We start from the raw sequence: 72089 nt of genomic DNA, 5'->3' as shown, positions 1-72089 counted from the left end.
TCAACATTGAAAATACTGCAGAAACCAAGACACCTATATCTTGGATGCCCTTGAGGTACTTTAAGATAAAACACACCAAAAATCAATTTCAAAGTGAACTATCCCTTTAAGGTTCCTCATCGGTTGGAGGACACACTTGCAGGGCACATCAGGCGTGACCCAGATTAGGGGGAGGTTTGTCTGATCCCGTCCCGATTCCAGTTATTCACTGCTCGTGGAACCCAGTAAAGCATTATTTCATGAATCGACTTTATGACACAAGCCGGAGGACGGGGTTGCTTATCACATATATAATCTAGATTTATATGATATTGCTTTATTGATTAGGATGGCATGATGTGACCGTGTTCACTCTAAGGAGAGGGGTCTGTTTCAATGTTTTAACATGAATAAAAAGATAACGGGACATCATATTAAGTTGAAACTAAATCGACAATGAACCTGAGCTGAATGTGTACCAAATGATCAGAGTAAGTAATTATAATCCATGTAGTCACCACTTAATCATGGGTTTGCAACAAAATCAAGGTTAATTATTGTTTGACTAGTAGGATTAAAACAAGCAACATTTAGACCAAAAACACTCACTGGCTTCCCCAAAACACACACACACACACACACACTCAAAGGGAGATACTACAGGTGTAAATGACCGTTCTGGTTGGATTTTACAATATTGATGTTCCATTTTTGCCAAAACTTTCCAAAACATTGGGAATTTCAGATAATGCATAACATTACTGATGTTTTATGCCACATTAGGCAATTTTCATAAGAGACCGTTAATTTATGAAATTGCATGTTTGATGTTTCATTATTATGACAAGGCCTGAAATGAGGGATCATAGATACATGATTAGTCTGTCAGGTCTAATTCACAAACAAAACACATTACAATATTTGAAAATAACTCAATAACTAATAATGATTTGTCCCCCCCCCCCCCCCTTGAGATTTAATGTCCTAACAGACAAAAACATGTTAATTTAAATTATTTAAAAAAAAAAACATATTATGATTAGGATTATGCACAATTAGAAAGTAAACACTTGACTGTGTACATTAGTTTATCTTTAAAAGCTAATTAAAAAAATAAAAATAAATCAGCCTATGCACATGAAGTCCGTCCCCAGAATGGGAAAGCTCTCCTCGCTGTTCCTTCCACACACACACCACACGCTCTCCAAGTACCACCATATTGACCAATATGAAAATACAGTAGTGTAATAGGCCTAACTATTCAGCTACAGTTATGCACAGCTCAAACATAAGGCAGTTTGATTTCTAATAAGAATATGAATTATTGTCTGCCACTTTAAACATTGTAAAAACACAGATTGAACATTACCACTGCACTGTTCTGCTGACAAACAGGTAAATAAAAAATAAAAAAACTTAAATAGGCAAATTACACCGGTGTAATCGTATCGTACGCTCCAGGGACCAGCCAAGACTGATCACACAATTGACAGTAAAAGATCACACCGTTTTGATCTTACGTGCGAAATTCAGCGATTCCTCTGCGTACCACTAGACGGAGCCTGCGGACCACTACGCGTACCACACTTTGAGAACCACTGACCTAGACTAGAGTATTCATCCACGATCAAGTCCACAGTTCGATGATTTATTTTCCAACAACCAAACCTGGCTGCATGAATAAAACTTACGCTAATTAATGTCTCATCAAACAAACATGTCTTTGTCAGTCTTTTTTAGAGGAGCGCTTTCTTTTGGTGACCACCGGAGTCGTGCGCCGCGTAAAAGTCTCCAGTTACGCACGGACACAAGAGGCTTCGTGTCAATCCCATATACCAGAAACGTGGTCAAACGAAGGATATAGATATTATTTTGATGTATTATAATACACAACATCATTTACAGAGAGAAACCAAGACTGGCAGTCATACCTGGTGTGCCAAAACAGCGTCAACACGAAGATGAGAAGATGAAGCGCGAACCTCTCCCTCATTTCTGCCACTCAAACCTGTGTATGAAAAGACAAAAGACTAAATTCATAAATCAGTTTGGTTTGTTTCCGTAAAATACGGCCGTTCACACAAACTAAAACGAGGGGTTAAGTTGGTCCATAAGCGCACACAGGTGCTGAGCTTAGATGATGGATCCCAGACATTTCATTATTTACATGATATGAATATCAATATCTCTTACAAACATTTCAATTCACAAGATGAGAAAAGCACGACCAAGTGTCCACGACTCGCGCTGTGGTTATGATAACCTCCATGTAAAGGGCAACATATGGTTGATCATTTCCACACATGGCCAGAAACACAAAATCCAGAACGGTGAAGAAGTCTATGGAAAGGACACCCACCTGTGATCCACCAGATCTGTTCTGTCCTTATGAATAAACGCTGATAAATAAAAACCGAGAAGTGAAAGTTTATTGCCAGCCGATGAAACCGGATCACGAATGTTATTTAAAAAGTGCGCACGTGGATCGGCAACGAGCCTTAACAAATTCCCATAATAATTCACTATAATGTCAGATGCGAATGAGGGTCTGATCCTCCACCACACCTCTCTCTCTCTCTCTAGCTCACTCTCTCTCTCTCTTTAACTAACGCACCGACGCGCCTTGACGCCCCGTGATCTCAGATCTTCTTTACTGAATCTCATACTGCTCACTATTTATTTTTTTCTCTTGAAAGAAAGAAAACGGGGGATAACTAAAGAAAGAGACAGACAAAGAACTGGGTCCTAAAGGCAGTTATATTAGGGAGCTGATTGCTCGCGCACGCTCTCGTGCACGCAATACTTCACAAATTTCACGTATGTTGTGTGATGCTGTATATTTATTTGTAGAATTACGTTTTTGCGTAAGAATGCTGTGATTATTTACTCACACTCATGTTGTTCCAAACCTGTAAAACGGTAGCCTATTTTGTGTCTGTGAAAAAAAAGAAATTGTCAAGAATCTCAGTTGTTTTCCATTGATTTGCATGATTACTGTAGGTAAAAATGTTTGTAAAACACATTGTAGCAATGTTCTTAAGCTTTATGGCAGAAATCACACCTGCAAGTTCTTCCACAGATTGTTCTCATATGGAACACAAACAGCGTTATTATCAAAATTACAAAGCTTTGCAATGCATGCTATGGAAATACATCACTGGCTGTCAAGATAAGTTGCAATATTCTTGATTTATTTGAACAAAAACAAACAAGTGTTAAACGATGCTGTGCTATAAACCAATCCAAAACCTAAACAATGTTTTCCTCATAAATAATAATGCATAGCTGCAGAAACTTAATGCATTGCTTTTAGAAACAGAGTTGAATGGAATGATAAACATCAAATGGAAAGCAGTTATTAAAAATAATCAATTACTGTGCTTGTCCAATCAATGGTTTAAACCTTGTAAATATGCAAATGGAAACATTAACCCTAATTAAATCATGAAACCTGATATCCCAGGAATAAATACTAACTCAGTGTAAGAAATAAAAAGGGTTCAATGGGTTTCTATATAAAGCTCAAAGAACATAACAAGCTCTATATAAAGAGAAATGTTTCAAATGATTGTATAAAACTTTTACGTTAAACAGGTTTTCTTTTTTTCTAGTGATAAATTATGCTAATTAGCAGTTTAAGTCAAAAACATTAAACATCATTAAAACAAAATTAACTAATTAAAATGATATCCATAAAATTATCCCACACTGTAAAAATGAATGCGTTTATCTAATAAAAAAAAATGTGGCAACAGATTACGAGCAATTTTTTTAATTCAATTTAACAATAGAATTGAGTAATAATGAATCAAATTAATTCCTTAAAAGTTAACCATTTAAAATGAGTAAAATGTACAAAAAAAATGTACTTTTAAGTCACCATTATGGTGATTGGTGTTTGTTTTAAAATGGTGGTTTTCTTAATTAATCTTTGACATCAGTCTGTTATTCAGATATTTTTGTTTATTGTTTTGGTGTAAACTTTACTCATTTTAAATTGTTAACTTTTAAGGAATAATTTGATTAATTATTACTCAATTCTACTGTTAAATTGAATTAATAAAATTGCTCGTAATCTGTTGCCACAATTTTTTTTGATTAGATTAATTATTACTCAATTAATTTGTTCAATTTAATTAATAATATTGTTTGTAATCTGTTGCCACAATTTTATTGATTAGATAAAGCATATTCATTTTTACAGTGCATGAAGGGAACTCCTATATGAAGAGACTGACAGAAGCCTTTAAGATTCTATATTAAACCTTTTCTTCTAAGAGTGTGGAACATGATAACCCATAATTATGTTAAGCAGGGTTAAAATGACCCCCCCCCCCAACAAGCTCATTTTGAGAGATTATAAATCTAAAAAATCTAGATTATAATTTTAAATTCATCCGCACTGCAAAATGTGGTTGGCTTCTAAACCACAATGTCTGTTAAACAGGGGTCTAAGATCAGATCTTTTAGTTATGCATTATTAATGGTGAATAAAATGATTTCCACATGAAACACATTCTTTTTTCAAGCTCTCTCTCTCCCTTTCGTAAGGAATATTTGATGTCCCACTGTGATATCAATAGCAGGGGGTATCGCAGTAAAAATGTGTGTGTGGACGCATGCTGAATCCCATAACCAGACACACACTTTATCTTAATCTAGCAAATATGTATTAAATCATACCGTTCAATAATATTGTATGACCCTATCTGCCTCGTAATATTTATTTATGCCGGGGTGGCATTCATACATAAACCAACAGACACAATGAGATCCTGCAATGCTAAAAATAGGAGACAGCCAATAACTTTTCCCAGAATCTTCTAGATGTCAATATCATCTTTTGAATAAAAAAAAACAAATCTCACTAATATACCAGTCCAGATATTCAGTCAATTTAATGGCAAATGGCTGTATTCTGCACTAATGCGTCTTCTCTGATGACTCTCAACATGCAAGTGTTGCTTCTCTTAAAATAATTTGATTTAGTAACCTGTATTAGCTATAGATTAGGTCCAGATGATGAATTTGCAATTGCCCCTTGTCCCCTCCAGATTCTGCATAAATATTTAAAGCAAAAAGGCAGCCGTGTTGGCCAGCGGCCCCAAGAAGACAGATGAGAGTGCAATGCAATTGCCAATGCAAATACACATTCTGTGGTAACATTGTGTTGCTATGAAAAATGGTGTTTCTAAGCATTTCAGGTGATGCTTTGTCAAAGGCACGGGCCCAAAATTTGCAATATCATTTGATTGACTTTGATTTTTTTTTTTCAACCAGGCTGCTGAGACTTAAAGACATTTTCACACAAAATTGGTTCAGAAAGGACAATCATTTTCATTGTGGAGATGAATGAATTAATTAAACATGAATGTGTCCACAATATAGCATGCAAATTAATTAAATATTTTTAAAATAGAATGCATCAATAGTCAGAAACTCTAGTGAATTACATGTTGTTTAGTTTTCATAAAAAAAATAAAAAAGTGATTTTCAATTTATCTAGAATCATGTGGCTCTACAGCATATAATAGGCTATGCAGCAAGCAGTAGGCAAGTAGTTGCATCCCATGACGTGTTTGCATGCATGCATGCAATAATATTTGCAGTTTCTTAATGAAAGTTTTTAGTCTTTAGAATGATTGGTAATTGGCGATTATTGACAATCTAAAATGGCCTATCCATTCATTGAGTGAGCTCCAGAATGTATCTCAATTCACAGGACTCTCAAGTGCCACGCATTGAGCGTCTTTTGTCACGCACTCTCACCACACATTGTATTTCTCACGCTGAAAATAGTATAATATATTTAATATGCCGCGGCCCCCCAAAACTTCTCTTAGTCGAGCCTGACTTATCAGCCAATCAAAAAAAGAAATCTGTTATACAATAGCCAATCAGAAAATAGCACTAGTATCTGGGTAAGATTCAAAATAAGTCATGATCTCCTGTTTTAATGTTAGAAAAAATTCACAACTTGTTTGAGACAAATAATGACAGCTTGAGAATGTTTCCCAGATAATTAGCATCAGTTTTTCACGAGTGTCTGTAACTTGGCCAACAGTTTTACAGCCTGTTCACTGACAACACCTGCTCAGAACAAGTAGTCTAGGCCTAGTCATATTTTCGTTAGCACACGATGACTGACATATTGTCGCTTTATAAACATCATTCTCTCTAAATAGGCTTAAAATAGGTCGCTTTTACAATCATGTTATATTTAATAATTATATCCTGGCCATATAAGCATCAATCATTGCATCTGTCTTTTAAAGATAAAGCAGTTAAGCATCCTCTCATTCGCCCTGAGAGGAAAGCCGCCTTAAAAAGGGCAGGCAAGAGGATGCTGGACCGGAGAAGGTGGTCGAAAAGGCCGGTCTTTAAAACTTGAGAGCCCTGAATTCAACAAGAGTGTTTTCACATCTCACCACGCAAGAAAAAAAAAAAGCCAAATGACAACAATCAAATTTTATCTCGTCAAGAACATTGAGAAAACAGTGCACTTAAACGTAATGACTACCAGGATTCCATCATTAGCATCTTTCCTCTCCCATTCAGCTCTAATAATCACACCGCTATTGTGTTATAAAGCACGCACATCAACCATCTCCATTCGAGTCATCAAGCATCCCATAAGGCCGCATGGGTGATGATGGCATCTAATTGAAGCTATTAGTGGGGTGGAAGTTGCTTTGCTGTATGTGATTAACATGGAAAGTATCAGAGCTCAAAGCATGACCTGCGAGAACCTTTTCTTCATGACGCCCTCCTGGCAGAACACTAGTGTTGGGTTTGGCAGAGCAGATTCAGGCTGCGTTTTGGGTAAATTCGATTAAAGGAGATGCTGGAGTGCACTATTTTACGCTTCACTACCTTATAGTGTAAGTAATTCAAACGTGTGATCTTCTGAAATGAATTGTAATCTTGTAATAGCAAAATGATTATCCACCTTATTTTTTACATTATAGTGGATGCGGCCATTTGTAACTTCCCAGCTAACAGGAAATGTCTTAAAACTTTGGCTAACGTTCTGGGAGGGTTCGTTTAAAGTTATGAATTAACTAACTTTCTCCAGTAATGTTAATATAGTTATCTGCTATTTAATACTGTTCTCAAACATTTTGTACATCGTTAAGTTATGTTTACTCTGTTCAGCAAACATTCAAACGAAATTATAAAATGGAATGTTACCCTTAACATTCTCACAAAAAAAGCATTTAAACATGAAATAAAATGGAGAACATTCAAATAAGTTGTTCCGCTATATGTTAGCTAAATGTTTGGTTCAGTGTGTGAGGCTTCCGGTTTCGACTGTCGTTCGCTTCCAGTACAAAAACTCGCCGTTATGCTGCTTGATATTGCAAACTAATATTTCTTATCATAGTATTTTATGTAATTTTATAATCATGAACACATTTTAGCGCAAAATTGTCTTACCGTTTACTGCACATTGCTATTCTTCTAGGCATTTCCCAATAGCGCGGCAAATGAAGTCTCGCACATTCACACAGAAACAAAAGTGATCTGCCCCTCCTGTGAGCGCGCGTGCCATCAGGCCTGGCACGAGCGCTCAGGTGTTCAGTTTCACACGGTTATGCACACATGTCATCGCTGGCACCGAGTGTCCGACACACAGAGTCAGACTGACTCCAGCACAGCCGCTCAAGTGTCACAGGTTGCACTCTTCCGATGAGATAGAGGTGTCTGGAACACAACACAACTCTTTCATTTGAAGTATGCTCCATTTGGATGCTTACCTTTGCAACAGGACTGAGATTGGTAGGAGGTGTTACAACCTGTCTGAGATCCATGAATTCAAAAGGAACAACTCCATTAAAAATTCGAATTAATTATAATTTAATCAGCCTCACGTCCTTTAAAACTCAATAAATCGCAGATTGTTATTATTCTCTCCAATTTGTAAATTGACAACATACTGTGTCGAGCTCCACTGTAAAAAATAAACTGTAATTTTTACGGTAAAAAAAGAACTTTTTGCCAGAACTTTACCATTTTGCCAGAACTTTACCGTCAAAAATACTGTAGCAACGTTATCGGTTTTAATAAACCGTATTTCATTATCTGATGTTAATTTACCGTCCTATTTAAGTAATATCTGTTTTGCACCATTGTAATACACTGAAAACCAACAACCACAGGAGAGATGAGTCACATGATCAATCAAAGCTCATCACAAGCAGATTTTCCACAAGCAAGATTATGCTATTATACAGAAGCTGTGTAATTCACACACACACACACACACACACACACACACACACACACACACACACACACACACACACACACACACACACACACACACACACACACAGACACACACACACTAAACACCATCATAGTAGAACACACATGACATTTTAAAAATGCAATAAACATTAATTGAACAACATTAAATGTAACATAAAACCTAAGAAAACTATGAAGAAACAGGTATTTCAACAAAAATACATCAAATGTGAAGTGTCACGCAGGGAATTGTGGGAATGTCAATTTACGGTTTTTCACTGTAAATTATACAATGACTGTTTCACTTCCAAAAAATTAAACTTTTTTTTTTTGTGGTAAAATTACATTTAATATACCATCAGATCTATCACAGTTATTTACCGTATATAGTAAGGACATTTCTGTTAACCAAGTCTTTTCACTTTAGCATTTTTACAGTATTTTACCGTTAAAATCATGATATTTTTTTACAGTGATAGATAAATTCTAGCATCAAACTATTTGTGCTAGAAAATAGTTCGTAGAAAATAGTTTGTGCTACAAACTATATATATATATATATATATATATATATATATATATATACACACATATATGAATGATTTTATTCAATGAAAATGCAATAAAATGTTCAAAAGTGACAGTAAAGAAAGACTTGAAAATTAAAAAAAACAATTTTTTAAATAAATGCTGTTCTCGAGAACTTTCTATTAATCAAATAATCCTGAAAATCATCGTTTCCACAATAATATGAATTGTTTTTATCATTTATAATAATAAAAAATGTTTCTTGAGAAGCAAATCATCAAATTATAATGATTTCTGAAGGATCGCATGACACTGAAGATTGGAGGAAAGTTGCTGAAAGATAAAAAGATAGAAAACATTTATTTTAAATTGTTATAATATTTCACAACATTCCTGTTTTTACTGTATTTTTGATTAAATAAATGCAGCCTTGATGAGCATAAACGTCTTTCAAAAACTTTTAAAACAATCTATATGTTAGTTAATTAATCTTTAACGAATCTAGTCGTTTGATCAAATAGCCCAGAAATGACAGACAAGCTGGAAATCCACGTTCCATGTGGGTGAACAATATCTGTTTAAAACTTGTCATGTTTAAAATGCATTCACTCAGAGCATTGCACATCTACTGTATATAGCTGTAGTGAGCAGTGAGTTTTAAACTGAGTAAGGAGACATGCCATCATAAACCAGTGGAACCTCAGAGGAATCTTTCATGCCATCTTGACAATACTAAGTACATGTGTAAGTTTTTAAATCTGATATTCGGACACATTTGTTCACCTCATGAGATGATTTCCTGAAACCCAACTGAGAGCGTGTTTGGTGGGTGTCTATGTTTCAGCTTAAATCAAACAGGAGGGGTTTTCTGTGTGACTCGATGTGAACATATGTTGTGCCTCTGAAGTATGATAACACACATGCTCCTTGGTTCCTGCGAGGAACGTGGGCGTCCAAACATCATTTCCTGGGCTAATAAATAAGGTTTTCCTTTCCTCAAGCTCAACTGCAATTTTGATCTTTCTCTAATTGCGTTTTCAGATTATTCCCCATCTCTCCCTAAGCAATACCTCTTATCAGCAAATTCTGGAGACTAACATAAGAAATCCTTTATTGGTTTCTGTCTCATGTAACTGTTTGAAATCACAAATTTTCAATGCCATCACTGTTTCGGACTCATAAGATATGAAATAATATAAGTCGCATGCAAACACAGGTCAAAGTGTTCTTTGTGTTGGAGCTCATACGCATGTAGGTGGGTGAGTTCATCATCATTTTCATCATCATCATTTTATTGGAGGACAACCCCTTGAGATGGAACATCTCATTTTCGAGGGGGTCCTCAAGATAACACCAAACACTTACACACATACTAAAGCTCTTCCACACAACCAACACCCCAACCTGTCCCAACTCTGTCCAAAGCATATCACATAAACAATATACTATGACATTAAGATATTACAGGAGAAAACCATAATTGACGAAACCACAAAAACAAATAAATATAACCTGCATATATACAAATACAAAAATACATACCTATATACACATATGCACACAAATATTGCCTATACATACCACATACCTACATACTGTAACGGTTACCAGCTGGAGTGCCCTCTTCAGCCACCAGAGGGCACTCCAGATAAGACTATGTTTCACACAAACTACATTTCCCAGAACTCACTGCCCGGACTCATCATCACTGATCACATTCACCTGTACCTCATTCACTGATTGCATTCACCTGTGTCTCATCCTGTTAGTGTGTCTATATATACCTTGTGTTCACGTTCAGTGTTGGCGAAGTCTTGTTGTACTGTTTGTCTGCATTTCTGAGCATTTTCTGTGTTTGTTTTCTGGTTTTTTGACTTTTGGATTGTTCTCTGATTTTGATTATTGCTGCCTGCCCTGACCTCTGCCTGCTTCTTGGATTCCCATTGTGTATTCTCCATTGTCCTGTCTGCTGATTCTCGACCCTGCCTGTACGACTATTCTTATATTAAAGCTGCATTTGGATCTACATCTCCCAGTCTCGGAGCAGTTCATAACACATACACATGTACACATCCCCGCACACATGCTCTCATGCACATTACTTACTAAGGGCATTAATGAGAAAAAATGAGAAAAAAAAGTGCATTAGTGAAGGAAAAAACAAACAAACAAACAAACAAAATAAATAAAGCAAATTAAAACACAACTCATATTCTAGGAAAACATAATACACTGGTCACAAGTTCATTTTAGAGGTTAATAGGAAATCTAGACGAATGGAAGACTAATCCTAACACTAACGATTTACTAGTATTGGTGTTTTGAATTTAAACATTCAAAACATTATTGGGGCCACTGCACTGATTATCCTGTGTGTGTGTGTGTGTGTGTGTTGCTTTACCTGAAGGCTGTCTGTACCCTCAGGATGGGCCGCACCGACCCCAGGAACCTTCATTCCAAATGCTGTCAGTCACGATTTGATCAGTTCTCATGCTCCACTTCATCAGTTCTGAGTTCAGCCAAATCTCACAATTACAACCTCTTTCCTGAGTAGATGTCCTGTGTGACATGAGCAGCAAAACAAACAAATAAAAAAAACATGGACCCATAGAAAGTGGGTCAAGAATAGTCTGTCAAGAAAACCTGTCAAGAATAGTCTTTGTCATAAGAAAAGAAATATATTTTTTGTAAAAAATTAAATATAGCATAAAAAAATATTTTAGGGCAAGTAAGATTTTAAGGACTGCTATGATATTCTGGATGGTTAAAAGAGGATCATTAGTAATATAAGAAGACCAAAACCGAGGCTGGACCCTGTTGACTTTCCCGGGAAAACAACCACCTACACTGTAAAAAAAAACAAAAGAAAAGAATTGATTGTGGCAATTCGTTTGTAATCACAACAACTCAAAATTGTGCATTATTTGATGAGATGACTCAAAATTCCGAGTTGCTTAAACTTACAAATAAAAAAAACACCAAGCAACAATCTACCAACCACCCCAAACATCCTACCAACCACACAGTAACCAGCCAGAACACCCTAGCAACAATCTAACAACTACCCAAGACACCCTAACAACCACTTAGTAACCAACCAGAACACCCTGGCAACAATCTAACTACCTAAGACAGACACCCTAACAACCAGCCGGAACACCCTAGCAACAATCTAACAACTACCCTAACAACCACTTAGTAACCAGCCAGAACACCCTAGCAACAATCTAACATCTACCCTAACAACCATTTAGTAACCAGCCAGAACACCCAAGCAACAATCTAACTACCCAAGACACCCTAACAACCACTTAGTAACCAGCCAGAACACCCAACAATCTAACAACTACCCTAACAACCATTTAGTAACCAGCCAAAACACCCTAGCAACAATCTAACTACCCAAGAAACCCAAACATCCAACAACGAGCCAGAACACTTAATTGTTAATTTTGTAGCATTTGGGCAATGTATTAAACAACCAATTATATATATATATATATATATATATATATATATGCATAATGTAAAAAAGATCCAAAAATAGACTTTTTTTTGTTTTTTATTTTTTTTATTCCTTTGTTTTTCTTTATTCCAAATATTTTTCTCTTTGAAGATAGACCCTAACAAAAATAAATAATTAAATACAATTTTGATACATGATAATTATTCATATTTATTCATCACTTCCAATACACAGTTGTCCGCTAAAGTACATCAAATCCCAAAGTGTTTGCTTGATTTAAACATTTCTCTTTCATTTTTACAGTTTTAGATGTGTCATATTCCCGCTCTGTTGCACAAATATCAATAGACTGCATAAGTAAACAATGAACATGAAATGATCAATTATGTATGAAATGTTCTAATCTATCCAATTACCTTAATTCACAGTGAGACGGTGCTTGACATCACTCAAGCTTTCTGCTGCTGTAAAAGGGAACACCGGTGTTTTCGGGTCTAAACCCCCCCACCTGAGAGCCAAGAGCCCCTGCTGAGCGCATACGCCACCTGAATGCAAACTCTTCATCTTTACGCTGAGCCAAATTACATCACCATCTGCACCACTTAACACACCTGTTTGGAATGATAATGTAGAGACCATAAACACTTTGTTACGGTTTAGCACATCACAGCAGTATGGCGACGAGGGTCACCTCTGAGATAATGGCACACATTTCTCATTTGAGTTTCATGCACTGAATCACTTCATGCAAATGACCGTAAATCACACAGCAAGCTCTTCTGCCGGTGTAACTACCAGCTATTAGGAAACAGGGACCTCTAGTGGTTGCATTAATAAGTACACATTACAAACAGGCAGGCCAGAACCCCAGAACAGAGGCAATTGATAAAGATACATTACTATTGCACATATACTTACATATACTTAAAAAAGTGGCAATTAGTTATGATTCACAACTCAAAATTGTGCATTGTTTGTTAAGATGACTCAAAATTGTTTATTAAACTTACAAATAAAATAAAAAAAACACCTAGCAACAATCTATATACTGTACCAACTACCCCAAACATCCCAACAACCACCCAGTAACCAGCCAGAACACCCTGGCAACAATCTAACAACTACCCAAGACACCCTAACAACCACTTAGTAACCAGCTAGAACACCCTAGCAACAATCTAACAACTACCCAAGACACCCTAACAACTACCTAGAAACCAGCCAGAACACCTTAGCAACTATCTACCTAAGACACCCCAAAAACCACCTAACAACCAGTCAGAACATCCTAGCAACAATCTAAAAACCACCTAGCAACCATCGTATATGGTATATGGCCAACCTAGCAGTATATGCACAGAGATTGATGGACTAGATCGACTTTATTTGATCTGTGTCCTGAGCTGCCAACATTAGAAACACTGAAAACCAAGATGACATACAAAAGAGAAATTAAAACTTAACAATAAACATTTAAGAGAGACCTACTTTGAGCAACAAAGCCGTCATCCCACATTATTTCAACTTAGTTTCAAAATAATCGTGTTTACAGGAGAATGGGTGGTGAAAAACTGCATTACCCATAATGCTTTAGAGGAAATTCCACCAATCAGAAAGTCGAAACAAAAACGCGCCAAAATAGCTGCTTAGCCCCGTCCACTCCCATGGAGGACTGCAAATGACGTGGGGTCGATCTCCCTACACTCTCAATCAAATATTTAAATACATTTGCAATAACTTCAAATATATTGTTTATATTTTTAATTTGATTATGATGTTTGCAGGGATTCATTGTAGTTCTTTACCTCAAAGCCGTTAAGTACACAGTCTTGTTGCTACCTTTGTATTTTGTCCAGTTTTCAAACCAAAGTTTGTTATGTTGTGATTAACATCGTAGCTGGTTGTCTTGGTCTATTGTAATAGGCTACTTCAATTAAGACTTAAAAATACCTATGGGAAAATATGAAAGGAAAAAAATAGACATATTTTGCTCTCTATTACTCAAAGACATGCAGCGCTGCCATAGAAATATACAAGAGCTGCCGCTAAAGTTCAAACATAAAATTCTACAGATGGCAGCTCACTTGTTTATCTGGCACATAAGGTTTAATGACATGTTGTGCATAAAAAAAAAGAACTCAACATCATAGACCCTTCAGAGTGTATTTATATTTTATGAAGGAGACAGTGTGTCCTGGTTTTCAAACACTCATCACATTCTCATGTGAACAGCATGGCAATCAGCTGATCTCTGGTACTGATGCTGCTGTTTCCAGCTCTGTTGCCTGGGTAACAGCATCACTCACCCAGAGTGACGGAGGAGGGGAGCACAAAGAGAGAGAGAGGGAATCACTCATCCATAATCTCCCATTAAACCACAACATTAGATAAACTCTACCATCAAATAACCATAAATGCCCTTCTGCTCAGACCCGAGCACTTAACAAAAGCTATAAATGATCATTATTCAAGATACATGTGTACTTTGTCATGTGTAATACATTACATAAAGGAAGAAAATGTAATGATAAAATGGAGCAGAGTGTCTTGGTTAGTTTCTGTAGAGAAATGACTGGGGCTAGTTGTCACAAGGACATTTTGAATCAAAATGATAATAACAAAACAAATGCTTTCTATTTTATTTCATTTCATTCAATTACTTTACTTTTTATTTTTTATTTTTTGATGATTTCCTTCACCAAGAATCCCTCCCGGACCATTGCACTCATTAAATGCGTACTAACTTTTTATGTTAAATTCAGTTTCTTGACTTAAATCAACAAGGATATTAAAAATCCGCACTCTGATAAGCTTCAGTGACCTCTTTGACCGTATAATAATTCCAGAAAAGAAGCTTTGCTGTGATTGTAATACACACATAACCCTAAACAGGTCAGCTCATCCGAGCACTTGTTGCGAACATGAATGATACATCAGATTCTTTCTAAGCAATCAGAATTATGTTTTTTACACATTGGATGATAGAGTGGGTAAAAAAAATCTGATTTCTAAGCAATTTCTGAGTGAAAATTGTTTCAAAGTAATTCCAACACCATTTTTTTTCAGTGAATATACATGAATTTTGACATGAATATAATTAAACATTACATACTGTACAAAATAACAAATAAAAAACAAGGGAAACATAAGATTATTCCTACATCAAGAACAAAGGTGGTTCATTGTTCCGAATGACAGAACAAATCCTCTTTGTTTGCTAATAAAAGCCACATCCAACCACACACACGTTATGCAGACAGTCCTATTCACCAGCTTCACTGGGGTTTCTCCGCACTTTTAATTGCTAATTCACTTCAAAATGTGGTTTCCACGGGAACAGTTACTATGGACCGTCTTTGACTGTCAGAGTTTATCGAGCTTTGCCACGCGTTGCATCACACGATAGCAACAGACTGTCAGAAAGCAACACGCTCACACACTATAGTACAACATAAGAGTTTCGCGCAAAGAACACTTTCAGACAAATCTTCTGTTGTATTATAAATCTTACTGAAATATTACGGAAGAATGTGATTTCATGCATATGCATAAGCGTTGTCATGGAGATGCAATTCAACTAAATGAGTAGAAACGAGATATACGAGCTGTCTTCTGTGTGGGTAGGTCTCTGTGTGTGTGCGTGTGTATCTGTGAGTGGGGTTATCCTGAAATCCACAAGAATATGAGTGTATGTGGGGGCAGAATGTGATGTGAGAACATGTGCTCGAACGTGTGTGTGCGTATTATTCATGCACTTGTGCTATTAAGAAGGCACGGCAAACATTTCCCTCATAGAGCATAATTACCGTAAGTGAGTTGAGATTCAGACACAATCTGAAGTGCGGCCAACCTGCGCCTACTCTTGACAGCTCAGCATATGATCTAACAGAGGCAAACGCCCACCGCTCTCCTATCCCTCAGATGCCTGAACCAAGAGCATTTAAAGTACAAAAATAACTTTCACAGCTGTATGAGCCCTTTAACTTCCAAATGTACAGCTTGATTGCTGTCACGGCCAATAGGAATACATGGTTTCAACTTTGGCCGGTACTGTCATGTTTGCCTGTCAATATGGTGTTTTATTTTTATTGTAATATATCTGAGGTACTGTAAATGTCCTGGACTGCAGTGATACATGTTCTAACAAACACATACAACACTGTATGCCAGGCATACCTCTTATAGCTAGAGAACACTTTAAAAAATAAAACATAATTTTTACGGTAAAATACCGGCAGCTGGGGTTGCCATAGCTTTACCGTCAAAAATACGGTAGCAACATTGGTTTTATAGACTTAATTTATTTCATTAACTGATATGTTAATTTACCAATATATTGAAGTATTAATATCTGTTTTGTACCGTTGTAATACACTGAAAACCACCAATCACAGCAGTGATGAGAGTCACGTCATCACAAGGAGCTCTTCCACAAAAAGGTTCATATTAAAATCAACAATGGTAACACACATAATTAAAAAAAAAATGCAATAAACATTAATTTAACAATATTGCATGTAACATAATACCCTAATAACTGATTAGAAAAAAATAAGAAAACTATGAAGAAACAGATCAAATATGTAGTGCCACGCAGGGAATTGTGGGAATGTCACTTTACGTTTTTTCGCTGTAAATTAGACAATGAGTTGTTCTCTTTCACTTCCAAAAACTGTAAATCTAACGATATTTTACAGTAAGATTACATTAAATGTACCATAAGCTGTATTATACCGTATATATGGTAAGGAAACTCCCTGTTAACCAATTAGCAGTCTTTTACTGCTAAAATCACGTTAACTTTTTACCGTGTGGATTTTATTCTAAAAGTAGACAAGGCAATACTAATCATTATAATGCAGTATGCTGGTAAAAATCATGGTAAACATCATAAAAACATCCATCTCATGGAAAACACACAAGTTGAGTCAAAATAAAAGTCCCCGTTTGTTCACACATGCGCACAATGAACTCTTGCACATTTTTAGCATACAACAGTCATTGGCATAAAGTAAAAACAAAATAAAAGTAGGCAACATAACGTAACATAAAATAATATGGTTAATGTGAACATATAACTCAGCATTTATAAGTTATTGTTAAAAAATAAATTTCAGTTTTTCAACCCGACTATTGCTCTCTATTAGCTGGTAACATGGATTATTGAGTTTACGAAAGTTTTCATGAGCATTGCAATGCTTGAAGTGGATGTAATTAACAATTGTCAGTAGACCAGGAAGTTTTTAAACTAAACGAGCGGTTCATTCATAAACCCAGGATACCTTTATGCTTAGGGACTTTATATGTACACTTAGGTACCAATATGTACGTTTAGGTACTAATATGTAAATTTTAGGTGCTAATATGTCAATTTTAGGAGCTAATATGTACATTGTAGGTGCTAATATGTACCACCAAGGTATATGCAGCCTTTGGGTACAAAAGTGTACCTTTTGAAAAGGTACAGCCCCAGTGACAGCGTTTGTACCTTCTTTTCTGAGAGTGTATTGATCTGTACACACTTAATTAAGATAAAATTATATATCTAACCAGAGGTCATGACCATTGAACCAAGTGTTTACCAAGCTGACCAGCTTAACTTCTTCTAATGGGAACTTTGTATAATCATGCCATGGTTTCCCACGTACACTTAGTTCGAATAATATTACAATAATCAAAGGTTGAGGCTCTCCCCTATTTAGACTGGTCTAACAACACACTGTTGCTCCAAACGGAAAACCCATTATTAGCCTCTACAGTCTAAGTACACATGACTAATGCCAATGTGTTAGTCGGAGTGGAGTGCTCCTTTGCTCCAACTAAACTGTGTTGTAGTCCGTTACTAACCTGAGCGTAAATCTGTGGTGCTATGGACTTAACCCAATCTACTAAACTTAATAATTTCAGAGAAAATCAGAATAAATCCAAATGAAACCATTTATTAATTGTCAAATGTATCATGCCAATTCTTTAATCAATTGAAAGATATACAAAACATCAAATGCTCTGGAATAAAGAATAAAAGATGCATACCTGACATTACAAAAAATACATGATGCTGAGTGTCTGAGGATTCTTCAGATTGAGACATCAACATTAATCTGCATCAAGAGAGAGAGAGAGAGATTGTGTATGTGTGTGTTTTCAAATAGCAACCAAGTTTCTCAAAAATTACTTACTGTACCTTTAAACAAGCCCTTTTTTTTATTCACAACCCTCTTGTATCTTAATGCTTAAGTTATGCATAGCCTTTGTGTCCGTTTGCAAGTACATACAAAGCAATAGATAATAAGATTTTTTAGAAAAGATGATTGATTGTCTATCTTGGGAGAATTGTTGTTGTTGCAGTACCAACTTTGACCAGTAGAGCTCTCACTTCTGTGATGTACAGTAAACTGTAAAGCAATGTGGTCAGATCTCTATCCGGGCTGGTGGTAACTAGCCTGGGATGCCAGACCTACATCAAGATATTAGGTCTGGGAACTCATCATTGACAGGGCTCAATCGGATAGTGATAGCGCTATATTGGATAGCGCTACAACCAATCAGAGCAGAGTTATAAGAGTTCTAGGCTAGGTTGTAACATCACACATAATATATTCTCCTTGGTAACAAAACAAACAGAAAAAAGTTAAAACAGTAAAACTCACATTAGCCAATACTATAGTGCATTGACGTGTAGCGCTGATGCTGAGCTGTTGTTGCATTTAGTTAAAGCATTATTAAAGAAATCGCCAATGAACCACGGAGGGAGAGAGAGAGAGAGAGAGAGAGAGAGAGAGAGAGAGAGAGAGAGAGAGAGAGAGAGAGAGAGAGAGAGAGAGAGAGAGAGAGCAATAAACACAAGAAACACCCTGCAGTATGTGTGTGTCCAGTCCTCCGCTGGCCAAATCTTATTATCAGAGAATAATTGTTGCTTGGCTTAAAATTGCCTCCCGCAAACTGCCCATTCAAAACAGTCACAATAAAAGCTATTTACTGTTATTACTTTGAAGCAGCTGTTGCCATGGCAGCAGCGGTTATTTTTGGAGGGAGGCTGACTGTAATAAAGAGGCCATTTGCCTGAGAATATTTTTTTAATGTGATAATTCTTCTTGTGGAATTAAGACAGATGCTGATTGTTTGATTAATGTCTCTTTATGGAGGTGAGGCGGCTTTTCTGTCGAACGCTTGATGATGTGAACGTGCACGTCTGGTTTTATCAGATAAAATGGTTCGCCTCTCTACATGAACTCTAATTTGTCAAGTTCCTGTCTTATTTTCTTGTCATAACTCCCCGGAGGCACATTTTTGCAGCTCAGAGGTCGCTCTTTCACGTCTCACGAGGCTTATTAGAGTTTTCAGTTAAGTTTCTGTGAAGTTGCAAAATGTTGTTTCTTTCTTCTAAAACTCAGACAATCAGGTTTAGGGTAGGCCTACTTCACGCGGACCAGAGATGTATAGTAACGAAGTAGAACTACTTAAGTACTGTACTTAAGTACTAAAATGCTGTATCTGTAGGCTACTCTAGAGTATTGTTTTTTTCTCATAATTTTACTTTTACTTCAGTAGATATTTTCGATGAATTTAATACTTTTACTTCGATTTTTTTTAATGTTCTGCTACTCATTACAACAATTATAAAAATTTTACGAATCATTCGTTGCAAGTTGCCTTTCATGCTGCCTAAATCGCACGCCAGTTTTGATTGACACACACATTGACAACTAATGCAGGGGTTGTCCTGCAATGACTTTTTTTGGCAGCCGCCAAAGCAAATGTGTATCCAAGCGCCTTTTGCTAGTTCAAACTTTTGACTGCTTTCTTTAATAATTACATGACGCAATTTGTACTTTTACTTTTAGTACTTAAGTAGTGAATTTTAAAATAAACTACTTGCAATACTTAAGTACAAAAAATGTTAAATACTTTAGTACTTCTACTTAAGTGTGGTGCTTAAAGAGCACTTGTACTTTTACTCAAGTCCGGGTTTCTAGTACTTTATACATCTCTGATGCGGACAGCAGCTCAGATCATTTGATCGTGGACGAATTTAATGAGAAACTCTTGAAATCTCTTTCTTCTGACTGCACCATGGAAAAAATATTGTTGGTTTAACTTAAAAAAAGTAAGTTACCTGGTTGCCTTAAAATTTTAAGTTCTTTTAATTGGAAAAAGTGAGTTAATACAATGAAGGAGATTGATTTAATGATCAGAAACTCAAAATTATGTTATCTGAACTAAATAAATTATTTAAGTTGATTTGACAAAAGAAAAAAATGTTGTGATTAGTATGAAAATATATATATTTTTTTTTACAGTGTGGTAAAGTTGAGACTTTGCTGAGATTCGATACAGTCGTGGCCAAAAGTGATATCTGGAGGATTTGTTTTAAATGACCCTACAAGTTTGATTAAACCATCAAAATATGAGGGAAAAAAAGGTTGGCTTATATTTTTTTAATGTTTTAAATATGGAAAGACCAGCCTGTTCTCATCCTTTACCGTCACATAGAACGCTATGACATCGTTAATATAACACGCGAACCCAAGTCGTCATAAATCCTTTAGCGTATAATATGAGACTACCCTACTCTACTCCACAACTAAACCTACCCATCACAGCGTGTTATATTAACGATAACGGGTGCCATGTGCGTATTGCGCCATTTTGTCATATAGCGTTCTATATGATGCTAAAGGATGAGAATGCGTTGGAAAGACTTGGTAAAAGGGTTTGTTTACACAAAAATGATTTTTTTTTAATAATTACTCACTTTGATAAGACTTTCGTTCATCTTCGGAACACAAATAATGATTGTTTAAAACGCAATCTGAGAGATTTCTTTCCCTCCAAACTATCCAACTACCACTTTGGCGCTTCAAAAAGTTGATAAAAAGATCATAAAACTAATCTAACTGACCAGATTAGTCCAAAATTCTTGAAGACTCGATCACTTTATACGATGAACTGATTGAACAACATAATTCGTTTTTTTAATATTTTGTTATTTTTGCATAATTTCTTTCTATGACAGCCTGGCCAATTTTTTTTTTTTTGTCTGCACAATTTGGCATGTTTCAACACACTTAAGCTCAATATGCTTAAAAAATCTTTACCAGACACTGTTCATGTGAGATTACAGGGATTAAAAGTCTTTGTTTGCTTGCAAATACTCCAACACAGTGAGAAACTACTGAGACATTAAAGAGATGTCACGTTTTTTGGATTTTGCAGTCTATCACAAATCTATAGGAGAATAAAACTTCACACACATAAAATAAAGAAATAAGATAATTTAAAGACACAACACTTTTGTTTCCATATGACAGATGTTTATTTTTTCTCTTCCCTCATTGGACCGTGAGCAATGACCTCATCAATGCGAGACCTCAGGCACCTGTTCGTCAGTTCTGTAGTTCTCTTGCATAGGGCAGTATGTAAAGAATAATAATAATAATAATAATATTTACACTACAAAACACTGATTGTATATATTTTCTTCATTTTTATAAACAGACATTCAGTTTATATGAGTTATATACAGTGGAAGCGGTGTGATTATTTTCCCCCTAGGTTGAAGCCTGACAAATGAATCCAAACGAAATCCATTTCCCACTCAATAGCTGTTAGTCCGTGTTTTCTTCCCTCTCTCTGTGTTACATCTCTCTTCTTGTTGGGCTCCATCCAGAGGAAGATTATGGATATTTGTTCTTATCACTGCCAACATGATAAACTCTGTAGGGTATGATGAACACGATCTCTCTGTCTTTCTGTCTCCTGCTATACATGATGTTCTCTAGTTTATCAGTCGAGACAGCTACTGGCCTCAAGACACTCTCCTCCGCTCCGTGGAGTGGCAAAAACGAATGACTTCTTCTCTTTCTGTGTCAAAAAAAGTCCTATAAAATATTTTCAATGTGATAATAAGCAATAAGTAGAAAATGACTGATCGCATTGGTTTTGAAAATCAAAGAAAGACGGAAAGAAACTGAATTTAAGAAGTAAGCCTGCTGACGATTCCTGATGCGCGCGACTCACACAGATCTGTGTTCACCGTAGTCACTATTAAAATAACGTGTCCAATTAAAACCAATAAGGGGGTTACAGTGTGATGCCATAGAAGAACCTTCTACAAGTTTCTCAAAGAACTGTTAACTAGCTTGGTGGTGACCCTCACAAACCTGGAAATCAGGAACATCTGGGTCATACTTTACCACAAATGGGAAATACAAGTATGATAGATAGATAGATAGATAGATAGATAGATAGATAGATAGATAGATAGATAGATAGATAGATAGATAGATAGATAGATAGATAGATCACTCAATCCCTGATTCACTGACCTCACTCACTCACTGACTCACTCACTCACTGACTCAATGACTCACTCATTCACTGACTCACTCACTGACTGACTCACTCACTGACTGACTCACTCACTGATTCACTGACTCACTCACTCACTGACTGACTGACTGACTCACTCACTCATTCACTGACTGACTCACTGACTGACTCACTGACTCACTCATTCACTGACTCACTCACTGACTGACTGACTCCCTCACTCATTCACTGACTGACTCACTGACTGACTCACTGACTCACTCATTTACTGACTCACTGACTCACTGACTCAATGACTCACTCATTCACTGACTGACTCACTCACTGATTCACTGACTCACTCACTCACTGACTGACTGACTCACTCACTCATTCACTGACTGACTCACTGACTCACTCATTCATTTACTGACTAACTCACTGACTGACTGACTCCCTCACTCATTCACTGACTGACTCACTGACTCACTCATTCACTGACTCACTCACTGACTGACCGACTGACTGTCTCACTCACTCACTCACTCATTGACTCACTCATTTACTGACTCACTCACTGACTGACTGACTCCCTCACTCATTCACTGACTGACTCACTGACTCACTCATTCACTGACTCACTCACTGACTGACCGACTGACTGACTCACTCACTCACTCACTCATTTACTGACTCACTGACACACTGACTCAATGACTCACTCATTCACTGACTGACTCACTCACTGACTGACTCACTCACTGATTCACTGACTCACTCACTCACTGACTGACTGACTGACTCACTCACTCATTCACTGACTGACTCACTGACTCACTCATTCACTGACTCACTCACTGACTGACTGACTCCCTCACTCATTCACTGACTGACTCACTGACTCACTCATTCACTGACTCACTCACTGACTGACTGACTCACTCACTCACTCACTCATTGACTCACTCATTTATTGACTCACTGACTCACTGACTCAATGACACACTCATTCACTGACTCACTCACTGACTGACTCACTCACTGACTGACTCACTCACTGATTCACTGACTCACTCACTCACTGACTGACTGACTGACTGACTCACTCACTCATTCACTGACTGACTCACTGACTCACTCATTCACTGACTCACTCACTGACTGACTGACTCCCTCACTCATTCACTGACTGACTCACTGACTTACTCACTCATTCACTGACTCACTCACTGACTGACCGACTGACTGACTCACTCACTCACTCACTCATTGACTCACTCATTTACTGACTCACTGACTGACTGACTGACTGACTGACTGACTCACTCACTCACTCACTCACTCACTGACTGACCCACTCACTGACTCACTCATTCACTGACTGACTCACTTACTGGCTGACCCACTCACTCACTCACTGACTCACTCATTCACTGACTCACTCACTCACTGACTGACTGACTGTCTCACTCACTCACTCAGTCATTGACTCACTCATTCACTGACTCACTCACTGACTGACTGACTCACTCACTCACTCACTGACTGACCCACTCACTGACTCACTCATTCACTGACTGACTCACTCACTGGCTGACCCACTCACTCACTCACTGACTCACTCATTCACTGACTCACTCACTCACTGACTGACTGACTGTCTCACTCACTCACTCACTCATTGACTCACTCATTTACTGACTCACTCACTGACTGACTGACTCCCTCACTCATTCACTGACTGACTCACTGACTCACTCATTCACTGACTCACTCACTGACTGACCGACTGACTGACTCACTCACTCACTCACTCATTTACTGACTCACTGACACACTGACTCAATGACTCACTCATTCACTGACTGACTCACTCACTGACTGACTCACTCACTGATTCACTGACTCACTCACTCACTGACTGACTGACTGACTCACTCACTCATTCACTGACTGACTCACTGACTCACTCATTCACTGACTCACTCACTGACTGACTGACTCCCTCACTCATTCACTGACTGACTCACTGACTCACTCATTCACTGACTCACTCACTGACTGACTGACTCACTCACTCACTCACTCATTGACTCACTCATTTATTGACTCACTGACTCACTGACTCAATGACACACTCATTCACTGACTCACTCACTGACTGACTCACTCACTGACTGACTCACTCACTGATTCACTGACTCACTCACTCACTGACTGACTGACTGACTGACTCACTCACTCATTCACTGACTGACTCACTGACTCACTCATTCACTGACTCACTCACTGACTGACTGACTCCCTCACTCATTCACTGACTGACTCACTGACTTACTCACTCATTCACTGACTCACTCACTGACTGACCGACTGACTGACTCACTCACTCACTCACTCATTGACTCACTCATTTACTGACTCACTGACTGACTGACTGACTGACTGACTGACTCACTCACTCACTCACTCACTCACTGACTGACCCACTCACTGACTCACTCATTCACTGACTGACTCACTTACTGGCTGACCCACTCACTCACTCACTGACTCACTCATTCACTGACTCACTCACTCACTGACTGACTGACTGTCTCACTCACTCACTCAGTCATTGACTCACTCATTCACTGACTCACTCACTGACTGACTGACTCACTCACTCACTCACTGACTGACCCACTCACTGACTCACTCATTCACTGACTGACTCACTCACTGGCTGACCCACTCACTCACTCACTGACTCACTCATTCACTGACTCACTCACTCACTGACTGACTGACTGTCTCACTCACTCACTCACTCATTGACTCACTCATTCACTGACTCACTCACTGACTCACTCACTCACTGACTGACTGACTGTCTCACTCACTCACTCACTCACTCACTCACTCATTGACTCACTCATTCACTGACTCACTCACTGACTGACTCACTGACTGACTGACTCACTCTCTCACTTACTCATTCATTCTTTGATAATAAGGTGAATGTGACCTGGAAACATTTTCATGGCTTGTTTTTATGTCCAAAGGACCATGTAGCATGTAGCCATTTGCAGTGAATTTCTTTTTAAGACAATTGTTCTTTGTTCGACCTCAATTGAACTTCATTTTTGAGACTGTTGGGCTTTTCTTAGGGGTACTGGTGTGCTCAGTACGGGTCAGTACATTTCTGGTCTCTGGGCGTCTCAAATAAAAGCTCTAATAGAGCAAAGCCTGCGTTTGGCTCACTGGAGCAAAAGAGTCTTCTGTGTTTGAGCGATATAAGCTGTGGTGTGTGGCAGAACATGCATTCAGGCAAACGGCCAGTAGGGACGGCACTTCTCTGCACACACTCAACCCCAAATACAGGCCCAAAAATGCTGCACAATTTGTAGATCTTATCTAAACTACAGCTGATACAGACTAAAATACACAGGCGTATATTCATATCTGTATGTTTATATACATATATTTGTCATTTTGAATTGGTCATATTGTCAGAGAGAGATAATATTAAGGTGGCAGGTTAACAAGGTGTGTGTGTGTGTGTGTGTGAGATGGAGGATGAAGGTACAAAGCCAATTTCACACTAGAAGAACTATCTGGGGAAGCCAGACATTTTGATCACTCCATTACACTGCTGATAGCCCTGTCCCTCACACACTCACTCAAACTCTCTCTCTCTCTCACACACACAAACATGGAGAGTGAGAGTTAGAAATTGTAGTATGTACTGTGTACAGTATGCAAATCTTTATCAAAACCTGAATGGCCAACTGCATTTTTAAAAAAAATGTGCAGTTTATAACTGGATACTGCATCCCACAACGTAATGCACTCACCTAACTTTTAGTGTGGTGAAAGCACACGTATATAAAATACATCGTATAAAGCAAAGTCAACCACAAATTTTACCCAGCCCTACACAGCAACACTGGGTTAACAACACAGTCTCATGAAAATGCGTATCTATACCACGAATGTCATTTCTCGTGGCATTTAAACGCCAAAATTTGTTTTTGCGTGTATATGCTACGCACTAAAAATCCCTGCGGTAGGTTTAGGGGGTAGGGGGTGGGGAGTTCGTGCGTATTACACGCCAAAAAATGTGTATCATATGCACGCGAAAAACGTGTACCATTTCCACGAAAAAACTGTTTTTGCCGTATAAATGGCACGAGACATGACATTCGTGCTATAAATACGAACTTTCATGAGATCGGGGTCGGATTAACTAATGGTGTGAGTGTGGGGCGGGGCTATCTGTTTTTTGACCAATGACAGGAGGAAGCGTTTGTGGAAATCTCTTTGAAGACAATCGCTATTTTTGCAAAACCGGTGACGGTACTGGAACAAAAATGGATTGAAAAAGCAAAATAACCAAATTTAGCCACCATGCAAAATATTGAGGTCACGTGACAACATTGTGGATGAATATAACGTGGACATGCATTGTTTTGTTTTCCCACAATCTTTACTTTTTTCTAATTTTTCAAATTTTCTCTGTATATCGTTCACTATTTCTCTGGTCAGCTGCAAAGTAGCCTATTTGATCAGGATCTTTCAAACATCAGTCTAAGCATGCATACGTCCCAGTCCCTCATGTTGTATGGCAATGAAGTTGAGCTGTTTAAAGGTAAAAAGTCATGCATACACACTTCCGTTCAAAAGATTGAAGCCTACTCAAAACATTTCTCATGTTTTTGAAAGAAGTCTCTTATGTTCACAAAGGCTAAATTTTCTTGAATAAAAAAAAAAAAAAACAGTAAAACAATTTAAAATCTATTCTCATGATTCAAAGCTGAATTTTCCGCATCATTACTCCAGTCTTCAGTGTCACATGACCCTTCAGAAATCATTCTAATATGATGATTTGCTGCTCAAGACACAGATTATTAGTGTTAACAGCAGATGTGAGGCTGTGGAAATGTCTTTCAAAAACAGGAAATATATATATATATATATATATATATATATATATATATATATATATTAGGGTTGGGTAATAAATATCGATTTCTCGATATTAATCGATTCTCATTTTTACAAACCGATATCGATTCTTAAATCTCAAGAATCGATTAATCACCCTGTTTCATTTGAATGAATGAGACATTGTATCGCGGCTGCGCGCATCCAACAAATCGCAATAATCTTTGTCCTTTGTTACTATTGATATGAAACAAAGTCTCAATTTTCAAATTACGTCCATTTTCTTTAGAAATTCAAATACATAAATTGCGTTTTGCCGTTTTGGCGCTGTGGCGTGAGATCGCACTGGAGAAGCAGCAGCGCTGATCTCTCTTCCGGGATAATAATACCAGTTACAGCGCGAAATAAACATGAATGAGCATCTGAAAGTGTGTTGAAAGATAGAGTACAACTTATCTAAATCCCTATCATGTCACATTGATTCGCTCAATCTGCGTTTCAACCGTGGAAAGACGTCAATTAAACAGCTTGTAATCAATGCATGTATCGTCATATTTACCTCAGAAAACTCCACATAAACTCATTAGTCCACACTCGTTAGTGTTCTTCAATATTTAATGCATATTTGAATAAATCTGGCAAGTTTTTATGACAGCCAGCATTTAAATGTTTATATTTCATATAATCTTCTTATTATACAAATAAATAAAAGTGTAATTTAAGTGTCTGTATAGCTACAAAACAGTTAATTATTACCTTCATATTAGGCTAATGAAGCCTAGTAGGCTACAACTAGACATAGACCATAGTTTACAGCATTTAAGAGATTTGATTCCCTTGAGAAAAATTGCCATTTATTGTAACTGATATCCAAAATAATCGATATTGAATCGTAATCGAAATCGAATCGAATTGTGAAATTTGTCTCAATACCCAGCCCTAATATATATATATATATATATTGCAATTGTTTGACTGGTAGCATATACAATACTGTATAATAACATCCAAGAGAAAACAAGTCAGGATCATGACTCAGCAAGACAAGCAACAAAAAATAATAATGTATGCCGTTTTAGGGCTCCTGTAATGTCTTAAATAGGCAATATACAGTATATGAGCAGCACATGTGGTAAATATTAAGCTTGTTTTCTTTCTCTCCCTTCAACCAGTAAATAAGAAAGCACTTCTTATACATTTATGTTGTGAACAGCATGGCTTGCATGGCGAGCAGTTAATGATTCAAACTGTGCTGCCTCATTAACGTGGAGTAATAGACCCAAGTCACACTGTCTGTATCTCACACACTTACACACTCTTTCATGTGGAAATGCAGGTCTAAGAACACACACGCACATTTGTTCTAATTAATCAAATAATCATTTAATTAATAGTATAGATTTCATTAAATCAATCAGATGTGTTTTATGTCACATTTGAACATAATGGTGGAATAGATTCATTCAAAAGCAGTCAGCTAAGATCACCCGAAATATCAGAAGGACCTCAATGTCACATAATGAGTGCATACGTCTTCAGTACACCAATATTGAAGCTCCATGACGGAATAGCTCACCCAATGACTAACCTTCATGCCGGTCCGAACACGTATGACTTACTTTTCTTCTGTGAAACACAAGAGGAGATTTCTTATGTTCTTCCTCTTTTCCACACAGTGAAAATATATTGTTTCCATCTGTGAAGAACTTTTAAAATCCAAGGAAATTCAACATTTCTTTGTAGAGGAAAGAGGTCCAATAGCTCATTGAACTACTTTTAATTAAATTTGCATTCAAAATGTCATTATTGAGCGAAAGACACTTGTCATAAACATGCATAAACCCATATGTCATGTTATGGTTATGAAGGTGTCATGCCAGTCTTATGCACACCCCTTCAAGTAAAGTGTTACCAAGGAGTCTAAATGGGTTCTTCTATGGCATCGCTGCACAATCACCTTATCGGCAGCATTTTTAAGGGCTGTCAAGCTCCAAAAAGCAAAACATAAATAAAAATAAAATCTGTCTAACTATTTTCATATATGTCCAACAATAGCTTTGTGTGACTAACAAGCCAAATTGTTATGTGTCAAACTCTTTTGCCATATATAGGGATGCACTGAAATTTCGGCGACTGAAAGTTTGCGGCTGAAACAGCTATTTTGGGTTTCTGGCTGAAATGGTTTTGAAGGGATGAAATCAATCACCGAAACCGATGTTTAATAAACGCTTCTCAGATGGCACGTTTTGACAGTGTTGAGCGTCTAATTCGTGTATAAGCTACAGAGTCAAACACTAGCTCTGGATTGACCATATTCACTTTGATTTTAACAGGTTTCTTAAATCTAAAAATCTTTTGGTCAGTTCTGTTTTCTGTTGAAGCATCAACAAATATTTGTAGTGAACCTGCTATCCAATAATCGCAAAAACCTTTTTAGCGTTGTTATTAATATGAAGCAAATAATTAATTGATCATTATTTTAATATTTATTTTTTTGTTTCGGTTTTCGACCGTGCATCCTGAATTTTCGGTATCAGTTCATTTTTTTCATTTTTGTTGCATCCATATAGCCACATCTTATGCACATTCACATCTATTAAAAAATGTCAGTTTCTCACACAAAGCTATCATATGGCTTCAAAGTCATCTGGGCTTCTGTAGCCCTCAAACCGTATTCATTTTATAGCCCTTAATCCTGTAATTGTGGACAAATGTGGGCACAGAGGTGCGATAATAATTTGTATTTATTATAAATGTTATATCAATGTCCTCGATAAAGTTTTGTCTATCCATTTATCGTGTTTTTGTAAATTTTGGGGGTATTTTTGAATTTATTTACTTCAAAAAGTACCATATTTTCTATGTAAATTATTTCTATGTAAATGAATTACTATGTAGTTTTATTATTATTTTTTTTAACTACATTAAAATATCATTCCAATAAGTTTTTAGAGCTAAAACCCAAAGATGAAGTGACTTTGCTGTCTAAATTACATTTTTTTCCCATGCATTTCTATTGGTGCCCATTTTTGACCCAAATACAAGATTAAGGAGTTTTTTTCACCCACTTAACATTGTAGAATTGAGTCAAAAAAAAAAAATTGTGTGTTCAGGAGGCAAACTTAGGAAAAGTAGCCAAGTCTTGTACCGCTCAGATCAAGGGAAGTATTTTTAAAAAAAATAAATCAAAACTATTTTGCCCACATTTGTCCAGAATACGGATTTAGGGTTAATAATGCATTTTTGGTTGTTATTTTTGGACGTTGACATCAAACATCTGACTAAACATTTCCGTTTTTGTTCCATGGGACCATTTTTGAGTGATCTATTCCTTTAACATTGACTTTCTGTGAAAACTAATAGTTGACGGATAATGAAGACCTCAACCAATCACGGTTTAAATCCAATATACACATACAAAAAACAGCCCTATGTGGATTGGTGGAGGTTTTCATCGTCCTCTGGATCGTCTATGACAACATCAGTCAGTTTAATCCTCTTATTGTTCTAAATGACTCCAGAAGCATCATGCCGTGTGCTTCATTTGGTGAAACTCCTTCCTATGTCCATGTTTATAGCAGAGAATGTATCAGCTATAAGTACTGAAACAAAAAGTACTGAAACAATGGAAATTAAAACTGAACTTAACTAAAAACAAGCCATTCAACTTCAAAAACAATGAGAGAAAACCATAATTTGCGCTTTAACGACTTAATTTGTAACGACGAAAATTATTTCAGTCTCTTTAAAAAATAAAAGACATGCATATGTGTTTTTCACTGATCAGCACACGCTCCCTTCCAACGTTTCCTCTCGGCGAGAAAACACCGAATAGATACCATTCATGAAAGAACTGAAAGAAATACTATGTCAGAAATATGTCTTCTTGGCAGACATCCGCAAGGTCAGTTCAGATCTATTGGGTTTCCGAAAAAGATTCTTCGAAAGAAGGATATTTTTTTCTCCCAGAAGTGTCTCTATATAAAAATAGACTAAACGGCCCTGGTATTGTTTCGTCTTCAGTGTGTCCGGCGATAAATAGGACAGGCCGGAAATATGGCTATTCAAGACAACAGATAAATCTATTGGAGTGTTTTTTAATGTAATTATTTTTACTTATTATAATATATCCACATGCTTAATCTTGCGTACGGCCATTTTGATCAACAACAAAAAAGTTATCTTCCGTGCGCTCGTCCAGTTTTGTCTGCCGCAATAGAATTTCGTTTCTTGGAATTGCTTGGAAATATAGTTGAAGTAATCCTTAAGAGGTCTCCTTATTTCATTTGTTCAGCGAGTTGTAGAAAAAAAAATGGTACAAACAACCAAGCCTGTTCCTGTTAGCCTCCCTTGGCCTCCATGGTTTCTTTGGATAAGTAAACCACCCAGTACACCATATTGAATGCCCCAAAGGACACTGGGAATAAAATACGCGCATATTCGTCGATCTTGCTGGCTCCTCCGGTCGCGGGAGCGGCAGGTTGGGGTGCGGCCTTGGCTTCCTTCTTTTTAATATTTTCTAATTTCGGGCCGAGGAGATGGTGAAGAGGGGCGGAGCCAGCAGTCGCTCCGGGCGACGGTTTCTCGGGAACTGTTGGCGTAGAGGGCGGGGCTGGCGGTGTGGTCTTGGAGGAAGGGGCTGTTTTTGATTGGCTGGCAGAACTGGGGCTTAGACGTGATTGGCTGGAGAAACTGCTGGTACCCTCTGAGGTGGAAGATGATTGGCTGGTCAGAGTTGGTTTGGATGTGGCTGCGGCGCTCTTGCTAGACGTTTCGGTTCTTTGGGTTTTCTTGGAGTCCGGTTGAGACTGAATGCTGGAGTTGACGCGTTTTCGCAGGTTGCCGTTGGTATCCGAGGTTTGCTGTTGGGTAAAAGAGAGAAAACGTCACTAAAGCGCAAAACGGATCTTCTCAGCAAACACAAAGATACTTTTTCCTGCACTGTAAAAAACAAACAAACAAAAAAAAAAACATGAAATATATACATCATTTCAAAGTCGTGAATAAAATAGAGATTATTGAAGTACATTTTTACAAGAGAATATTTCAGCATTTCTATGTAAAAATTTCACATTTACTTTCTTACTTTCAATTACTTACTTTTCTTACTTTTTTCTTTTACTTTCAATTACTAACTTATTCAATGTAAATGTGACACTTTGTATTTTGTGTCTGTATTTTGCTGTTCAAGTTGCAACAAAAACAATTAGTTGGGTAACCAAACAATTGACCTATGGATAAGCCACGCCCCCTCCACTCACTCAGACAACAGTCAACATTCGGGGACAGGCGCTATGGCAGCGGTCACAGTAGGAGACATTTCACAGAAGGCAATTGGTGATTTTTGGAGACAGAAAGATTATCATCTCGAAGTCACCTAAAGGGCCTTAACTATGCATTGGAGGGTTATATTAATACTTTTATTGTTGAGAAGGTCAATGAAAAGCTTCAGCTCCAGGCAAAAATGTTAAACCGCATATCGTTGCCATCACCATTTGGTGCTACAGTTTTTACATGAATCATTCAACACAATATTGATAACATTTGTTATCTCGGATATTTACAGATATGTTAATGAAGCTAAGTGACATGATGAACAATGCAGCTAAAAGCTAAAGCTAATGTTTTCTAATGTTTGGCTAAAGTTAGCCTAACTTTTACATTCAAATAAGATAACGTTCAAATACGTTGTTGACATCCTTGTTTAATTTATCCACGTTTAGTTAGTGTTGTGGTCTACCGCATAAATAAATCGCATAACTTAATCCAGAGCAGACACTTATCTCGGTTGATATGTGGCTTAGGAAAGGGTAAAAAAATACACACCATCGCCCAGCCTCTCGTAAACCTAGTGTCGGAGTTGCATGTACCCCATGCACACCGTTTGACCATTTTAAACATAAAATGACAAGAAAAAACGAATGAAAACTGACTAACTGTATTGCATTTCAATGGACGTGGAAGCAGAGAATATCCGAGAGTATTGGGTTAGCTGCGCACTGTGATTGGCTCTTCGTGTTTGAGGGCGTGGCTTAGCCAATTGGGTAACCAAAGAGTTAATGCACTGTAAAAAAATATTGTTGGTTTAACTTAAAAAAGTAAGTAACCTGGTTGCCTTAAAATTTTAAGTTCATTGAACTGGAAAAAGTGAGTTAATACAATGAAGGAGATTAATTTAATCATCAGAAACTCAAAATTATATGTTATCTGAACTAAATAAATTATTTAAGTTGATTTGACAAAAGAAAAAATGTTGTGATTACTACACTGTAAAAAATATTGTTGGTTTAACTTAAAAAAGTAAGTAACCTGGTTGCTTTACAATTTTAAGTTGATTGAACTGGAAAAAGTTCATCAGAAACTCATCAGAAACTCAACATAATAAGTTATCTCAACTAAATAAATTATTAAAAAGTTGATTTGACAAAAGAAAATATGTTGTGATAACAAATCTAGAAAATATTTTTTACAGTGTGGTCCCCTTTAACTTCCATATATTATGTCACTGTTTGGTTACCCATATTCTTCAAAATAACTTATTTTGTGTCCAACCAAATAAATAAATTCTATAAAGTTAATAAAGTTGTTTGGAACATCTTGAGGGTGTGTAAATAATGGCAGAAATTTCATTAAACTGGTTGCTGACAGTAACTTTAAACATAAAGCAAGCAGAGACTAAATAACACTGTAATATGAAGCAATATAAATTCAAGTTTGGTTTAATAATTTTCGAAATGTTTTGATGACACTATTGCATCGCCACATCTGCATTACCAAACTTGCGTTTTTAATGAGAAGACATGCAAAAGTCTCGCAACAGACACAAACGATTCAAAGTAAATTCAGAAATTGAGGAAACGATTGTATTGCAGGCAGTTAAAGTAACGACTTTACACATAACATTTCTGTTTGTGGAACACTTAAAAGCATCACTGAAGACATTTTAAAGGAGATATCAGGAACTGAATGTGTGTGTAATGAAACTGAGCAGACGTCACGTTTGCAGGAACGTTCAGGGCTGTAAGGAGCTTTTATGATCAGATGGTTTGCTGTTAGTGGGTGTGCGGAGGAGGAGGAGGGTGGAGCTATTCTAAAAACAGCTTTTTTTCATATAAACAAGGACAAGAGATGAGTCCACTCAGTGTGTGTGTGTGTAGTGTGTGGCCTGGTAAAGCCTACATTATGGGAACAAAATATCACCTCAAAGATGGCAATTTCCTTGTGAGGAAATGTTTTGGTCCCCATGAGGAAAACAGCTTATTAATCATATCAACTGATGTTTTTTGACAATGCAAAAATGCAGATTTCTGATGTTTGCTGTGATGGGTAGGTGTAAGGGGAGATCATTTACTGTTTGTACAGTATAAAAATCATTATGTCTATGGAAAGTCTATGGTAAGTCCCCACATGCGTGTGCGACTGTAAAAAATATATTTTCATGATTAGTAATCACGACATTTTTTTTTTTTGTCAAATCAACTGTAATTTATTTAGTTCATAACATATAATTTCGAGTTTCTGATGATTAAATCATTCTCCTTCATTGTATTAACTCACTTTTTCCTTTTTAATGTACTTAAAATTTTAAGGCAACCAGGTTACTTACTTTTTTTTAAGTTAAACCAATATTTTTTACAGTATGCATGCATGTGTATATGAAATTCCTGATTGAAAGTACATTTGTCAATGCACAAAAACAAGCAAGCTTTCAATAACACTTTCAATGACCCGCTTTCTGTCTTCTTGGGTCTTGGCCGTACTGTATGGGGAAACTATATATTACAACACTATTACACTAAAACACACTTGGAATTGGAATAGATCTAAATGGTTTTGTACTTGAGCTAAACACACACACTGGGATTATAGTGAAGAGAGATCTTTCTATCTCTCACTGGACCTGATAGCCCAGTTTCACCCTCATATTTTTCACCATTTCCTCTGAGAAATGAACAGTTGGCAAAGTGTAATTGGTGTCTTGTGGTGTATGGAAAATATGTTAGAGCAAGCTGTGAGGAGAGAAGAAACAGACTCAATACAACAGCTCTGTGTGCGAATTCCTACCCTCAAAGAACCTACTACAATTGACGAATAACTACTTGTCATAGATACATGTAGGTATGCAGGCGTGCAACATAAATACATTCCTACACATACCTCATGCTTTGCATTATTATCAAAGTTGAAACAGTTGTGCTGCTTCATAATTTTTATGGAATTATCTGATGAATAGAAAGTTCAAAAGAACAGCAATTTATAATAGAAATCTTTTGTTACATTATAAATGTCTTTACTGTCACTTTGATCATTTTAATTAGTCTCTTCTGAATACAGTCTCTTCACCATACACTCTTAGAAGAAATGGTTCTATTTAGAACCAGAAATGGTTCCATCCCCCGCTTCATATATGGAACTCCAAAATAGTTCTATATAGAACCATTTTTTTTTTTGGTTAAAGGTTCTATTGCAACGCATTCTCACCCCAAGGCGTCACCTTTGACCATGCTTCAATATTTGACGTTTTAGGCGCCCTTTAGCGTCACTTACATGACGCGATCCTACGGCGTCATATAACTGACGCTAAAGGAAAGCGTCTGTTAGAGGACGCGGTTAGGTTTAGGTGTGGGGTGGGGGTAGGGTACACGCGATCCTAGGGCGTCATCTAATTGACGCTAAAGGGCGCCTAAAGCGTCAGATATTGAAGCATGTCCAAATGCTTCCCAAGGCGTCAGTTAGGTGACGCCTTGGGAGTGAGAATGGGCTGTCTATTGGCCAAGTGGAACCCCACGGTTCTATATAGAACCCAGAGGAACCCTTTTTTAAGAGTGTATAGAACCTTTTAGGGGTTCCAAATACGTAGCGCTGATAGAACCTTTTAAGGTTCTATATAGAACCTTTTCTTCTAAGAGTGTAGTTTATTATTTATATTTTTTTAGTATTATTCCAAACTTTTAGCTTGGTACTGTAGTCTATCTATGACATTCTGACGCAGAACCGAACATCAGGAATGTGAGTGCTGAGCTATAATGCCGATGAATTCCCAGGCTGGATTATTTGTAACGCGTATGAAGTCAAACGTACAGTAGTTCCCGCTGTGTTGAGCTCACCGACTGAGTCATACGAGCTCCAATAACCTGCATCTGGTTTTCCATTCACGTAAAGAACCCTTCTACTCGCGAACAGAAATGTGTGTTATGACAAGCAGAAGACAGAGAGAGGGAGAAAAGGAGGAAGAGAAATATTGGTGATTTGAAAGGCTTACAGAGAGCCACCATTAGATAAGGGACATTAACATCTCCAACAGCCAGTAAAAATGAACGACCAAAAAACAGTCCCGTAATACATCACGTCAACAGTCAGACACACTCTCACTAAGTCTCACAGCTGTCAGCATGTGCCACTTCTAATCCGCCATCGCAGCTTACACACATTATCCCAGCAAAAGACCACTCGCAATGTGTGCAGCTGTAATTAAACTAGCATCCGTTTCGTGACGTTTACGCTTCAAAACTACCATGATGTCCCAACTCGACACAAAAACACAAAAATGACTTGTAAGTCATGACTTGTAAAGTGGTATGCATAAACAAATGACTTGTTAAGTAGTATGCATAAACGTAATTTATGCATAGTAATTTTACACATTATTTATTTTTTTGCAGAAGTGTTTTAAGATGAAACTGTGGGCCGGATTTTTTGGCCGGATCTCAAAACCAGTGAAGAACAATAGATCATTTAACCCAAATTAATTCCAAAAGACCATATAAATAATAAGAAACTATGTTTTGCTTCAGGAAAATGAAGACTATTAACATTTGTTGCATTGCAACCTGACATATTTCCACAGATTATTATGAGTGGAATGTGGAAAAATAACTATATTTAAAAGTGTTTATGCATCGTGGTAATCAGTGTTGGGTAAGTTACTCTAAAAAAGTAATTAATTACTAGTTATTACCTCTTCAACAGTGTAATTAAATTACTGTACTAATTACACTCTAAAAAAATGCTGGGTTGTTTCAACCCAGTTTTGGGTAAAATATGGACAAACCCAACTATTGGGTTAAAATTATCATTTAAAAATGTAACCCAATGGCTGGGTTTGTCCATATTTTACCCAAAATTGGGTTAAAACAACCCAGCATTTTTTAGTGTATTTAATTACTTTTAATTACTAATTACTTTCAAAATCCCATATCAATCTCAACCAGCTGAATAATACAAGATAGACACGAATTTGTTTTAAATCGTTCAAATAAATACTATAAAATTGCATGAATTATCCTTAAACAGACCAAGGTGGATTATAAAAACATACTTTTTAGCATCAGACAATACATTTTGATGTTGAACCCACTATTGTTTTATGTCTGATCTCATGACATTTCACACTTTTTTCATACATATTTTACAATAATTCATACGAATTTGTAGGAGTGCGGTCATACGATTTAGACACCTCATAAAATGCACACGAATCGCTGTGAGATCGGATTGATTTACCTCAATTACATCAGAAGTAACTGTAATTAAATTACAGATAAATTAAGAGTAATTCCTTACTTTACATTTTCAAGGGAAAAGTAATTAAATTAACTAATTACTTAGTAATTAGTTACACCCAACACTGGTGGTAATATACAGTATGTTATACTGCCTCGAATTTAGGGTTAAAATACATTTAAATAAAATACATTTTTATTAAAATAACAAATTACAATTATGTGTCCTTTTTACTGCAATTGAGTTTCGAAAATCTAATGACAATAACAGAGAATGAGAATTACCAAAACACAAACTCAAAAGGATGCATTACATTAGGATTATGATGTTTTTGAAGAAAAAAAAATTCTTAATTCCCATAAAGATAGGCTAATGCACATGCCAAAAAACTAAATGGTTCTTAAAATAGCTTTTATTTTCTTTATGCAAGATGAAACATAACATATACAATTTAGTTTCCATGCATTTTGTGTGCTGCTAAAAAAAAAGCTATTAAACTTGCCATAAAATACTACTGGTTGAGACTGTAATAAGATTAATGACAAAAATACTCTTCCCATCACTGTTTTTGGCAGCAGCCGAATGATAAAATACAGGTTGCACCAACCAACTTGGTAAGTAAAACTTTGCCAGTGCGTCCACTTTATCCTCATTGAAAATCGCTTGAACGCACATAACATCATAATTATGTCTTTGGAGCTTGTAATGGGAACCTCTCAGCATTAATAAATGAACTGATGTACAGCGTAACAGCAATTATACACAGTTTCAGACATGGCTCATCCCATCCAATGTTAAAGTGTTTTATAGTTTAGTAGATGTAGTGTTTGTAATGTGTGTAACAGCATCTGACCTGTAGGACCTCCTCTGTGTCTTTGGCTTTGCCTGACGCTGTGGAGCTCTTGGCACTGGCGGCAGCGGCGGCCTGTTTTCTCTTGGCTCTCTCCGCCTGCGCGTTGGTGAAGTAGTTCACGGCGGCGAACTCGATGAGAGCAGAGAAGACGAAGGCGAAACACACCGCGATGAACCAATCCATGGCCGTGGCGTACGAGACCTTGGGCAGGGAGTGGCGCGCGCTGATGCTGAGGGTCGTCATCGTGAGCACGGTGGTGATTCCTGTGAGAAGAGTACATTCAAATTCATTTTCGGCTTTCTTTAGTGTTGCTGTTTGAGCACTTACAAAGCACAAAGTCACTCCAAAGGGAGTTATTCTCTATATCTAACTCCTTGAAACGCCTCCATTGTAGTCTTGAGTTTTCTTCCTGGAACGAACAAGTCACAATAATCCTCATCTAAATAATTCCCGCCCAAGGCATACGCAAAATAAAGGGGCGGGGCCTGATTGAGTTAGGTAGTAGTGTGTTGAAACATACAGTTATGGTAAGGAGACACGCTGGAAGCAATTGACCAATCAGAACAAACTGGTCCAGCCGACCAATCAGAGCACATTACACTTTTCGGAAGGAGGGGCTTCATAGACACCGTAACTAAACAGTGTTATGGCGCTTTCCCATTACCAGCTCGCTTTACAGAGGTCTTTTCTAGGACCCTTCGAGTCATGACTTGAAAAAAGATTTGTTCATTTTGATGAACGAGTTCGAACAGGAGAGTCACGAACGAGCCTTATTCATCGTCTGGTGTCGTTTAAAGGCCTTTGAAGCTGCACTGAAACTCTCATTTAGACCTTGAACCATTTGGTTCCCATTGAAGTCCATTATATGGAGAAAATCCTGGAATGTTTTCATTAAAAACCTTAATTTCTTTTCGACTGAAGAAAGAAAGACATGGACATCTTGGATGACATGGGGGTGAGTAAATTATCAGTAAAAGTTTCTTTAAAACTGAACTACTCCTTTAAGTTATGATAATTAAGATGGTCTGTAATGACTTCAGAATGAAAATACTGATCTTTATAGGTCATTTCTACTGACATAATCCGTCTTTGTTGCTTATAAACCGGTAAATCTACTTCACCTGTGAGTGCAAATCATAAATGTAAACCAACTGTTTGAGTATATTTCAAAACTCTCTATATATTAGTGATAATAATTCCTTTATTCTCTTCTCTTTCCAGGCTGTGTTTCCCTTAGGGGTTCATTAAAACTGACCACCATGAAACAATGTAATTTGCTGAGAGTTTAAAATCAATGAGCAAAACTATTAGTACCCCATTAGTTTACCACAAAAGTCCATAACATTAGGCTAACTGGATATAAAGACACAATAAGGCATAATGAACCAATAATTGAAAGAAGAGATCTTCCACTTTTAGGCAGTATCGAAATTGTGTAATCTCATTTATTTGCATAAAACTCTTAAAAATACAGCTTCTTTATTGGCATCAATGGTTCAATGAAGAACCTTTAACAATCATGGAAACTTTCTGTTTATTTATTTATTTATTATTATTATTATTATTATTTTCAAATAATAAAATGGTTAAATTTAAGCAATGTTCACTGAAAGATTCTTTGGAAAAAAAAAACTGCAAAAAAACTCTATTTTTAAGAGCTAATGACAAAAAATAAATCGCAAAGGGTCTTGATTATATCCTTCAAGAATGGTTTGAATCATGAAAATAGTTGAGAAATAAAGGGATTTGTGATGTCAATCAAAAAAGATCGTTATTTCAGCCGTTGTTCAACATTTTGCTTAATTGGAATATGGAAAAATTACTTATTTAGGAGTATTTTCTCCTCCTTTATGATGAGCTATATCTTGTTATTATTTGGATTTTACATATATATTTTTTTAACAATGTTCGGCTTGCAGGACTTCTCCAAACACTCACGCTTTGGTCAATCTACAGGGTTATTTGGTTTATGGGGTCACGCGAAACGATGAACTCTATAGCAGTAACACTGTGAACCACCAGGGGGAGTCAGGAATTCACTCTTAACCCGAATGTCTTAAGTTGGAAGCGTTTCTGCCACAGAGCAGTGAGCATGCCAGACGTGAGTCACACACACACACACCAACACACAAATACACACAATCACGGAGGCAGCCTGTATCCCTTCTCCTCCCACACACACAGAATCTCTCTCGACTCACACATACACCCACATGCACACGCTAATAAAACATAAGAAAACACACACACAAACCTCTTGCACATAAAGCCAACCCCGCACACAAGACTAACACACTCTCCTACATATTTTCTCTGTATTCCTGAGTTTGCAAGTGCCTGTAGATGTTAGAAATAAACACGGACACGAAAAGACACTTTCACAGTAATGGTTTGTTGGTTGGCGTGACAGCTGTTTTCTGAACCACTCGAGTCCACTTGAAACGAAGCCTGTCAAGAACACGTCTGGGTCAAATTTCAACAACAAACAAAAATATTTTTATGACCATTGCATTTGCATTATTTGTATTGGCATTAAGCACATGTGCCATCAGTTCTTCTTATTATCGTAATAATGTGTAAATAAATTATACATGATGTTTTTTGTTGTACTGCCTTTATGCTTATTTAATAAAAACACTATCATAAGTACTTTTTTTTCAATACTAAAAATACAATACTATAAATCTAATATTAAAAATCACCTAAGAATTAAAATAAATAAAAAAAAAAAACATTACAATAATGACAATTTGTGGGGAAAGTTTTTAATTGTCAAAAAGAAAACTTTGAAAAATAAAAAAAACTTAAAGGTCCTAAAATATTTATCTATTGTTCTTAATATTTCAAACTATAATCCTTTTTAGTTCATATATTATTTGACATATTATAGAAATATTTTACTTTAGGAACACCTGTTCAATTTCTCATTAATGCAATTATCTAATCAACCAATCTCATGGCAGTTGCTTCAATGCATTTAGGGGTGTGGTCCTGGTCAAGACGATCTCCTGAACTCCAAACTGAATGTCAGAATGGGAAAGAAAGGCGATTTAAGCAATTTTGAGCGTGGTCTGAGTATTTCACAATCTGCTCAGTTACTGGGATTTTCACACACAACCATTTCTAGGGTTTACAAAGAATGCTGTGAAAAGGGAAAAACATCCAGTATGCGGCAGTCCTGTGGTCGGAAATGCCTTGTTGATGCGAGAGGTCAGAGGAGAATGGGCCGACTGATTCAAGCTGATAGAAGAGCAACTTTGACTGAAATAACCACTCGTTACAACCGAGGTATGCAGCAAAGCATTTGACGAGTCGAACATGAGTAGCTTACGTCGGCGATCCAAAGTGTGGCTTCACTTTTCTAAAAATAACGAAATCTCGGCAAAATGCAAAATTTGTGACAAAAGGAATATTTGTGACAGAAGGAGTATTTCCTTCAGAAAGGCCGTTGGTTAGCAAGGTTAGCTAAACTTTTTTGACCCTGCCTCTTAAAAGAATCAGAATCGAGAATCGTTAGGAACCGGAATCGAATCAAGGAATCGGAATCAGAATCGTTCAAATTCAAACGATACCCAACCCTAACCATGTCCCCATCCTCTGATGGCTACTTCCAGCAGGATAACGCACCATGTCACAAACACGCTTGAATCATTTCAAATTGGTTTCTTGAACATGACAATGAGTTGACTGTACCAAAATGGCCCCCACAGTCACCAGATTTCAACCCAATAGAGCATCCTTGGGATGTGGTGGAACGGGAGCTTCGTGCCCTGGATGTGCATGCCACAAATCTCCATCAACTGCACCCTATAATGCATGTCTCAAAGCTGCTACTGCCTTCCGTGAGTGTCATTCTTTGGATCTCTTACCACATACCTGTGGTAGACAAACACAAGTGCTGTTCTGTGCATGTTAATTTGGTCAAAGGACAAAAGCATGAATAAAACAGTGAAGTCAACACCTCTACCTGAGTTACCTAGCTACAGCGGTAAACAGGAGCTGCTAGTGCTCACGGGGGCACTCGGATCTGCGGGGGCAGGCCGAGGGATTTGCATCGAACTCGGGTTTAAACCAAAAACTGCCTATAAGATGAGCTCACAGCTCTGGAGAATCATCCACACTCTCTGGAAAACTTCACACGATCACAGCGCACTCACAAACGCCCACATACAGACCGATCTGGAGCGATCAATAGGTACATCACAAGCTACATTTAGCCAGAGGTGCTGGATGTGTTTTTTTCTTCCGTTTCACTGCCGAATCCACAGTACTGCGAGAGCTTTGCTTTAGTGCCTTTCTGCTATTGGCTGAGAAGGATGAGCGAACTGTCCCCAAAACAAGCCAACACTAATAATAGAGCAAACAAATGAGGTTACAGAGCCGGTCACGGCCTTCTATCAGATGCTAACTAACAGAAAAAAGTAACTAGTTCACATTTAAAGACAATTATGTGAATATGTACTGACCCTCATGTCTGTTCAAACCAGTTTCGACAATGTTATGTGAAGATGTCAGATTTGATGTCAAACCGCATTGATTCTCAGTCAATTTCTTGAATGGGTCCTATTCTATTTTATATTCTAGTTTATGGCATGGATATGTGAAAGATTATTAGCATATGCGCATATGCTAATTGTATTCGACTCATGTCAAGTAAGATTTATTTGTATGGCATTTTACACAATATACACATTGTTCAAAAGCAGCTTGTTAATGCTTATAATGTCTTAATATCTCCGTGGCATTTAGCTGAGCTGTATGAATGTAATTTAGTTTACTTTCTCCAACAATATATACTTTATACTGTAGTACAGGCCCATCAGATAAAGTTGGACTTATATCAAATCTTTGTATAAAGAGTTGGGTGATAATATAGTTTGCATTAATAAATAAAAAATCATCAAGTTGAGATTTGATGTATATTATACATCGCACTTCATGAATGTACTGTTCTGACATTACAACTAAATGACCCATTTTTTACAGCTTAAATGGTCCAAGTAGAGAAAAACAAGGCAAACGTTTCATTAAACACTACCAAACTAATTTCAAACTACATTGTGCTGACAAAGGTAGTAAAACAAATCAGTAACTGAGCCATTAGGAAGCCTACACTAGATCCATGTGTAGAGAAAGCGAAATATGGACGCCATCCCAGAACAGATAAACAACAGATCATTGTGGTCTCCTGCTGCGTTGCATCAAAAACCCACCCTGTCATTACCCAGAAACCCCTTCACTAAGCACACTTCCATCTAGGACACCAAAAGCCGCTCCTCTGGCCCGAGTCCAAGCGCACCGCACTGTTAGTAGCCATCTGAAGGTGGGTCATTGTTACACTTTTCCAGTGGAGAATGAGAGCGTGCTATTCTCAGCATCTCTAGTGCCCCAGGTTATGTGTGGAGGGAAACAGGAGGTGTGTGCGCGAGCGAGCGTGTGCCAGTGTATGTAGATGTGTTTTTGTCATGTAAAGATAAGGACTGATCGGGCACATGGAGCTCAAGCGATGCCTGCCAGTGGAAACGAGAGCTTGCGCCTCAACTATTAAAGGATTAGTTCACTTTTGAAAAAACTTTTGCTGATAATTTACTCACCCCTATGTCATCCAAGATGTCCATGTCTTTCTTTCTTCAGTCAAAACGAAATTAAGGTTTTTGATGAAAACATTCCAGGATTTTTCTCCATATAATGGACTTCAATGGGATGGTCCACAAGACAGTTAATAACAGTTTCAGATGCAGCTTCAAATGTCTTTAAACGACACCAGACGATGAATAAGGGTCTTATCATGCGAAACGATCGGTTATTTCAAAACTTATTCCAAAAATGTAACTTTTCTAAGGACAAATGCTAGACTTGCTCTATTCTGTGAGGCGCGTTTGTAACGTCACGTAATACGTAATTACGTTCAAAAGGTCACGGGCGACGTAGCCGGAAGTACAGAGTCAGTGTTTACAAGTTGAACGCATAGCAGAGAATGTCTAATTGAAGAGAATTGGCACTGGCTGGTTACTTCCGGGTTCAGGACTGGCTGCAGTAACGCGTCTCTGTCCATGCGGGGGCGCTCGCGGTCGAGTGCAGAATGAATGGGAGTCAATGGGGTTTCATCCCCAGAAATCCACTTTTCTCAGGATGTAATTTTTTTTCAAGTAATTTGAAAGTTGTATCCAAAAGGGAGGGCTAAGATAATACACTCAGCTGAAAATTGCATTTTTAAGTTCACTTATCTGTTCTAAAAATCCGTTCAAAAATGTGATGACGTCACACAACGATGACGTCCGGCCAACAACGGCCTGACCTGTAAGAAATCAAAAGGACATAAGTACTTGTTCATTCGACTTTTGTCCTATAATCTATAGTGAACTTGCGTAATCAACAATAAAATCTATGTTAATTTAACGACAAGCAGGTGAAAGGGATACATTTAGCCGTTTAGCCCCATAGACTCCCATTCATTCTGCTCTCGCCCGCGATCACCTCCAGTGGAATTCTAATGGAACTGCAACCAGGATAATACACAACGGGGCTAATAGGAATTGCCAAGGCTCTCCGTTAGACGGGCTCTGCGCATAGGTTGAACGTGCAAACTAACCCAAACGCCGTTTACAAAAAAAGGAATTAAAAGGTAAAACAACGATGTCGGACGATTTTGATTCTGTACTTCTGGCTACGTCGCCCGTGACCTTTTGAACATAATTACGTATTACGTGACGTTACAAACGCGCCTCAGAGAATAGAGCAAGGCTAGCATTTGTCCTTAGAAAAGTTACATTTTGAAATTTACGTTTTGAAATAACCGATCGTTTCGCATGATAAGACCCTTATTCATCGTCTGGTGTCGTTTAAAGACATTTGAAGCTGCATCTGAAACTGTTATTAACTGTCTTTTGATACTTGAACCATCCGGTTCCCATTGAAGTCCATTATATGGAGAAAAATCCTGGAATGTTTTCATCAAAAACCTTAATTTCATTTCGACTGAGGAAAGAAAGACATGGACATCTTGGATGACATGGGGGTGAGTAAATTATCAGCAAAAGTTTTTTCAAAAGTGAACTAATCCTTTAAGACTGTATGGGCAGGTGAAATCGTGAACATGAAGCTCATTTAACAAGCTTACACTCACATTTTTTTGTTTGTTAACTTGATCCTGCAACACACACAAAACCAAACTATCATTTTCATAGTACTGGGTATCGCCAATTACCTTATGATATGATCCACTTCGTGACACGCGTTATGATTCAGTACTTTGTGACGCATCACAGCATCATGCATCAGGACGGAAGCCAAACCAAACCAAACTAACACTTTAACACAACCAGAAAACCCCCTTCACACAGATGATTATCTTGCTTCACACATATTCTCGGTTAGTAATTAATCCTTGGTTGTCAAGATTTGAGATTTCACACTGTACATACACTACCATTGAAAAGATTTATTAAAGAGGACCTATTATGTTTTTTCAACTTGTAGTGTAATGTTGCTGTTTGAGCATGAAAAAGTTACATAGTTCAAAGTGACTCCAGCGGGAGTTATTCTCGAGAGTAATAATGAGATCTACATCAGTGTCTGTTTCTGAACTCCCTGAAACGCATCGATTGTAGTCTTAAAGGTCCCGTATTATGCCCCTTTTCATAAGATGTAAAATAAGTCTCTGATGTCCCCAGAATGTGTATGTGAAGTTTCAGCTCAAAATACCCAAAAGATAATTTTTTACAGCATGTTTAATTGTCATTTTTTGGGGCTCAGAAAAACGCGCTGTTTAGGTGTGTGCCCTTTAAATGCAAATAAGCTGCTGCTGCCGGCACAGGGGGCGGAGCTTCAGCTCATGCAATTTCATTTCACGGAATGATGATAATATCAGAGACGGACAATAATGAGAGTCGGACAATAATGCCTACAGAGTCAGAGTGCTGTATAGAGATGGAACAGGTATAGTTTAGGAGTTTAATTACGGTTATTATAACGTATTTGACATCTGGTTTTATGCATCCATTATTTATTAACAGTGTTGTGCAAGTTACTTCCAAACTGTAATACATTAGGTATTACTTGTTACTGTTATTTAAAAGTAATTCATTACCTTACAATATTACTGTCCCAGAATTGTAATGCGTTACATTACTCATGTATTACTTTTGAGTTACTTTCACCAAAATAACTAAGTAGAACTTAACATTGGGGCTGTAACGATATGCAATATGAAACCGAAATCGCGATTCGCCACATCCACGAACCTACAGAATCGCGACACACCTCTTCCAACTCCAGCGTTATTCTCTTTACCGTCCATATCCAATGCTACCTTCTTTAAATTAGGCTATTAGTATTATTTGAAGTTAAAATTATAAAATACGTAGACCTACACCACAAAACTAGTTAATGTAAATTATTTAAAATTGGGGAAGTTCAGCATTATGGACATGACAAATAAAAATTCTCAGAAAATTCATGTATTGAAACGTATATAGGCTATTTCCTTAAAGGACTCCAGACATTAGACAAATATCAGTCTATGTTTTATTTTTATTATTAGGAAAAAGACACACATTCATGCGTGACAAAAAAATAATTGTAATTACACTGCGCAATTAAGTGTAATTGGCTCTCCAGTCTCCATAGAACTTAAAATATTCATTTTATTTTAGTTTTCGTGTTCGTTTATGAGGAAAAAAAACAATGTTCCAGACGCGACCGCTCTGAACTGGCACTAAAAGACTGCTTTAAAACTTTCACATAGTCTGTTGCCTTTAAAAAGTAAAAGCAGACAATACACTGTAATACAACTACAAGCCTCACTGAAATGTAACGAGTAAAATATTACTGAAAATTGATTAGTAATGCCTTACACTACTGCGTTACAGCAAAAAGTAATATGTTACAGCAAAAAGTAATATGTTACTGTAATGTATTTCTTTTGTAATGTGTTACTCCCAACACTGTTTATTAATAGCCTACAAGTCTGCTGTTTCGGACCAGGTCCGAATGATGATCAAACATATACTGATGAGTTTAATAAAGTATATTGTACATAACACAAAAGATGAAGCATCAGTTTTACTTCAGAAATTCACCGTAAGAGCTGAGTAAAGAAGTGCACAAGTTGAGGGAGTTGAGGGAGCATTCCTGTGGGCGGACGTTAGTCAAAAAACTGTACTGACGTCATGTAGGGATGTAGTCGAAACGGGCCGTTCGATGTAGGCTACTTCTGTTAAATAAAATATCTCACTTGGCATTGAACTTTGAGCTTTATAATTTTACAGATATTTTTTATACTTTAACAACAACATTACACACTAACTGGGATCATGAAGAACAGGACCAATTGAGAATATTTCAATTGAACATTTTTTACAAGATAATTGCAACTAAAAATTTTTTTTTTATATTTATACCACATTGAAAATAATCCAAATTGCTGATTTTTTGGAGTATAGAAGAGGCATTTATTTTACTTTTGTCCATTTGTAAATAAATTCTGGTCAAGTGTCCAAATTTGGTTAAAGACGAATAGAATAGAACTTACCATAACAGCACAAACGATTGTACTTGGTCATTTTACAGGTAGTTTTCTTTTGTTAAATACAATTTTATTAATGGGGAAAATGTTTATTTTTAAAACAAAAACATCATCAAGCTTGTGTTTAGATCACTTTAAGAATGTTATAAGGTCACATCTTCGTTTAGAAAAGATAATAGCAGAAAGTAAAAATAGAATGAATGAATATAATAAAAAATGGAGTAATATTCTATGTATATTATAATTATATGAAATTTTGTAGTTTTCCTATCTTTTTCATATCATATTTATTCTTCTGTCGTAATATATTTTGTAAAGTGTGTCTACACTGTAAAAAACATTCTCTAGATTTGTTATCACAACATATTTTCTTTTGTCAAATCAACTTTATAATAATTTATTTAGTTCGGATAACTTATTATTTTGAGTTTCTGATGGTTAAATTAATCTCCTTCATTCTATTAACTCACTTTTTCCAGTTCAATCAACTTAAAATTTTAAGGCAACCCAGCTTACTTACTTTTTTAAGTTAAACCAACAATATTTTTTACAGTGTAGTAATCACAACATTTTTTCTTTTGTCAAATCAACTTAAATAATTTATTTAGTTCAGATAACATATAATTTTGAGTTTCTGATGGTTAAATTAATCTCCTTCATTGTATTAACTCACTTTTTCCAGTTCAATTAACATAAAATTTTAAGGCAAACTTACTTTTTTAAGTTAAACCATCAATATTTTTTACAGTGTTAGTTTTTTCATGTATGTTCTGGGGTATGAATGTGAGGATGAATGTATAAGCATGTAGAGTTTCTGGCTGTAAATTGTATTTCTTATGAAATAAAGAAAAAAAAAAAAAACGGGACCTTTAAGTTTTATTCCATGAACAAACACATCACAATATCCCTCATTTAAATAATTCCCGCTAAAATCATATGCCAAAAAGGGGGCGGGGCCTGTTTAAGTTAGTTAGTAGTGTGTTGAAAGTAAACCCTGGGATTACAGAAAGGGGCGGGACATATCTGAAACACGCTACCGCAGAAACTGAAAATTCTCAGGAAAGCATCATCTGTCTAAAAAACAATCGTAACCGTTGGTAAAATACCGAACTTGTCCTTTAACACAGTTCATAATCGTTTGTCATTTGCTAAACAATTTAATGTAGCATCTCTAGTATAGCACAACTTCACACTGTATATCCTCAGCGATGCAATCAGGGTCGAAAAGTAATGCTAACCCACTTTCAAAAGCAGCCTTCACGAAATTAACCCAGCATTACACACAGCAGCATAAAACAAAATGATAAAAAGAAAGACAAGTGTAAAAAAAAAGATAAATGGATAGAGGGAGGAAGGGAGATATGACAGAAGGAAACAGATCTTCTCACTACATTTGCATGAAAATGGTGTTGGCGGCTCAAACAGTGCAGAAGATTTGAGAGTAACACATACCAAAGACAGTTCTGGCGGGTACGGATTCCTTATTTATCCAGAAAGACACTTGGGAAAGGATTACAGTCATGATGCAGGGGATGTACGTCTGAATCATGAAGTAGCCCATTTTCCGTTTCAAGTGGAAGTAGACCGTCATTACCACATATTCACCTGAAAGAGCAGAGAAACAGAAACGGGAAGTGCCTTATAATCCTGAAAGTGAACGCGCATAGGAACAAGGTCAGAAGAATGACAGTCTGTCACCACGGCAGACTTATTTTGGCTGAATAGCAAAGTTTTCTGGCAGTTAAGCTGCGCTGGCAGATTCATCTTATCTTAACAGAATGAGGCTTGCAGCCGTATTGGGAACCAGAGCTCCAGTCATCAAAACACACGCTGAATGCTCCAAATCTCGTATATGTCATTTTGATAAGGAAGATGTAGTAAATTTGCATTGTTTTCCCCCCTCCCCCCTTCTGTTTCACTGAAGTACACAGTAAAAAAAAAAAACAAGCCGTTCTGAAAGCGCTCAAGCGCCTTTACGTTTAAGCTGACATTACGCCATGTGGCATGAGTAAAATTGTTTTTCTTTTAATCTAGCTTACGACACTATCAAATGTTCTCAGTGATCAGGTGACTCTCGGACACAGACCAGGTGACTCTGAAAATGTGCGTGCTGAGAGATGTACGTGTGTGTATACGTGACTTTGAGAGTATTTGTTCAGACCTACTGTTTTTGTTGGAAGAAGACATCTGGCATTTGTAACGCACAGGCTAAACCGTAAAGGCATCAAATCTGTGGCGGCTCTATGTTTAAAATGTAATTCTTCCATTAGAGTGAGCAGTGGCCTATAATTAAGTCTAATCAAAGCATTCTAGATTTGCATTTTCAGAAAGAAATAGCAGTTCTTTGCAATGCAGCACGAGGATAGACTTTTAGGTAAGTTTAGGTTTTCTGTGTCAATTAAATAATGTTGTTTCATAGTCGCTGTTAAGAGTAACAGCCAGGCTCAACGTGGGAAGTTTAAGTGGTCATTTTGTTGACTGCATATAAAAATGCTGCATAATATGACATAATAACAGCCAATCAGAGCATATTATATGTTATTGTTATGGAATGTAGGATTTGGGACCAATGTTTTCATGGTAGGGGCCATATAAAATGAAAACAAGCTATTGTCAAAATGTCTATGAGGTCACAGCTGGCTTCGACATGTTTTTTAAATGGTAAAATGTACGAAAGAAGACCCCCCCACACACACACGTATATTCAATATGTGTTTATATGTGTCTGTGTGTGTGTAAAAGTTTCATATTGATCGCACTTTCAACATTAAATGTCATCATTGCAAATTTTTCATTCTAAATCCCTTTCTTTCATCTACTTGCATATTGGAATTGTGATTGGTCGGGTCAAAAATTAATTTTTTAATTTTATTCGGCAAGGATGCATTAAACAGATTAAAAGTGACAGTAAAAACAGCAGTTTTATTTTTTTATTATTTATTTATTTTTTCAAGATTAGAAAACCCGTAAATGAATATATTCTTCAATTCCATCATTTGGGGTCAGTAAGAATTTTTTTTGAAAGATTAATACTTTATTCAGCAAGGATGCATTAAACTGATAAAAAGTGACAGTAAAAACAGCAACACAATTGTTTTCAACATTGCAAATAATAAGAAACGTTTCCTGAGCATCAAATCGTCATATTAGAATGATTTGTGAAGGACCATGTGACACTGAAGACTAGAGTAATGATCCTGAAAATTCAGTTTTGCATAACAAGAATACATTCAATTTCTTAATACATTTAAATAAATTGGAAGATTATTTCACAATAATACTTTTTTATTGTATTTTTGATTAGATAAATGCAGTCGTGGTGAACATAAGAGACTAAAGGCACTTACACACCGGGACGAATATCAGCGCGCGTTATTCGTCAGCGTTTTTCAACGCGTTTTTTCCAACCCGATCTCACGACCAAAATCGTTCGAAATCGACGCATGATTAAAAAGTGTCTAATTCGTACGACCTCACTTGTACGAATTAGTACGATTTTGCTAAATCGTAAATATTTTACGAATTGGCCAATTCGTATGAATTCGTATGAATGACCTACCCCTTACCCCACCCCTAAACCTAACCATCACGTGGGTTTAGACAAATCGTTCAAATTCGTACGAGTGAGGTCGTACGAATTAGTACAAATTAGACACTTTTTAATCATGCGTCGAATTCGTACGAATTGGTCTTGAGATAGCGTAGGTTTTTTCACACCCAAACGATTTTCGCTGACGATGAGCCGAGTGAACATGCAAATTCAATCCCTGACATTAGATGGCACCAATTCGCTCTGAAATACCACTCCATGTTAGTTTTTTTTATCAAGATGTTTGTAGTCCCAGTCGCGTTTGTCATATAGTTCTTTATGTTCTAACACCGACGAGACCAGCAGCTCTACATTCATCTCGCCTCGCATCTTCCTCGTCTTATTTCTTCCTGGCAGTGTAGACGGCGACGCTACTTGGCGTATATCTTCTTCTCCGTTACGAATGTGTGCTCGCCAAGACCGTTTTGTGTTTGAGTGCCCCCAAGTTGTGTTTTACTGTAACTTCAGAAGCGTGAGCAAAAGCGCCATCTCATTGGTCGGATAGTTTTTTAAACAAAAAAAAAAAAAACGAACCCGAGGCGTTTTTTTTTTTAAATTACGATTATTTTACGCGTGGCGTTTTACACGTCAGTGTGCACACTCACATTGGCGCCCTTTGTTTAGTAACGAGGCGTTGAACGTCGGCGAATAACGCACGTGAAATTCGTCCCGGTGTGAACAGGCCTTCAGTTCTACAGTGTACGTTCAGGCTGTCAGTTGAAATCCGATTTTTTTGGACATCCGTTTGAAATCCAATCAGATTCAGACATTCAAATCGGATCTGAACAGTTGTTTTACACAATGTGGACAGTCAATAATTTTAGATTCCAATCTCAGATTTGGACTGAGAGTGTGAACGTAGTCTCACGCCGCCTTCACACTGGCAGTTGAAATCAGCTCCGATGCGGCTGCGAAACGACCGGAAGTCATTAATTTCCAATGGAGATTCGCAGACCGCATGCGAATGGGTCCGAAACGGGTCCGACCGAGTGCGGTGCGAAGAAAATCGTGTCCGTTGGTCATCCGGATGCGTTCAAAAATTTGAACTCCTGCGAAAAGCTACGGACGGTTCCTATCCGACAATTCCAGCGGAAGTTGAGCGTTGCTATGGTACTGATAAACAAACCTGAATTATTAACTTTTAATATAATAAATAACGATTTTATAACGATAAGTTGTCATGTCATTTTTTATTTTCATGACTTTCTAACGTTTATAAGGGCAATTAGAAGGTAGACATTGAACTATTGACCACTATATCATATTTTTTTAGCCGACCTGACATGTCAACGTCCTGAGCAACTTTCCTCACGCAGCATAACCCTAATCAGAGAGAAATCATACAGAACTGACAGAATCAAACTTTAATCTCTCCGCCATTTTTGTTCTACCCGCTTCCGACGCTTTTCACTGTGTAGTACGACGTCCGTTGGGAACGTATTGCATATTACGGAGCTGATTTAAACTGCCAGTGTGAAGGCAGCGTTACTGACCCCAACCTTTTGGACAGTAGTGTATACTGCAAGATATTCGCATGAAAAAATGTTGGCGTCATTGTGATAGTGTTTAATGTGAGTGTACCTGTGATGGACTTTACAGTCTCACTTGACACAGTCTGTCCAATCAGGTCGTACTGGACCAGGCTGGACGACTCAGGTGGGACCTCCACAGAATGCTGAGGGCCTTTGGTCCAGGTGTAGATCACCTCAGTCATTGGATAGGCATCTGATAAACAAAAGAGAGCCATCGTAACTAGAACAGAGGGAATATGTGTGTGTGTGTGCATAACCCTAACAATCGGACCATATCTGTGGCATTGTGTGTATCCCGGTGGAAATGAAAAAGACAGAAATGAGATTAAACACAGGGTAAGTGGAGACTTCTGCTGCAGTCTCCTGATGCTCAGGTTGTTCTCAAGAGAAAAAAGGCCTTAGGTAAAATGGAAACAAATGAGGCAATTGTTGGCATACTGCTGGAAACTGCAGGAAAAAAATGGTTCATATTGAGTTTTATGATCACAGATTTTGGTTGCTTTGGCAAATCTAATCAGGATTTGAGACTGCGGAAATGTGAAATTACAGGTTTCAGTAAAACTTTACAATAAGGTCACATTAGTTAATGCAAAAACAATGGGAAATTATACTGTTCGTTATAGGTTTATGTTAGCTCAGGTCCATTAAAACCTATTTACATATAGGCGACATTTGATTGTATGTTAACCCAGATTGTGTATTGCCCTGTTTTCATTTCTCAAGAGAAATGTCTGAGAGTTTTCTTAATTTCATTCCTGTCTTTGAGAAACAAAAAGATCTCATTTGTGATGTTCCCGTCCTGCAGGATATCCAAACCTGCTCCGATTTGCCAATCGGATGACCCAACTCCAATTTCACAACAACTGTCTAATTTTATTTCTATTTTTATTTCACCCAAGGAAATAAAGGAGTTTATACTTCAATTAAAGATATCTGGGAACTTCACCAGGTCTCCTGAGCTATGAAAGCGCAATCTATGAGCAATGAAATCTTCCTCTGGATATGCCTACGCACGGAACCGTCGGTATTGGTCCTCGAGCTCAGGGTCGAACGGTCGCCGCTAAAACACTGCTCTTTCCTCACTGCTGCCCACTTCCTCCACTGTGCGTGCCAATCTCAGATCTGAGCCAAGCAGAACAATCATCCTGACACAGAAATCAGATCCTCCGAGATGTTCTCCAGCTGAGAATCAGACAGATTTCATTTATGGAGGAGAAATCCATACATCAAACGGAGCAGAGACTTGACTGCGCATCCAGGAGTCCGTCGGCACGCTCCCTGCGCTCCTGTCCTCCTTTGAGATCCTCACCATCATCCTCATCTCTCTCCATCTTCCTTAATTCTCTTTTTTTCTCTCCTCATTGCTGTCTCTTTCTCCATTTCTGCTTCTGAACCCCCACACACTGGGAAACAGAGCAGAGGAAGGACTTCCAAGACACCCACCAACAACAACCCCATGAAAATAGAAAGAGAGAGCGCAAGAGAGGGGACAGAGAGACTAAATGAGTTTGAGTATGACAGATTTTTTTGAGGGGAACTGAACAAACCCTAGTGAGAGAGAAAGAGAGAGAGATACTGTATCAATGCAACTTGAGTTTAATTACAAACTACACTGATGTTTTCTCTCAGCGCAAACGTTTTTAATGATGAATAATGAGAAATTTTGGCCGATACAGAACAGATAACCAATAATTCTTTATATTTAAAAGCCGATAACGAATATATTGGCGGATAAATCTAAATCCAAGTTTACAAAACCAAATCTCACCATTAAAATCCATGTCCCAAGCACACACTTATATTGATCTCATTGTAATGTTATGACAAACTTGCACTGCACATGTTGTGTAAACCGTTTTGGTAACATTTTACAATAGGGGTGTACTAATAAGCATTAATTCATGCTTAACTAATGCACAGATAATACTGAATTAATGTGTGTTTTTTTTTTCTAATTGCTTAGTAAGATACCAGCCCACTTCTCAACAAAACACTTGATGTGACGAATTACTGGTAATGGTGTGTTCACACCGAACGCGAATTTAATTATTTACGCAAGTAGATTACATACAAAGTCATTCCAAAGACGCAAATAGATGCATCATTCGCGCCGGGCGTTGCGAATGACTCCAATTGGGCGACGCGTTTGCCGCGAATGTCTTCCGCGCAAGTTGAAAAATTTGAACTCGAGCGAATGTTCAACTAGACGCGATAGACGCGTATTTGACGCTCTATTTGGCGCGTATTTGACAGTACATTTACAGTACAGTCCTGTTACCCATGTACATACAATGTACTTATTAACTACACTATTAAATACACTGTAAGTACACGCAAGTACTGGGTGTACATAAGTACACTATTAAGTACACTGGACTGTAAAAGGAAGCATTAAATAATTATTCATGTCTAGAGGTTAGATTGTGGTGTAGGGCTGCATGATTTGGAGAAAAAAATACTTGTTCTTTTTTTAAGGTTTTATTTTTTGAGATAATACAGTATATAGATAACCGAGAGAAAGAGGGAAAGGATTATGTTGATCTCTGTTGATCCTGGAATAACATTTCAATCAACACATAAGATTTGAGGGTTTACAGTTTATGTCAAGTTTTGGCTTACAACCCGGGTTAGGTGGGTTAGACTACATCAGTGTTATATAATTCACCTCTGATTGGATAGCTTATGGGTAGGGTTCGGTTTAGGGGTGGGGACAGGGTTACGACAAACTTTTCGGATAGGAACGTTGTTTCAGGATCAACTAATTATGTTGATCCAAGAACAAGACTTACTTGGAAAAATCACAGTGACCATAAATGAACACAGTGCTGCGCTTCACTAATGCAGCACATACATATTTATTGAATTATTTTATTTATGATTTAATAATCGCACAAAGCCATATCACGATTTTGGTTTGATTTCGATTCATCTGGCAGGCCTACACTGTAGGATAAACTAACCTATGAGTGAACAGGCAAAAGAAGAGAATGACATGACAAGAGAGAGGAGCAGAATACTATCAGAGTGCAAAGGAACGAGCGTAAAACGAAAACGAGAGCTGTTATAGGTCTGCGCTGTCCCGGGGCAGGAGGGAAAGCTGTGGTGACCTTCTCGAATCTACAGGGGACGAACAGCTCTCTGTCTAGATGCTTCCCCTCAGGCCAAGGGAAAGGACAGAAAGATGTATATAAGAAGACAAAGAGAAGAGAGAGTGAGATATCCGTCAGCACATTAGCACAGCCACCACTACAAAACCAAAACATCGAGATCGTCCTCGTCACAATGTCACAATGCGCCAGCAGGAGCTCTCTGGACTGATTTTATCTCCAGATCTCCCAGCAGTCTCCATAAAAGAGCCCTACCCACCTGCCACATACTCCCATTCGAGATTAGGCCTTCTTTTCAGATTTCGCTTTCTTTTACCTGAATGGTTTTTTTACGTTTTAGTTTTCATTTTTGCTGACCGACTGCCGTGAACAGTCTTGCTGATATAGAGATTCTTTGTTCAGTTTTTAGAATATGTCTCTATTTACACACTCAGAGGGAAAAGTAATTTCTCCTTGAGGAGAAGAGTTGTTTTTTTCAGATCTCTAAGGTAGAGGGCTTAAATTAAACTTGTAGCTTATGTATATAAAGGTATATATAGTCATCTCTCTCTCAGCCTTCAGAACTGCCTTAATTCTACATGGCATTGATTCAAAAAGGTGCTGAAAGCATTTTTTAGAAATGTTGGCCCATATTGATGCACATCCAGGGCACGAATCTCCTGATCCAGCACATCCCAAAGATGCTCTATTGGGTTGAGATCTGGTGACTGTGGGGGCCATTTTAGTACAGTGAACTCATTGTCATGTTCAAGAAACCAATTTGAAATGATTCGAGCTTTGTGATATGGTGCGTTATCCTGCTGAAAGTAGCCATCAGAGGATGGGGACATGGTGGCCATAGAGGGATGGACATGGTCACAAACAATGCTCAGGTAGGCCATGGCATTTAAATGATGCCCAATTGGCACTAAGGGGCCTAAAGTGTGCCAAGAAAACATCCCCCACACCATTACACCACCACCACCAGCCTGCACAGTGGTAACAAGGCATGATGGATCCATGTTCTCATTCTGTTTACGCCAAATTCTGACTCAACAGAAATCGAGACTCATCAGACCAGGCAACATTTTTCCAGTCTTCAACTGTCCAATTTTAGTGAGCCCTTGCAAATTGTTGCCTCTTTTTCCTATTTGTAGTGGAGATGAGTGGTAGCCGGGGGGGTCTTCTGCTGTTCTACTGGGAAAAATCCCAGTAACTGAGCAGATTGTGAAATACTCAGACCACGCTCAAAATTGCTTAAATCTCCTTTCTTTCCCATTCTGACATTCAGTTTGGAGTTCAGGAGATTGTCTTGACCAGGACCACACCCCTAAATGCATTGAAGCAACTGCCATGTGATTGGTTGATTAGATAATTGCATTCATGAGATATTGAACAAGTGTTCCTAATAATCCTTTAGGTGAGTGTATATATGTCTATATATATATCTAGAGAGAGAGAGAGAGAGAGAGAGAGAGAGAGAGAGAGAGATGCTACGTCCCAATTCACCTACTTATACTATGCCCTATACTGTTTTTATAAAGAACAAATACATATATTTTGAGTGTGCTGCAGAATAGAAGGCAAACTCTTGGACATACTACTTCATCATAATTGCGTCTTTAACTAACTCTGTCGTGTAGTTACGTGCATTCTGTCACTGTTTAAACTTCCCTGTTAATCCTCTTATCACACTTGAAAACCACATTCAGTTTCATTTATTCTCCCACAGTTTCGGAGAGAAATGTAATAGCACGTTGATCTGCTAGTCGTGGGTCTAGATTAGGAGTACACTACACTCTCAGAAAAAAAGGTACAAAAGCTGTACCTTTTTAAAAGTTACACTTTTGTCCATTTTAGGTGCTAATATGTAGATTTTAGGTGGTAATATGTCAATTTTAGGTGTTAATATGTACATTTTAAGTGATAATATGTCCATTTTATGAGCTAATATGTCCATTTTAGGTGGTAATATGTACATTTTAGGTGGTAATATGTCAATTTCAGGTGTTAATATGTACATTTTAGGTGTTAATATGTCCATTTTAGGTGCTAATATGTCAATTTCATGAGCTAATATGTACATTTCAGGTGCTAATTTGTACATTTTAGGTGCTAATATGTACCACTAAGGTACCAATATGTAGCCTTTGGATACAAAAGTGTACCTTTTGAAAAGGTGCAGCCCCAGTGACAGCTTTTGTACCTTTTTTTCTGAGAGTGTAGCATATCGATGAACTTCAATTCTGATTTTATATCTCTACTCACATTAAATAATCCATTCAGTTCCCCATATGATTTGTTAAGTCAAGAGAGAAGAAACAGTTCATAAGTTCTGCTTTTCTCCTAACCCCAAACCCTTCATATTAACTGCCATGTTCCTTTACTCAGAAACGGTGTCTCAAATCATGCTTTAGTGTTTCGTGGGATGAAGTAATCAGCATATAAAGTATAATCCTCACAGCTGCCAAACTTCAGAGGACAGGAATGGCCATCCATCGGGAAATTGACGAGTTTCATCGGGCATTCTGCGCTTATTGTCAATCTGTGGAAAATAAAACAGATATAAATGGTTAAAATAGTGTGGGTGTGATATCAACCACACCATTTAAATCTCTTTCACCAAGTATGGACAAGATTTCTAACAACCATCCAGTAGGCCTTAGGGGCCGGGATTGATGCTTCAACAATATTCATATCAACCTGCTGTTTCCAACAACACCATCTTTTGTTGGTCCTGCAACAACATTTATCCAGGAACACCTCCTACTTGGCAAAATGACGATCACCCACGAGCAAACACAGCCTGCCAAAGCCTTTTCAGCGTAAATCGCACTGGACATGTACCTCATGGTGTACAGGATGGTGCCGTTTTTCATGATTCGGAAGAGCCTATTGGGCGCAGTCATGTTGTGAGCCACGGATCGTTTGCCATTCCTGAAGAACGTGTCAGGGGTCCAGACTTTGGTCACCATCAGGTTATTTAGACGGAGGATCTCCACCGGTCCATCATATCTCAACCGCCTATCCACCCACGTCTGGCGGAAAAACACATCCATGGTGTACTCCTGGAAGAAAGCACAAACACAGAGCTGTCAAAACCACACGCAAATCAATCTGACTTACTCCTGACAGAAAGCTTCATTAGAGAGATTCTGAGAAAAGCCAAAAAAATTACATCATAATCTTGCAAAAACATTGTCTTAGAGACTCTTAAACAAACACTTCTCCTCATGCTGACAAAACCCTTAAAACAACAAAATCTAAATGATCCCTATTTACTTTTTTAAAGAAGTTAATTCAATTCAGTTCACACCTCGTTTCAAAGCAGTCTACTTTACAATTTAGAGAGATAGTTACCTCTGAGAACAGTAGTTCACTTTTCAAAAAGACTTTTGCTGATAATTTATCCAAGGTATCCATGTCTTTCTTTCTTCAGTCGAAAAGAAATTAAGGTTTTTGATGAAAACATTCCAGGATTTTTCTCCATATAATGGACTTCAATGGAAACCAAACAGTTCAAGGTCCAAAAGACAGTTTCACTGCAAACTGCAAACTTGTCAGAGGGCTTTAAACGATTCGAGACGATGAATAAGGGTCTTGTCAAGCGAAACGATCGCTCATTAAAAAATATAACGTAGTTTAAGTTTTATTTGCTCTCCCATTCGAACTCATTCATCAAAATGAACAAATCTTTTTCTGAGTCAATTCATTCGTTTCGTTCGTTGACTGAACCAAATGACTCGGAAAAAGATTTGTTCATTTTGATTTTTTCACAAACGTGCGTCACAGAACAGAGAAAGGCGGGCATTTGTTCTTAGAAAACTTAATCTTTGTTATTTATTTATTAAATGAGTGATCATTTCGCTTGATAAGACCCTTATTCATCGTCTGGAATCGTTTAAAGCCCTTTAAACAGTTTGCAGTTTGCACTGAATGTGTCTTTTGGACCTTGAACCATTTGGTTCCCAATTAAGTCCAATATATGGAGAAAAATGCTGGAATGTTTTCATCAAAAATCTTAATTTCTTTTCGACTGAAGAAAGAAAGACATGGACATCTTGGATGGGGGTGAGTAAATTATCAGCAAAGGTTTTTTGAAAAGTGAACTACTCCTTTAAGTTATGCATTTCAGAAATGTACATTATGCAAATCACACAGTTAGCGAAAAATGTATTAGTTTAAATAATTTGAGGCAGAAACAATGTGCTCTTTGAATGTTTGTTAACAAATGATTATGGTTATGAAATGTCAAAGGTGTCAATATGAACTGAAGCAATCATATTTCCTGAGAAATCCCCCTGTAACCTTTACTAACATTGAACTAAAATGAATCCTATTTACTTTTCAAAGAAATCAATTTGTCAGTGTTTTTCATTATTTTCAGCGATGTCTCAAACTGTGCATATCATCTCAATGTAAATACAATAAAAAAAAAAGAACATGAGATCAAAATGAACCCTAAATAAAAGTCCCGATTGTTCTCTACACCATTAATCGGTCAATCTTATTCTACTGAATAAACTTTTATTTTCACAATCCAAAAAAATAAAATAAAATAAAAAAAATACTTTCTACACGTCTGAAGCAGCTTTTTAAAAGCAAAATCAAATCATACTGGAGAAAGTTTGTTTCACATCACAGAATTTTGGATGTTAAATGTGTTATGAATGTGTTTTTTTTTTTGCTGGTTTTAATATTTTAGGTACCAATCTGTGCTGAACACTATATGTGGTCACATTCAGCACTGTTATGCTCTTTTTAAGAGGTGCAGAACCTCACATTGTTCTCAAGGGAAAATCCCTGCCAAAATTGTTGACTCAATCACATTTTTATTTTGAATCTCTACCACACTGTACTTGATTTACTCTGACTAGGCAGATAACAGCACCTTGCATTGATCTAAATGGCAAGCAGCCTGAATTATTTATTTTAATAAAATCTCAGTGGACGGATATGATGCCTTACATAACAGCTGCTCATGCACACGTACACGTACTCGCACAAATCCGACCTGTTCACATATAATCAGAAACATCTCAGAGCACTCACCATCTCCACGTCGGAAACTGGGCCAAAACTTGTGACGTAAATATCGGTCTTCACTTCCGTCACTGGACCTGGACAGAAACAGGAATCTTTAGAATCACATTACAATGACCATAAGCCTCTTATGACTAGATCTGAAAGAAATGTTTACTTTTTTACAAAATTGATGTGATCTTAATAGTTTTTAGTCATTCTCAGCATGACCCAGTTATTACGAGTGAAATAAACGGATTACCACAGAACTGCTTTCGCTTTTTTGGCTCTCAAAGTCAACATGAACCATTCTCAACCAATTTGACTTGCTTAAGAGAAAAGCTCTTGAATGAAAATCCTTCATTATTTGCTAGAATTAACATTGTTAACCGGTATTAGATAACCCACACAAAGGCTGAATTGCCAACACTATGGTGACCTAAAACAATGTCTAAACGGCTATTTGGCTATTGGTTAACATGACTTAGCAACCCATATAGAGTCTAAGGATGTGTTCATACTTGTAGTTTGGTTTTCATGGTTCACTCTTAGAAGAAAAGGTTCTATATAGAACCTTAAAAGGTTCTATCAGCGCTACGTATTTGGAACCCCTAAAAGGTTCCATACACTCTTAAAAAAGGGTTCCTCTGAGTTCTATATAGTAATAAAGATCTGCGGCAAAGAGATGGCAGTTTCGACAACTGCACTGAACAACAAAGTTCTTATGAGGTGAAAAACCATGATGCCTGAGTGGTCCAACCTTATTATATCACATCCTGTTTTTGGTTTAAATGTCTCAGTTGGTTTCATATCTCAGTAAACCACACCAAAGTTCATTTGAACTCTGAAAAGAAGCACGGTAAAATACTGTAAAAATAATACAGTAAAAAAAAATCCTGATAATTGGTTAACAGTTAGTTGATCTAACCTCACAGTCAAATACTGTTAAATTGACAGCTTTTAGAAGTGAAAAAGATCAAGTCGTTTTATAAATTAAATTTACATTTGCAGAATTGTGGCATTTCACATCTGATGTGTTTTCGTCTATGCACTTTGGGGTTTTATGTTACATCTAATGTTGTTAAATTAATGTTTATTGCATTACTTTAGTGGCATGTGTGTTACCGTGATGGTGTTTTGTGTGTGTGTGTGTGTGTGTGAATGACACTGTGTGTCTTTTATATATCAGTACTTACTAAGTTGTGATTCATCTTGTGACTTTCTCATCACCACATGTGTTTGGTGGTTGTCAGTGTATTTTAAAAGGTACAAAACAGAGAGTACTACTAGGTTGGCATATTGACATTATATCAGCAAATGAAAACATGCTTTTACTGTAAATTTAAGTTTAATCTGCAAAACCTAAAATGTTGCTACTGTTTCTGGCAACCACAGCTACCATTTTTTTTTTTACCGTAAATTTCACAGAATTTTTTCAGTTCGGCTTACTTATATGGTGTTCACCAAGGCTCAAATGGCAGTGTTCACTCTTATTCAAATTAATCGCACTAACAGACCAATCGACTTTTATCAAGCCAAACTGCAAAGTGTGAACCTCAGCCAACAGGAAAGATATTTCCGAGGCAGATTAGTTTTGCAAATATTGAATAAAATGACAAGCAATAGGAAAGGATATGGGCTTAGTTTTGATTTTGTGTTGATTTTCCCACTGTAAAAAAAATGATCGTTATTTTAACAGTAAAAGACTGTAAAAAATGCTACAGAGAAAACTGTTAATTGGCTAACGGAAAGTGTCTTTACTATTTACGGTAAATAACTGTGATATACTGTATATAATTGAACATTTAATGTAATTTTACTGTAAAACACCATTACATTTCAGTTTTTTGAAGTGAGAAAGAACAAGTCATTGTGTAATTTACAGTAAAAAAAATGTAAATTGAGATTCACACAATTCCCTGCGTGACTGTTTTTTTTTTTAATAACTGTTTCTTCATAATTTTCTTAGTTTTCTTTCTAATCATAGGGTTTTATGGTACATTTAATGTTGTTAAATTAATGCTGATTGATTTTTTTTTTTTTTAGAAATTGCAACATGTTACCATGATGGAGTTTAATGTTATGACACTGTGCAGCTTCTAAATGTTACTATTAACTTTCTTGTGGAAGAGTGCCTATGATGAGCTTTGATTGATCATGTGACTCTCATCACTACTGTGATTGTTGGCTGTCAGTGTATTGGAACAAAATGGAACAAAACAGATATTAATATTTCTAGTAATAAAGGTCAGTAAATTAAAATTATTTCAGATAATGAAATACGGGTTATTACTGTAAATTTATATACGGTTAAAAGCCAATAAAACCTAAAATATTGCTACAGTATTTTTAACACGAAAACTTTAGTAACCACAGCTGCCAGTTTTGTCCTGTAACTTTAACAGATTTTTTTTACAGTGTATTTTTTCCAGACTGAAACCATTTATAATTTATTTATCTTTAGCCAAATTTCACGTGGAGACAAAAACTAAAAAAATAAACAAAAAAAATAAAGACGGAAAGTGTGAGTGAAAACAGACTCAGGCACTCAAAGCTCAATCACATGATTTATCACTGAATCGTCTCATTGGCTGAACTTGTGAGGGTTGAACTCCTAATGTTCTAGAGGCTGTTTGATAGATGCTTGAGTAAATCACTTGCGAGTGAAGTGCCCTCAGTCAAACACAAGAAAATGGATTATCTGTCATTAAACAGACACTCTGAGCATCTCTCACAGTTGACAACCATGAATCCTACAGAAATATGAAAGACAGGAACAGTCGTACTCAGCCCAATGCACACACAAATCACAAGAGGTCTCTTTAATATCTCAATTGTTTCTGCACCAGCAATGAGACGAAATAAAGAGTAAATGGAGACTTTTGCTATATGATCACCTGCTTTCAGACCTTAGGTCTCTGCTAGAGTTTCAGAGGATATCTCAACACTGTCTCAAACTGTGGAGATTCACAAAAATGCCATATCCAATCAAAAGTCAAATGTATATATAAAAGCATTTCACATCAAACTCTTCCAAAACCAAATGATCTGAGCTGCTCTAGACCTTTTTCACAGCGGCGCCATATTTTAACCGGAATGAAAGCGAAGTGAGGGATAAACATACAGTACATCTGTTTTTTAATGTGTTTCTGGATTGTTCTGCTGACAAAAAAACTCGAAAAAAATATATTTCTGAGATATTTCAGTAAAAAATCCCAGACAACATGAGCCGTGCAATGCTGGGTTGTTTTAACCCAACTTTGGTTCAAATATGGACAAACCCAGTTACTGGGATACATTTTTTCATTACATTTTTAACCCAACGTTTGGGTTTGTCCATATTTGACCCAAAGTTGGGTTTTAAAACAACTCAGCATTTTTAGAGTGTAAGTGATCTAAGAGCTTTTTAAAGCGGGTGCCATTGAAAACATGGTAACAGGCTCACTTTCGTTTAAGGCCTATAGCTCTATACTTTTATACTGAATGGCCATTATATTGACTCATTTGTTTATATTATGATTTTATTTAGGAAATCCAGGAGAAATAAGACACAAATTTCAAATCTAATTTAAAAACTGAGAACTTCACTATTTTCTTTTTTCTCTCTCAAAATGTTGCTCCAAAACCTGCATTAACAACAGAAGGAAAATGTTCACAGTTCATATTAACAGGTCATATTATTCAGATAGAAAGTATTTAAAAAAACACGTTTTCATAAAATAGTCCATATGACTCATGCTCTGTGTTTAAAGTCATCTGAAGCCAGCTTGAGCAACACAAACATAAAATGTAGTTTGTCATATGCATAAAATTAAATACAGAAGACCTGAAATAAGTCTTATGACTTATTTTTTTATTTTTTTATTTAAAAAAAATTTTTTTGTCACAAGCGACATGCATCAAATTTGCTACTTCCTATGTTCCACAGAGAAGATAACAGCATTCGTGTAAAATCAATATTTTGGGGTGAACAATTACATAATAGGCTGCTTAGTGCATTTCCTCATTGAACAACAATCAAACACATTTCAGACGACAACAACCAGGCCAATGCTAAGAGACGCGCCCGAGCCCTGATATCTATCATCTCTGAAGCACTACATTCTTAGGCAAGGGCAACTCATGCGATCCTACTAGAACTGTGAACCCACAGCACAGATAGCTGAGAGCTGATCAAGCCCCTCCAGCCTGATCCAGCTCCGCTCGAGAGCTCTTGTCATGTGAAGGTGGGTGTGCTGCTCTGTTTGGAGAGATGTGCTCTCTGCCTCTTCACTAAAGTTACATAAAAAAAAAAAAAAAAACAGAGCTTCATTCCCAAAGCTCCAATCACATCCCCGGCATTACGCGCAGAGATCCACAGTCTTTGATTTGATTATTTATTTCTTGGCTATGTGATGTTTTTCCTTATATAGCAACTTTAATCAATAAGTTATTCATCAATAATATGTAATGATTTATACATCACTAGCTAGGAGTAAATATTTAATTTGCATGCACACTAATTCATGATCTCTAAAGCATTATATAATCTAATCACGCTTCCTATGTTGTTCATGAAGATATAAAGTGTTAACTTAGAGTTAAATCGATCCGTTTTTTTAACAATATATATTCCATGCATACACTAAGGGGTTAATTATGAAGTTTCAGGCACAGTGACTGACCATATAGCTATTTTGGGCTACTGACTGTACACACAAAACTAGAGCTACAGTAAAATTATTTTCTGCTATCCACTAACTACAACCGCCGCGCATCACTTGGCTTCACAAAACAGGTTAAATGCGCGCGGTTAAATGATAGGAGAGCGCGGGAAATGATATCGGTTTACGCACACAAAGCGAACATCTGTACTCTTCCTACTTAAAATGTGCATTAAGCGGCTTTCTTAGCGCGATTACATAACCAAACTCGCTTAAACATCTAAACGATCTAACAGATACATGGAGAGCAGAAAAAGAGAGTGAGCAGAGAAAGAGAGTGGGCAGCAAAAGGACATTTGGAGTTGGCTTACACCTCCATCTCCCCTCAGAGGACACCAACCCTCACCAAACAAACAACACTTAGTAAACAGCATGCGACCTGCATAAAAAAACACAACATTTGGAGAGCATGCTTTGCGCAAGAAGCTTTAAAAGCACTGCGCGCTTATTCTGGCCACATGATTGTGAAGATTTTTTAGAACTAACCCCCAAATCCAGGTCGGAGTCTGTTGTCGTATCCATCCAGGAGTCGGTCCAGAATGCGCGTGAAATTTTCCGGGTATAATTTCTCATCCTTTCTGATCTGTCCAGATATTCTCTTTATGCTAAAAACAACACAGAGCAAACTGAAACATTTGAACATTGCGCACACATTAAATCTACGCCTATTTTCGTATCAATCAACAGCAAAAAAAAAAAAAAAAAAAAAAAAAAAGTTCAAAATCGCCCGTGTGTAACCGCGAGGCGTAAAGATGCCATGCGTAACGCTCATATCCAGTTGGAACTCACCAAGCCGCCACACAGAGAAAGTAGAGGAGAGTGGGAATAGAAGTGGGGTACATCGCAGTCACCATCTCCTTCTTGGCAGAAACCATGTTTACATGCCATTCTTTAAGCCTTCTTCACATTTCCCTTCGCCAAACGTCCCGAGGAATGATCGAGGAAACGTGCGGCAGCGCGCAATACGCGCTTCACCATCACCCGCAAAGCAGTGCCAGCGAAGCATCCAAATCCAGAACTCGCTCTGCGCCCGGTGGATCGCCTAAATCCCAACCCCAAACTCAGTGGTTAAGAGAAGCATATGGTGAGGCATCCTGTAGAATCGTGCGTCTCGCTGTGAGGAGGTTAGAGGAGAGAGAGGAGGACGCGCTGGGTTCCTACACACTCGCATCAGTGCCAAATCTGGGACGTGCGTCCGACGCGCAACTCACTCACGAGCGCTCATAGAAGTCTGCCTGCGAGCGCTTCACTTTGGTGATGTAGTAGTGGCGGCATTGCGCATGCCATGAACTCACTTTTACGCGGCAATTGTCATGTCCGTTCTTGCCCGTGTTAACCGTTGACTTTGGAGGACACGGGTGTGTTAATTGATTTTGGCACCTAAAAAGATGCTAATTTGAATTCTGGGGTTCATGGAATATAATTAGGCTAATCTGTTTGCATTTTTAAATTAACAGTTCCCGCACTCAGGAAAAAAAAAATAATAATAAAGAGGAAACTTATCTGGGCTTGGCCTACAGCTTATTGAAATGGGTCAGTGTTTGTCGCAACGTTACACACATGCTCGCACACAGTCACAGTCCGAGGTACAGTTACACTGTACGGGAAGTAGGACAAGCCACACGCAGCTCCTAAGATTCCTGTACACCTGGGAGTGGGATAGGACAGTCTTCGGTGTGGCGTGCGCGTGTGTGCGCGTGCCCGCTGCTTTGGAAAGAACAGGAGCGTTTGGTTTCTCTCCTGGTTGGTTCTTCGATGGCACCCGTGAAAAGAAAAGCTAATTAACTCTTGTCCAATTGTTTTTGATGGCAATCATACCCACCGATCCTTATCAGCGCAAGCTGACATGCATAATAACTCCAGTCTGTCACTATCACAGCCTATTTAAAGCTTCAGATTTGAACTGATCCAGAATCAGCTGCTGTGTCGTATTTAGTTAGCTATAAAAAGCCAAATCTTATCCTCAATCGGCACTCTTGCTCTGGTTTATCTCGCATGGTCTGTGGGCAGCTGGTGGCGTAGGCTACTCACCGGCCTTATTCACAGGTTGTTCGTGTGAGAAAAAAGCTTATAATAAGCATAATGAGCTAGAGGTGGCACTCTAGTGTAACATCACCTATGAATATGTGGTAAAATAATGACGAAGTATTAGCTCTCCGTGAGCTTTTGAGTGAAAAAAACAGCCAAGAGTTTGGAGCTGTGTCACCCTCTTCATCAGGAATAGATAAATGTTTAAACACGCTACTCTTTCTAGTTTTATGTTATGCCATAATGCTTTTTTTCATAGTGATTATGATTTAAAGAGAATGAGGCTTTGGAGGCTTGTCCTAATTTTGATTTAGAATAAGGCTGCACAACCTCTTGTCTTCAGCATGAAGCAGAGTCTGCACACAACATAAATCAAAGCGAGTCAAGTCGAATTTAAGACTTTCTAACCGCAATGAAGTCTTATTTTGCATTAGTCATCAGTGCACATTATTCTAAAGATGTATGAATGTTTTCATTTCTTATCAAAACATTACCTAAATGATTCATCCACTCGGTAATATTAATTAGACTATTAATATCCAATAAAATCCCTTTCATACAATCAAGTCCGAATTTCTTGCATTATGGAATTTGATTTAAATTAAAGTAGTTCACTTTAAAAAAAAAAAAAAAAAAAAAAAAACTTTTGCTGATAATTTACTCACCCCCATGTCATCCAAGATGTCCATGTCATTCTTTCTTCAGTCAACAAGAAATTAAGGTTTTTGATGTTTTCTCCATATAATGGACTTCAATGGGAACCATACGGTTCACGGTCCAAAAGACAGTTTCAGTGCAAACTGTTCAAAGGGCTTTAAACGATTCCAGACGATGAATAAGGGTCTTATCAAGCGAAACGATCGCTCGTAAAAAAAAAAAAAAAAAAAAAAGTTTAAGTTTTATAAGCTCAAATGGTCGCCTTGCTCTGTTCTGTGATGCATGTTCGTGACTCTCCTGTTCGAACTCGTTTATCAAAATGAACAAATCTTTTTTCTCGTCATTTGGTTCATTCAACGAACGAAATGAACGAGTTGACTCTTCATTTTGATAAACGAGTTCGAACAGGAGAATCACAAACGCGCATCACAGAACAGAGCAAGGCGACCATTTGAGCTTATAAAACTTAAACTTTGTTATTTTTTTCTTTAAATGAGCGATCGTTTCACTTGATAAGACCCTTATTCATAGTCTGGAATCACTCAAAGCCCTTTGAACAGTTTGCAGTTTGCACTGAAACTGTCTTTTGGACCTTGAACCGTTTGGTTCCCATTGAAGTCCATTATATGGAGAAAAATCCATCAAAAACCTTAATTTCTTTTCGACTGAAGAAAGAATGACATGGATATATTGGATGACATGCGAGTGAGTAAATTATCAGCAAAAGTGTTTTTTTTTTTTTTTTTTAAGTGAACTTCTCCTTTAATTAATGAATAATGTTTCACATTTAAATATAATATTGTTTGTATTTGAATATTGTTACATTTGGTCATGACAGAAAACTCTACAAAAACTGAGAACATTAAGAGAGATAAAAACAACAACAACAAAAAAAAAAAAGCAGAACTATCACAGTGTAGCTATAAATAAACAGTGAGGATATTATAAAATGTTGACTTTTTTCCACAGTTGACATCACATCCTGTGTCAAGTGGTTTGATTTGTTTCAATTTTAGCAATTTAATCGATGTGCATTAACAACACTCAGGAACATGCGAGGGAACGGCGTGTAAAGGTGTTTAGAAGAGCTGAAAAAAAGAGAGAGAGAGAGGGAGGCCGAGAGAGGAGAAGGCCCTTTTACTGCATGTTTTCCAAGCTCTTATGGAAGGACTGGCAAATGAAACTAATGACTCAGAACTGTGACTCAAACTGTCTGGTAATCAAATCCTATCCACAGAAAAGCACTTGACATGAGCAAACATACGCACGCAGATGAAAACACACACAAAACATGCCACATTTTCTTGTGATCACCATTGCCCCTGACAAATCCCTGTATTATTGTGCTGAAAAAAGCCCATCCGCTGCCCACAATCGTTCTCCCACACTACACGAAATCTCTAACAGCCACGCTCCAGCGTTTCAGAGCTTCACAGCTGTCCCGCTCGCGTTTCAGATATCCCATCGCACCCTCCGTTTTACGGCATGGCGTCCGTCACCGTGTTATCGGTTTGTCCAGCTCCTTTTGTAAGATCCGTGGCTGTTGGCAGACACTTTCTTAAAGCCACATTGTGTTTTAATGTGTTTTCTTGCAGTGCTTCTCAACTGGTGGGTTGTGACCCAAAAACAAACAACTGGTTTCTACAGATAAAGTCGTCGAGAGCAGGGTAAAAGCAATGCTATAATGCAACTAGCTACATTATCATGCATATGTAGCTTCAACGAAATACCTGGATAAAGCTGTCCGTAAACATTCCCAATCATATGAATGGAGTTGTTCAATGTTCTCCAGTTGGTTTCTGAGCCAGAAATGTGACTCTGGAGACAAATGACATCATGACAGCGTGGATTGACTGATGGCACCACAAGAACACCAATACGTTCACTGGCGACTATCCTGTGATATCGTAAAAACAGCAGAGAGTGAGAGATATAAGCCTTTTTCACACTTTTAAGAGCCTCCAAAGACAACATAGGCTCTGGTAAAAAAAAAAAAAGAAAAAGTTTTATTTTTCTCGAAGCATTTGTGAAGCCACAACACACACAACCTTGAGGCGGATGGACTACAACTGCAGGGTCATGCTATACTAGAGCTTAACCTTATTAAAAAAAACAATGCGTGAACATTATGTGAAGAGCTCTAGACAGATGGGATTTAAACTGGCGGCTGAAGACCCAAATTTGGTTTGAAGAGGAAAAACATACCAAACACAATGTTCTGATTTCTAACACACACTCACAGCGTTCGGCTGATCTCGAGGCCGTCAGAGCTGAAGCTAAAGCTGTTTTTTCATCGTCTCCAGCCGTGTTCATGAAAATTGCATGAGCTTATTTTGTCATTTAGATTGAAAGATCTGAAAAAACCCATACATGTACCCTTCATAGACCCTCCCCTCGAACAAATCAGGACAGAAGTGGTTGAAAGTAGAAAAAAGAGACACCAGGTGTAAACGGGGCTGAGTTGGCATAAGCAACCAAACCGAAAGATGAACCGAAAACCATGAATAAAACTACACAAGGCATACAAATAAAATCCAGACCATATTAAAAATAGATTGAAGCAAGGATAAACATGGTTAATGCACAACAGTTTATTTTAAGGAGCTCCTGGTTTAATTTTGTACCCTAAACCAATATGGTAGCGGTTTTGGTCTCCATATCCGAGTCCTGAAGCATTGAGAACCACTGTTGTATTATGAATTACTCCATAACATCTCAAAGGTGAGATTGTGGACACACTGCATCAACAATCTGTGATCTGGCCTCAGGCAAAGATCGAGCAGCAGGACAATATGCTCAGCTGAAACCTACAAAACAAAACAAATGCAGCTATCGCCTCGGATGTTGTGTTTCTACCTCAGTTGTGTGAGTTTTGAGGGTTTTTATGACGAGCGATGTTGCTCCATCGGGTTCAGTGCTGGTTTTTTCGGCTCAGCAAAAGCCCCAGTAAAGTGCTGGGACTACATCTGCTGCTGTTGGCGGGGGGTTGTGTCGCCACGGCGATGGCTGAGGAAGTGATGCGGGAGCCAACAGAGAACATTTTTCCATGAGGATGAAGGAATGGAAAAAAAGTATTTTTTTGATTTCTAAAAAAAAAGGGGGAGAAAGAGATGGCCACAGAGGGAACAAT

The 72089-nt window shown here is 37.5% G+C and overlaps 2 protein-coding genes across 3 annotated transcripts in view; both read right to left on the bottom strand.

The window, feature by feature from the left end:
* Positions 1-2657, bottom strand: part of gabra2b (gamma-aminobutyric acid type A receptor subunit alpha2b) — an 80362-nt gene extending 77705 nt beyond the window's left edge. Inside the window, exons 1-2 of one of the 2 annotated variants that reach the window (XM_039663110.2) lie at positions 2339-2657; positions 1911-1987 (exon numbers count right to left, since the gene is read on the bottom strand). In XM_039663110.2, coding sequence (XP_039519044.1) covers positions 1911-1972 — 62 coding nt within the window. In that variant the 5' untranslated portion in view covers positions 1973-1987; positions 2339-2657. Of the gene's footprint in view, positions 1-1910; positions 1988-2172; positions 2195-2338 lie in introns of those variants that run through there. The other variant, XM_089135058.1, reaches the window with a different exon arrangement.
* A 26717-nt stretch (positions 2658-29374) lies between these two features.
* On the bottom strand, positions 29375-67549 carry gabra4 (gamma-aminobutyric acid type A receptor subunit alpha4). Its single transcript, XM_039663100.2, has 9 exons — positions 67064-67549; positions 66761-66879; positions 61602-61669; positions 59397-59617; positions 59012-59094; positions 53513-53656; positions 49795-49947; positions 38817-39079; positions 29375-32322 (listed from the first exon to the last, which is right to left on the bottom strand). The coding sequence occupies exons 1-9, from the start codon at positions 67147-67149 to the stop codon at positions 31801-31803; spliced, it is 1659 nt and encodes a 552-aa protein (XP_039519034.1). The 5' UTR covers positions 67150-67549; the 3' UTR covers positions 29375-31800.
* Positions 67550-72089: the final 4540 nt, after the last annotated feature.

This window comes from Pimephales promelas, chromosome 9 (genome assembly GCF_988280905.1).
Source record: "Pimephales promelas chromosome 9, fPimPro1.hap1.1, whole genome shotgun sequence".
Classification (NCBI taxonomy): domain Eukaryota; kingdom Metazoa; phylum Chordata; class Actinopteri; order Cypriniformes; family Leuciscidae; genus Pimephales; species Pimephales promelas.
This window is presented reverse-complemented; position numbering and strand designations above follow the sequence as displayed.

Coding starts and splice junctions, on each gene's coding strand:
- gabra4 (XM_039663100.2), bottom strand. CDS start 67,149: ATGGTTTCTGCCAAGAAGGAGATGGTGACTGCGATGTACCCCACTTCT. Junction 39,080..49,794: donor ACCCGCCAGAACTGTCTTTG/GTATGTGTTACT, acceptor CTCTTCTCACAG/GAATCACCACCGTGCTCACG. Junction 32,323..38,816: donor ACACAGAGGAGGTCCTACAG/GTCAGATGCTGT, acceptor TTTACCCAACAG/CAAACCTCGGATACCAACGG.